Source organism: Vicugna pacos, chromosome 13, assembly GCF_048564905.1.
Source record: "Vicugna pacos chromosome 13, VicPac4, whole genome shotgun sequence".
Taxonomy (NCBI): Eukaryota; Metazoa; Chordata; class Mammalia; order Artiodactyla; family Camelidae; genus Vicugna; species Vicugna pacos.
Window position 1 is genome coordinate 36,385,518 of NC_132999.1, and position 67,667 is coordinate 36,453,184.

Below are 67,667 nucleotides of genomic sequence, written 5' to 3' on the forward strand. Positions count from 1 at the left end.
CACCTCTCCAGTCTCTCCTCCTGCAGCTCAATGAAATCTTTGACATATGTTCATTTAAGAAAAGGCATAAGGAAAAGACTCATAAACTCATTAAGAATTCTATTCATTCAAAGTTGTTATTCTATTCTGTTTGCCAAAAAAAGTGAAAAGAATACTTTTCACCAGTGAAAACAAATCAACATGGAGAAATGTCAAAACCTATATTGAGTGAATAAATCAAGTTACAGAAGAATACATACTGTGTAATTCAATTTTTAAAATCATGGAAAGAATAAATTGTTTATGAATTATATTATAATATACTTCTTCAAAAATACTAATAAAAGCAATTAAAAAATTTTTAGACCTTGAAATGTTAACTATAGTTATCCCTAAGTCTAAAGTAATGGGCGATTTCCATTTTCTTCTGCTTGTTTGCATCTATTATAAAAATTTAAAAATAAACATATACTACACTTCTGCAATAAAGAAAACAAGTAATAAACTGAGAGAAGTATTTTCAATGCATGTAACAGACAAAGCATAATGTCCAACATATATGGTACACTACAAATTAAGAAAAGGTAAACAATATCTCACATTCATTGAACACTTACTATTTGTCTTTCATTATGATAAATGCTTTACATGTATTATCTCATTTAATCCCTCCAACAACCCTCTGAGGTCTATAGGATTTTCTTCCCATTAATAGATGAGGAAACTGAGACTCAGAGAATTTAGGTAACTTGCCCATCATCACTGAGTCACTAAAGGGTAGAGCTGAGGTTAGAACACAGAAGTCTGACCCCAGGGCTGACTTCACTACGTAACACTACCAACAGTCTTACGAAAAGATGGTGAATTCACTAGCAATCTGGGAATTATAAATGAAACAAAAAACGATGTTACCACTTCCCGTCTGTGAGGTAGAGAGGAACTTTAGAATGGCTGAGATGGATGACATAATCAAGAGCTGATGCGAATGAAAGATGCGGAATGGTATCCCTACTTGAGAAGAATAATTTCAGAGTACCTAGTAGGTTTAAAAGTTGTTGGATTCTAAAATCAGCCAAGCTCACTGCTATACATAAATCCTAGGAAAAATGCTTACATATGGAGAAATGTCCAAAGACATTTGTTGCGGAATTGTTTAAACAGTAAAAAAATTGGATATAAACAGATGTTCAGTTACAAAGAATTAGGTAAATGAAATGTGGTACATTAAAATGCTTGTTAAAGAGAATGAGTTAGGCCTATAATTATCAGATAGATGTCAGAGACAGAATGTTGAGTTTAAAATTTTTTAGAGTGATACTGATATGCTACCATTATGAATTTTAAAATTCATACAAAAACAATTCTATGTATTGTTTATGGATACAATTGTATGTAGGCAAAAGCTTAAAAACTCAGTGGATTGACTTCAATTTAATGATAGTGGTTGATTCAGAGAAGGTGAGGATATTCAAAGAGCACTTCAACTTTATGTGTTATTATTTAATCCTTCTTTTAAAAAAAGAAAAGACTCAAACTAAATATGGCAAAATATTGATGTGTTTGTTTTGGATGTGATAAAATGGGAATTTTGTTATGTATAGAAAAGATTTTATAATTTTTTTCTGTATAACTCACTCTGACTCTCACATCATACAGATGTACACAGAGAGAGAGATGCATATATACAAATACAGATAGATATACACACATGTTTTTCTTTTATGAAACATACATATTTATTTTCTTAAAGTAAAAGTAAGATTTAAAATGTAAAACCAGGTAAGAGTCAGTTTCACAAGCTGAGTTCAGACCAGATTGTTAGCCATATTGTTACATAAATATATCTAAAAAATTCTAGCTTAGATTTTATAGCACCTAGTTCAAAAAGTTATGCTAATATTATTTGTGAGTGTATATCAGACTGTAATACAAGACTGTTCCTGCATAATCTGTCTATGATTTATGTCATCTTCACTACCCCACCGTCCCCCACCAACCCTTTATACTTAGACAAGCATGTGTGCATGTTAAACATTTAGCTGTGATTACACTAAAACTGACATAAACTTTCAGAGATGAGGAGAGAACACAGGAAAAGCAATAAAACGATGGCCTTGAATCATAAGGACATAGCTGCTGTAAAAGAAATCCTTTGCCTTCAATCCCAACTGTGTCATTGGGTAATGGCAGCTGGAAATTTTCCAACCCATGGGGAGAACTTCAAGGTAGGGGTGGTCTCATCCTTTCTAGGTAGCTCACAGACCCAGAAAGGCTCAAGTTGGTCAGAACTGACGTACTTTTATGATACTACATGAGCCCCATCAAATCTGCTCATGACTCTGGACAACTCTGAAACATCCTGGGTCACTGAGCTGTCCCTCTGTTGCCAAGTACTTTCAGAAAGGCCCGCTTTACATCCTTGTTCCAGAGGCTATAGATGATGGGGTTGAGGAAGGCAGAGACAACATTGTAGAAAAGGGCTAGCTTCTTGTCCCTCTCTGGGTCATACCAGGAGCCAGGCCTCATGTACATGGTCATGGCTGGCCCATAGAACATGGTGACCACAGTGATGTGGGAAGCACACGTGGAGAAGGACTTGAGTCTCCCCTGAGATGAATGGATTTTTAAGATGGAGGCAAAGATACGAACATAAGAGGCCAGGATGAAGGAGAGCGGGACCAAAAGCAGGATGAAACCCAAGATGAAGTCCAGCCAGTTATTGAGGGATGTGTCTGCACAGGCCAACTTCAGGACAGCAGGGACCTCACAGAAGAAGTGGTTTATCTTGTAGGGGCCACAATAAGGCAGACGCATGGTGAAGACAGTGTAGATCAGGGCCCCAGCTATGCTAATGGACCAACAGACTGTGACCATCTTAATACAAATGGGACGGCTCATGAGTAGGCTGTAGTGGAGGGGGAAGCAAATGGCCATATACCTGTCATAGGCCATGATGGCATAGAGAACACACTCAGCAATGCCCAGGACCAAGAAGATGAACATCTGTGCTGCACAAGCTCCCCAGGAGATGGTCCTCCTTAGATATACCAGGTTAACCAACATCTGGGGCACAGTGGTGGTGACATAGCTCATGTCCACCAAGGAAAGAACACTGAGAAAGAAGTACATAGGTGTGTGGAGGTGTGTATCCAAGTAGATCAGGGTGACAATGAGTCCATTGCCCAGAAGGGTCATGAGGTAGAGGAGGAGGAAGAAGGTGAACAGAACCATTCTGACCTGAGGCTCACTGGAGAAGCCAAGGAGGATGAACTCAGACACAGAGCTGTGGTTGTCCTTGCCAAGGCTCTGCATGGTGATCTGCCTATAAGGAGACAAGAACTTCCCTGTTTTCTGTCCTCAGCCTTGGAGGAGGGAGGATGGAGCTGACCAAAACTGAGCCATACACATGGCTCCTTGCACAGTAGCTTGCCCAGATTTGATCAAACCTTTGTTGAGTTGAGTGAAAAGAGACAGGAAACTAGGGCAACTCTGGCAGTGGGAGGTAAGTCAGAGGATCTGGATTCATGCCTGTACTAGAATATAGGATGCCTGACTCAGGCCTTTTCCTGGAACCCATCTTCCCCTATAGAAAGCAAGGTATTAGGTAGCTATGTTTGTAACAGGTCCCCAGACAACCCCCAGCCACTGCTGAGTTCTTCCAAGGGTGTATACTTGTCCAAATCTGAAGAATAGTTCTCTGCTGAAAATTTAAAATGATGGCACCGAAACTCCATGTCAGCGGGCTGTGGTGGGTGCCTGAGGTACTGCCAACCCAGAGCTGGTGTGGTGGTGACACAAAGCCCCAGGGGAGCTGAAGCAATAGAGAAGAAATGTGGAGGCCCTACAGAGGTAAGAAAGCAGACATGCTGAGAAGCACAGAGTAGGGACCTCACAGCCCTGAGAAACCGAGAGAGTGACTTTGGTTCCTGACTTGCTACCCTCAGCCCCCGAGGTCTGTCTAAGCTTTGTTTCCTGTGATTGGATATCTGTGGAATTTTCCATTGAATCCTTTCAATTACCACCCTATGACCACATTTTAAATTTGGCTCTTCCTGAGTGTCCCATGGCTGTCACTTACCAAGCTGTGTGGATCTGGGCAAGCCCCTTCACCTCCATTGGCTTCAGTTTCCCCATCTGTTAGATAGCAATGAGACTTTATGGCACAGGGTAATGGCAAGAAGTATATGAGATACCATATATCAAGAAATTTTGCAAAATACAAAACACTAGACAAGTAAAAAGGGTTAATACAAGTGGGAGGAGTCTGGAAATCAGAAGAGTGGGGCTTGTCCTGACTCTGCCCCTGACTTTCCGTGCGATTTTAGGTAACTCCGTGCCCCTCTGTGAACTTCACAGCCCCGTTTTCAAGTGAGGCTGCTGGCCTTGACTACCCTACAGGAATCTTCTGGGTCTGCTACTCTTTGATGTCAGGACACCAGGCTGGAAACCTGTGATTGCCTCAGTGCCAAGCGCACCAAGGGGAGGGCTGAGCTGGGAAGTCAGCTAAACAGGATCGTGTTGGCAGGAGCTGGAGACAAGAGACCAGAGCAAAGGAGACATAGAGCATAGACTCAGGTGTCAACACACCTGCATCTTGTGCCCGCTTTACCTACTCCTAAGTCACTTAGCCTCTCAGAGTCCCATGTGCTTCATCTGTAGTACCACTTCCATGGTGGAAACTGCATGAAATACATCTGGTCTATTGAAATTGTTCAATAAATGGTAGCAATTTAGATACGGGAAGCTGGGTGGCAGGAGTGGGGGAGCAGAGAGGAGCTATCATGACCTTTTCAAGCATCTAGGTTCCAGAGGACAAGGCTGAAAACATGATGGTGAGGACTGCTTGCTACAGGATGATGGTGGAGGTCTGGGGATGGAGAAGTTGTCCAGGCTATGGGCAGAAGAAGATGGTGTGACATTTTTGTGCTGAGCTTTAGAGAAAAATAATAATTGGATGAAGAAGAAAAATGATCCAGATCAGGAATGTTTATGAAGGGAAGAAGAGAATTAGGGAAGCTCAGAGTCTTGGACATTAAGAGGGAGACATTCAAGAGATAAGGATTGGTCAGCAGTGCAAATGGCAAACCCTGAAGTCAGGATGAGGAGGGCTGAGAATAAGGAGGTGCTCACACCCTCCTTTCCACTAGTCCACATCCCAGACCTGGTCTTTCCCAGCAGCCCATTCCTGGCCTGCCTTCCTTGTCCACCCACCAGCAGACGCTTTTTCATCTCTTATGCCCATTCTCATGCTTCCTTAGACTATGCTAAGCTCTTTCCCATCTTGTTCTAACCGATTTTCAAGTCTGTGTGATTTTCCTCAGTGAGAATTCTGAGCCATGATGCTAATAGCACAACCACTAAAAGATCCTAGTCTGGGCAGCTGCGGTGCCCCTCCCTTCTGACCCACAGATCTTCCAAGGTACCATCCCATATATGCCATGCAAATCCCTACCACTCTTTTCCTCGAACTGTTCATCTGCTGGGAATGTCTCCCATAATCCTTTCTGCTTCTTCACTTCCCACCAACCTTCAGAGCCCAGCTTGGGGTTTCCTCCTTACCTGCCCAGTCTAGCTTTGTGGGTTCTCTATACTGTCTTCCCAGTCAGGCTGCAGGCAGAGGCTATGTCTCTCAGCTCTCTCTCTCCATGGTATCTAGTCCAGGATCCACAGATTGCTTTTGGAGCCCTGCTCCAGTGCTAGTCTTCTCTGCTTTAGGACCAGATTCTGCCCTGCCTTCCTCCAAGCTAATGACTGGCCGCCCCAGGCTGAAATCTAGAATCTCTGGCTGCGTAGCTTGCCAGGCTCTTAACCACTGCTCTCTGCTGCCCCTTGCAATGGCACCTGTGAAGGAATGGTGACCAGGCCTCCACTCCGTGTTAGTAACTGCTCTCTTTTCTCCACCTGTCAACCTTTCCCTGTCTCTTCCCAGCCTCTGCTCTTCTGGTAGAGAAGGAAAAAGAGGATCCCTTGTCAGAGGGGCCCACCCGAGAGCCCCAGGACACATTCTGGGTATGGGGTTGGGAGCCCTGAGCGGGCTCCTGTGCAAATCCAGAAACGGCCATGGAAGTGCACTGGAGAGCCCATTCCTAACCAGTGCGGGAAGACACCCCCTACTCCTCCCCAGTGAGGGGGCAGAGAAGACTAGGGTGGGGCTCCCTTGTCCATTCTCGGGAGTGCCCTGGGAAGGAAACTCCCCCAGCCCTTCTGTCAGTCCCACCTACAAACGACCAGCACCCTGTTCTTCTACTGGTGAAGCCTCCTTCGCTCCGGTGGCAGCATCAGCCTGGTTTCTCCTAGTCTTGAGCGGTGCAGGAGAAAGCAGTCCCCCTTCTCCTTTGCATGGTGGCCCTGCAAGAGAGGTCCACGTCTCCCTGAAGTGTGTCAGATGTAGAGCAGCCCTGGAGGGAGGGGCCTCCTGCTGGCAGACCCAGGGGCCCTCTTCCTATCAGAATGGAGTCGGAGAGTAGATCCCAGTCCCTGAAAAGCCCTGCAGATCCCCTGTCCAGGCTGGTAAATGCAGCACAGAGCCCCTAGGCTGGATGAAAGTCACGTCCAGGAAGTCTAAAGCCCCCAAGACATTTCGGGCTCAGCCCCTAGAGTTACTGAACCAGGCATCCTTCCAAAGTTCCCATCAGGGGACTGAAATGCCTTCCTGATGAGACTTAGAGGAGGAGGCAGGAGTCTCATGGCTGAGTGGCCACATCCCTGTGTGACACAGTGATTATACTACTAAGGTGTGCTTCACTGCCTTCCAAAGCACTTTTGTCTTTTATATCCTTAAGCATTTTATCCAAGGCCACATACCTACAGGGGTAAAACTAAGGCGTGACTATAGAGAATATAGATGCTGCTAATATTTATTAGTGTCCTCAGAGCTACCATTTACTGAAACCTACTATTCTGCAAGGCCACACACCTCATTGTGGTACAAATGCTACCAAACCTGTTACTATAGCAACAACCACCTACTATTGAACACTTACTCTTAGATGCTACAGTGAGTACCGCGCATAATGTAATTACTCCTCACAAGGTTGGGTAGCCATGAGATAGGTCAGGAGACATAGAGACTTAAAAGGAATTAAGTGGTTTATTTACATCACATAGCAGATAAATTGCATAGTCTGAATTTGAATGTGAATCTGCTAGATTCCAGATCATTCCACTGCAGCCAAAGCGCTATAGTATCTTACAGGAAATGTAGAGTTGGATTATAGAGTGTCTATAGGGCTGGGTGTGGGACCCAGGGGGTCAGAGTCCAGGACAGAAGCACAGCCCTCTTCGGACCTACTTGAAGGACACGGGTCCTTTTGGAATTCTAGGAGAGAAAGGCAGCCAGCTGGCTCAGCCTCACCATCTGCGGCAGGACAGGGCTCTCTGGGAAGGAGCCTGCCCTGTGGGTAGGAGGCACTGACCCACTGTGAAAGCTTGTCCAGTCATGCAAGGTAGAATTCAGGCTGTGAAGGGAGTGGTGATGAAGGTTAAGTTCAAGGCAAGGTGCAGTCCAGTTCGGGCACTGGGGGACTTCAGGCCAATGGGGAATGCTTTTACCTTGGTAGAGGTCAGCAATGAGGAATCCAGGTCAAGGCAACTGGTCTGTTCTCTACGTCATTCCCTTCTCCACACTTACGTTCAGAGTCAGTCTTTCTTGTGCAACACAGAAAACGGAAGCCCAGACAGACTGGTGATTGATTGCTGACTACCACTTGCTAGCCATATGACCTTGGGCAAATCACTTTCCCTCTCTGAGCCTCATTTCGTCCTATTTAGAACAGAAAACAATGCTGTGAGGGTTGAGAAGATGCGCGTATGGCGTTTCACACAGGTTCTGGGACACAGAAGGGGCTCAGTCAGTGGTACGTCTTAGACTGACAGCAAAAAGTGAGTGGTATTAAGGGTCAGCCTACTTCTCTAGTGGGACACCAGGACACCCTGTATCAAGGACAGGAGCCTGGATACCTGTATCCACAGTGGAGGACTGCTGCCCAGGCCACACATTTCTCAAGCAAGAGGGAGGGGACAGTGCCTGCGTGGGGGTAATTTCTTGCCTCCCTAAAAGAGGATAAACCTCTTAAATCTGGCATTCTTGAGATCTCAAGCAGAGATTTAGTGTTCAAGAGGGGACTGCACATCCATAAATGGGTAAGCAGGTAAGGAGTTTGTCTAATGTGCCTGGCAGTGCTACGCCAACTGCCTCGTAGTTGGTGACTCACTAAATCCTGATCTGGGTTCAAATTCCGGTCTGGTCTCTACTAGAAACTCAGGCAAATTACTTAACCTTCATAAGCCTCAGTCCCTTAAACTGTAAAATTTGGATAATATGAACCTCACATGATTGTTCTGAGGATTAAGAGAGAGGAAGTATTAAAGCATCTGACACCATGAACATAGTATGTGCTTAAGAAATGGGAGGAATCATCACGATGATGATCATCATTCCTCTGCAGTCACACAGCTGGGAAGTGGTCCAGCTGGAGTCCAGAACTGTGCCCCTCTGATGCCTGCTTTCATCCCAGCATACTCTCTATCTCTCAGCTTAGTTTCTTTTCACCTAACAGTTGGCCATGGAGTAGTAACCCTTTAATTTTTTGTTGTTTTTAACATTTTTTATTGAGTTATAGTCATTTTACAATGTTGTGTCAAATTCCAGTGTAGAGCACAATTTTTCAGTTATACATGAACATATATATATTCATTGTCACATTTTTGTCACTGTGAGCTACCATAAGATCTTGTATATATTTCCCTGTGCTATATAGTATAACCCTTTTAAAATATACATCGGATTCAATTTTAGTAAATTTTGTTAAGAATTTTTGCATCTATGTTCCGGAGAGATATGGGTCTGCAACTTTCTTTTCTCAATATCTTTGCTTGGTTTTTGTATCAGAGTGATGCTGGCCTCACAGAATGAGTTGGGAGCTATTCCCTTGTATTAAATTTTCTAGAAGAATCAGTGCAGATTTGGAAGTATTTCTTTAAAGGATTGGTAGAATTCACAGCTGAATCTATCTAGGTCTAGAGTTTTCTCTGTGAAAATGTTTTAATTCCACATTCAATTAAAAAACACAGATATATGGCTATTCAGGTTACGTATTTTCAGATGAGCTTCTGTAGTTAACGTCTTTCAATGACTTTGTTTTATGACTGTTTCAATGACTGTTTTATTTAAGTTATCTAATTTATTGGAATTAAGTTGGCCTTAGTATTCCCTTATTAATCTTTTAATACCCCCCCACCCTCTGGTGATTTCCTCACACATGTGCACTGATCAGCACTCATCTGAAGAACTGAGTGAGACCTTCTGCAGACTCCAGGGCTCTCTCGCTCTGCAGCTTCTTTTCTCCAGTGCTGTGTTCTGTGAATTCTAGCCGCCTTGGCCTCTTTCTTAGTCAACTTAAGAAAGTTGCTTCTGCTCTAGCAGAAGACCACAGATTGAGTGGCCAAAGTAACAAATATTTATTTCTCACAGTTCTGGAGGCTGAAAGTCTGAGATCAAGGTAAAATGATTATCATATAATATTAAGTTTTTAAAAAGCGGAATACTTAATCCATTAGGATTTGCCTGCAAAAACCAGAAAACCCAGCTAACAATGGTTTAGATACACAGGGATTAATTTTGTCATATAACAAGTAGCCTTTTTTAAAAAATTGAGGTAGAGTTGATTTATAATGTGTTAATTTCTGGTGTACAGCATCATGATTCAGTTATACATATATATACATATATATAATAAAAATGAATATATGTGTTATACAGTAGGACATTGTTGTTTATCTATTTTATATATAGTAGTTAGTGTCTACAAATCCTGAGCTCCCAATTTAAGCCTCCCCACCCCCTCCCCCTACTGGTAAACATAAGCTTGTTTCTCTGCCTGTGAGTCTGTCTGTGTTTTGTAAATAAGTTCATTTGTGTCCTTTTATTGTTTGGGTTTCCACATATAAGTGATATCATATGGTATTTTTCTTTCTCTTTCTGGCTTACTTTACTTAGTATGATGATCTTCATGTCCATCGTGTTGCTGCAAATGACATTATTTTATTCTCTTTTTTTTAATGGATGATTATCCAGTTATCTGTGAATGGACATTTAGGTTGCTTCTATGTCTTGGCTATTGTAAATGGTGCTGCTGTGAACATTGAAGTGCATGTGTCTTTTCAAATTAGAGCTCCCTTTGGATATATACCCAGGAGTGGGTTTGCTGGATCATAGAGTAACTCTATTTTTAGTTTTTAAAGGAAACTTTATACTGTTTTTCATAATGGCTGCACCAGACTACATTCCCACCAGCAGTGTAGGAGGGTTCCCTTTTCTCCACACCCTCTCCAGCATTTAACATTTAACAAGAACTCTTGAAGTAAGCAGCTCCTTGTATGAGTTCACAGATGGATAACGTTAGTGAGAGGATCCCTGTGATTCTCTGAGCTTTTTCTTCACGGTCTCAAGTTGGCATGCCCCTTTCTGCATAGGACATCTGTATTCATGATGAGAGAAACAGAGGTTAAGGGGAGGGGTTTTTATCATGGTCACTCTATCCCTTTTTTTAGGAGAATAAATATTTCACAAACAGTCCTCAGCTGAGTCCCCCTTGGGTCTCACTGGATAGGACCAGGTTACATGGCTGTCCTGCTGAGAGAGATTCGGGGAAGGGGGAAGCAGAGCTACCACCTGGGCTTGAGCTGTTCATGACGTGTTGACTGCCCCAAGCAAATGTTGTCTGCAAGAGCATGGTTCTGTCAGCAAAGAAGGGGGAAACACAGAGTCAGCCAACTAGTATCTGTCACAGTAACATTGTCCATAAAGTGTGATGTCACTGAAGTAAGAAAAACAAAGCCACTGTCATTTAAATACAGAAGAAAAATTAGAAACACCCAGAAATCATAACTAAAATGTTCTTTCTTATGTGGAAGGAACTAGAGGGTAATTATCTTTCCTGTTCTACTTTCTATGTCTATGAATTTGCCTTGATGAACACGGATTACTGTTGTAACTCAGAAACCAGGGAAGATTCTATCAGGGAGTATCCTGGTATAAAGGAATCCACGGTGGGGTGGCTTCCAGACTGAGAACCAGGATTCTCTCCTCCCCACTCAGCCTCTACTACCTTGCAGCTCAGGCAGAGGCTCCCGAAAGAACTCAGGACCCTGGGATGGCTGGAGTCCAACTTTATGGGGAAGGGGTGGTCAGAAAAGCTGAAGGAAGGGTCCCATCCCCAGGCTAGAGACTTGGGTGGTCCTGGCTTGTCCCCCCATTCCCCACCCCAAGCAGAGTATGTTGGAGGCACTTTACAGTCAGGCAGACCTAGACTGGGATCTCGGCTGCCTCTAATAGCTGTTTGACCTTGTGTAAGTCCTTTCACGTCTCTAAACTCAATGTCCTCATCTATAAAGTGGAAATAATGTGCTCTCACAGAGTAGTTGGAGAATTACATACAGTGATGCCTCTGAAGTGCTGGGCACCTAGAAGTTGTTCGATAAATGTGGGTCCCTTTTTCTTCTCTGTCCCCAGGAGAATATGTATCTAGCAGAAGCCCCAGAAGAGCTCGCTGCCCTCAAAAGTTGCTGCTCTTGAGTTTAGAGTGAATTAGCCAACCACTTCCCACTCCATGTGCAACTCTGTCCTTCCCACCTGGGAGGCTGCGTGGCTCCCTGCCCCTGGTCTGCCTTGTGACAGATCATGACACCAGGTTCAGTGCTAGTTAGGAGCAGAGCCCGTGTGGTCAGACAAAGCTGCATTCAGAATCCCAGCTCTGCACAGACTACTTAATGCTCCACGTTTCCTTTTCTGCATCTATAAAATGAGGATAATACTGTGTTCCTTACAGCATTGGTATATACCAAATGCCTGGCCCATAATGACTACTGAAAACAAACCCAACAGGAGGTGTTACTATGATATAGGGAACACAGCTCCATTTCACAGAGAGGAAGCTGAGGCTCTAGGAGGCTAAGTGACTTGGCCAGGTCCCCGTGATCAAGTCTGTCTGACGACAATTCCCAGGGCCTTCTGTGTACCAGTTGCTTCCCCAGAGGTTGTTCTTGGGAACCATTAGCTGCTGATGAGAAGGGTGGGGCCATCCCTGTGCTATATCAGTGGGGAGTCTTCTGGGGCTGCCACCTGGCATTAGAGACATGAGATGGAAGTGGGGATCCTGCTTAAGGAAAATGGGCGGGATTGAGGCATGAAGGCTTATCAAGGGAGAGAGGATGACCCAGACAGCCCCAAGTACTTTCATAAGGAAAGGTAAGGCAGGTAAGGACTACAGCATTGTAATGCAGACTGGGGACTCTGGAGGACAGAAAAGAGGTGGGAGAGTGGAGGGGCAGAGTACGGGGCAGGGAGATGCTTTAGAGAGCACATCGCTGATGTCATAAAGACCAGTATTTACTTTTAGCTCAGTACGAGAAAGAATTTAATGAGGGGCAAGGTCAAGGTAGCTAAGCTGCTTTTAGTGGTAATGAGCCTCCTGTCTCCGGGAGTGTGTGAACAGGAGTTGGAGCGTCCTTTGCCAGGGAGGCTGCAGAGACGATGTGTGCCCTGGTAGGGGCTAGATTCTCTAGGATTGCCTTTAGCCCCAAGGTTCGATGAGTCTATGAAGCTGCCCAGAACAGATCTGTAGAATGTCACCGAGGGCGCAGGGAGGAGCCTGCAACACGGAGCATATCAAAGCAAGACCCAGAGCCTGCTTGCTCTGGACTTGGGCCCAACCCTACCTTCAGTTCAGCACCAGCCATGGCAGATTCAGGAGCCTTCCAGACACAGGACCTGACAAGGACTGGGATAGCCCTCCTTGGCTGGTAGGGAAAGGTCAGGGCTAGGGCAGGGGCATACTCTGAAGGCAGCATCTGTCTGCAGTGTCTGGGGAAACTGCACGTTTCAGGCATCCATGCAAGGCATGATCCAGCAGGAGTGGGTGAGTGAAGGTGGCGTCGGCCCCAGCCCACCCACCAGGGGCTTCTGCTGGCCAACACCTGCTCTTTGGGGCCAGGCTCCAAGGGCCTCTCTGACCCTGGATTCTGTTTTCAGTTTCCACCCTTTTCTAGCCTAGTGATGCTCTTTCCTGCCTCTGTGGTCCTCTTTGTTTCCCTATCTGCCCAGCTGTGTATGTTGATCTTTCCTGGTCTGCCTCTGTGCCTCTGTTCTGCCCAGTCTGGGCCTCTGGTCTGTGCCCTGGTCCATCCTTGCTGCCCTTACAGGGGGAGCTGCCACCCCAGACCCCTCTTTACACCTGTGCTGTCTTCAGTCTCCCAGGATCTCCAGGTCCCACCAGGCTCCCCTAGCTCACCCCGTGGATCCCCTGACACAGCAGACCCCAGGCCCTCAGAGAAGGCTGCTCCCTGGTTGCCCCGTGCCCCAGAGTCAGCACTTTTGGAGGACTCCAGTGGCTGCTGGACACGGCAGGGTAAGGACATGGAGAAAAGGGCCAGCACCGGGACCACCTGCCTGGCCTCTGACTTCCCGTCGGGATGCCGGCTCCCCACATGCAGATCGCTGGGAAGGAGGCCGTGGTGCGGAGGGCAGAGGGGGCTGCGCAGGCTCAGGGAGGGCCAGCACGTGGCCGGGTCACTGTGCACGGAGTGGACACCAGCAGCCTGACCTCGTTGCCTCCCACACCTGCCTGGCCTGATCAGCTGCCTGCCCCAGCTTCACTCACTCTGCTGTTTGGCCACAGTTTCTGCTCCTCCTGCCCCTTTCATTCCAGCTTCTATCCTGGAGGAGGCGGGAAATGAAAGAGCAAGTGAGTGATTTAAGTGGTGCGGGAGCGAGGGAAGACGTTTTCAGGCAGGTCAGTCCAGCCACCTTCCTGTCACAGGTGCTCAGAGAGGCAGCTTTTTCTGGTGGTTATGAGCACAGGCTCTGAAGTCAGCTATGATCGTGGCTCTGGGTAAGTTGTGCCACCTCTTTCCCAGTCTGTAAAATGGGTATAGTAAAAATGCCCACCTCACAGGGTGGCTACGTGCAGGGCTCATGCTCAGCTTGTAGCCATTCTGGTACAGCTTTTCTGGTTTCTCATGGCAGGTGTCTGTTCTGATTGGAGGGTGCCCATTTTTATTGTCAAATCTTTCATCTATCACCCCAGGTATGGGAATAAAATAAAACAATGCATGTAAAGCACATGTGACAGCACCTGGCACATAGTAAGAGGCTATAATAAGAATATTAGTACTATTATTATCCTGTCAATTCCTGTCCCAGATAATATTATTATTAATATTATAATATTGTTATATATTATTATTATTAGCTGGAACAGTAGTTGAGAGATCTGCTAGAGAGATTCAGAACACCTGGTGCCAACTCTCCTGATGTTCCTCCTTCGGTGGGCTTTCTCAGACTTGTGACCTCCAGACACAGAGAATTTTCTCCAGATCTCTGAGGAACAGGAAGGAAAAGTATAGGGAGAGAAAGAATGTCTGTATTCTTTCATTTTTCTTTTTTCTCTGGCTTCCTAGCATCTCCTGGTCTGTAGATCATTCAGTAGCCATTTACTGGGTCTTACTATGTTCCAGGTTCTTCATTAAATAATGAAGTTACAGTGGGAAAAAATAAAATTACAGTGAAGCTGAGCTGCTCACTGGGGATGTGTCCCACCTGCAGAATTTGCAAGCTAGCTTGGGCTTGCCTTGAGCTAAGGCAGAGTCCAAGGAGCTGGCCAGCTGGTAGCCTGGAGTTCTGGGTCCTAATCTCATCTCTGACAAATTCCCACTGTGACCTGGGATGCAGCTCCTTCCTATGTCTCCTCTTTTCACCTGGCATCTTCAGCCACTGTGATGCTCTCTGTTTCAGCTCTTGCAGCAGCTGAAGATTTTTCTAAAGTGTCTGACCTGCCTTTGAATTCTGGTGACCAAAACTGAGTATGGCTTTAAGGAGTGAAGCCAGGGCATTCATTAGTCTCTCTTAGACTTTTCCCTGTGGACAAGGGAGCCACGGAAGGATTGAAGGGATGGCCCGGTCAGAGTTTTGTTTTAGAAATGGTGCTCTGAAGGCCAGGGAAGAGAATGGGCTGGGCAAGGATCCAGCTGGAGGGCTGCGATGAAGCCCAGGAGAGAGACAGATACTACGTGTCTGAACTGAACAGTGGGACTGGAGAGGGACAAATGGGTGGGAGAGGCATTTTGGAGATGGCAGCAGTGGACTGTGAGGACAAACAGGATGCAGGAGGATGAGAAAAGAGCTGAAGGGATTGCTCCAAGTTTCTGAGTGGTATGCGTGCATTCATCCTAAAAGTGCCACTGATCACTCTGTGAGTGTGTGTGTGTGCACATCTGTATCCGTATAGCCATGTAATTAAGTCCAGTGCAAGATTCTTTGCTCTCATGATCTGTCGTCCTCCCCTGAGACTCAAGAACAGAAAGTATTTCAGCAAATTGAGGACTCGGATTAGTTGAGCTCTGGGTAGCTGTGGTTTTTCTGCCCCAGGGAAACTATTTCTGCTAAAGAATGGGTGCGATTCAGTTTCTCCCATATATTTCCTCTCTGAGCCTCAGGTTCCCTGTCTGAGAGATGGGGGTAATGATTCCTACCCTTTACTTCTCACAGAGTCATTATGAGACTCAAAGACAGAATGGATGTCAAGGTCTGTTGTAAGGGACAGCTCCAAAGCCGAAGCCTATATTTTTTGCCCAAATGTAGGCACATAGGCCAGGCTCACACGGCGGATAATGATGCTGCCCTTTGTTTCCCCTCATGTGGGGTTTCTGGTTCCTATTCTTGAGAGTCAGGCAATTTTTCCCTAGGAAAAAATGATTTACCCTCAGGAGAGTCAGAGGAAGGATGATGGGGACCCAGAGGTTCAAGGAGCCCAAGTTTCCGACCCAGGGTCCTGGTTGGGGAACGGCATTTTGGGCGCACTTTGCTGGGTTACAGACTGCTCGTTCCAATTGCCCTCAGCCTCCTCTTATGGCTCAATCAGACTAAATACTTTTAACATCAGACTTTTAAAGAGCAAGCTCATCCTTTGGCTAAGTGTAATAAACAAAGAGTTAGAAATGGCAGCACATTTTCCCACTTTTGGCCCCAACGTGGAATATCTCAGATCTTGGGTATTCTTCTCAGGCAGAATGTGGCTGGCAAGGTAGATATTTTTATTCCTGTTTTATAGTTGAGGAAACTGAGGCCTAGGAATTGAGGTAACAACCCAAGGTCAGGTAGCAAGTAAAGCCAGAGCCAGGATTCAAGCAGTTTAGAACTTCTGTCTCTAAACCCTGTGCCCTTTCCATGCTGCCACATGGTTTGTATCCTTTCAAGATCGCCTGCCCTAAACACCACAGTACTTCATGCAGAAACTGAGGCCAACCTGGGGGCACAATGTGACCTACAAAGGCCCTTTGGTGAAAGGTAGAGATTTAATTTAAAAAATAGTTATCTGCCAGCTATTGGATAATGTCTGTGAAACTCCTGGAAAAGTACCTAGCATATAAGATGTTCAAATTGTGTGCAGTCCTTTGGCCAAGGTCAAGAAACCATCTGATGTGTTAACTGTAGACACGGGTTCTTGTGAAGATTCATTCCTGGTGTCTGAAGGACAATGAGCAGATTGGAGATCAAGGGGGTTTGTAATAGGGAAGGACCTTTGCATTCTATTACAAGTTAATCACTAAAAGGATGTTGCCTATAAGCTTAAATTACACATAATGGCCCAACTCTGGGAACGCTACCTCCCAGGTAATGAGTGTTAAGCTAAAATACCTTGGTTTAGCTCACAGGAAATAGCCTAACCAGGCCCACCTGTGAATGGCTTCGGGTAGGAAGAAATTAACAAATCCCCCTCGGAATCTGGCCGGAACCCGGACTTTAACCCCTCCCCTCTTAGTATAAAAGAAGCCTGAATTCTAACTCAGAGAAGATGGTCCTTCTCTGACGATAGTCCACTGTCTTCTCGGTCGGCTGGCTTTTGCTATCCTTGCCTTGTGGTGAGCAGTATGAGCTTGGACTCAGCAACAGGTGGGTCAGATAAATTGGTGCTAGGAGAAGGAACAATACTGATAGCATTAAGATTGCTCCCATTCCCTAAATATCAATAATGCACATGACGTCTCTTCAGTGAGATGAATTTATCCTAGGAAGGGGTAGGGGGTGAAGCAAAGGGCTTGTTCAAGGTCATTCACTCAGTAAACCATAAAGCCAGGACTTAGAACTCAGTGTCCCTTCTAACACTCCATGGCCTGCAGTGGGGCGAGTGGGTAGTCAGAGAGCTGTGCTGGCCTGGGGCAGACTGAGGGTAAAATTAAATTGGAAAAATAAATTGATGTCTTCAACAAGACCAAGTAGGTTCTTTCACTGTAATTTGCAAATCGCATAAAGTCTGTATGTCAATATTTACCTCTAAACACCTGGCTGCCTTACTAAGGCACAGGGGATGCCAAGGGGAAGTAGAGATCAGCCAGCCCAGTGCTCTTGCTCCACAGCTGGGGAAGAGGCTGAGACGAGTCATCACTAGTGGGTCATAGGCAGAGCCCAGACCAGATGTGGAAGCCCTTTCCTCTTCATAAACTTCCTGAAAGTGGTGGCAGTGGATAGAACAGGTGAAATGGCTTGTCACGTTGAGGAAGATCCTGGTGTTTCATTATAACTAGACAGTGACCATTATCCCCACCTCATCAGTAACCTTCACTTGGTACTTAGCTTAGCCAGTTCTCTATCTGAGTGGGTGCCATTCTTTTTCATTTAGAAGTAGAACACAATGCAAGAGCCTAACCAGTCCTCTGTGACTGAATTCATCCTTCTGGGCTTTGCCTTCAGCCCCAGGACCACTCCTCTGTTCTTCTCAGCCTTCCTGATAACCTACTTGTTGATTATTTTGGGCAACAGCTTGATCACCATCCTCATCTGCCTGGACTCACACCTCCACACACCCATGTACTTCTTTATTGGCACCCTTTCCATGTTGGATCTGGGCTATACCACCACAACTATGCCCCAGATGTTGGCACATCTGGCCAGCCAGAAGAAGACCATCTCTTTTGCCAGCTGTGTGGCCCAAATGTACATTTTTTTGGTGCTAGGTATCACTGAGTCCTGGCTCTTTACCATCATGTCTGTAGACAGGTATGTGGCCATCTGCCACCCACTCAGGTACAAGGTCATCATGAACCCATGGCTGTGTGGGGTAATGGTCATATTCTGTGGACTCTGGGGTGTCATCTCTGCTCTTGTTTACACTGCCTTTGCCATACGTCTGCCCTACTGTGGCCCCAATAAGATCAACCACTTCTTCTGTGAAGTCCCTGCAGTCTTGAAGCTGGCTTGTGCAGACACCTCAGTCAATGACCAGGTAGACTTCATTCTTGGCTTTAGTGTCATCCTGGTTCCACTTTCCCTCATCCTTGTCATTTACATCAATATCTTCTTTGCCATCTTGAAGATCCGTTCAGTCCAGGGGCGGCTGAAGGCCTTCTCCACCTGTGCCTCCCACATCACTGTGGTCACCATGTTCTGTGTGCCAGCCATGGTCATGTACATGAAGCCTGGCTCGGAGGCCTTCCCAGAAGAGGACAAGAAGTTGGCTCTGTTCTACAACGTCGTCTCTGCCTTCCTCAACCCCATCATCTACAGCCTCCGGAACAAGGACGTAAAGAGGGCTTTCCTCAAGGTGATGGGCTGGGGCAGGGCCCCAGAATAAGGCCCTGGAAGGGTAGCTGGGAGACAGAGAAACAAGACTCATGATGCACAGTCAATGCATCAAACACTCATTCACATGACCCAGCAGCACCAGCACACACCCGCCCTCAGCCCCAAATCTCAACTCTACACAAGCCCTAGGGGGACAGACCTGTGATGAGATGTCTTCCAGGCACATCAGTCTTTTAGTTTCCTTTTGTTTCAGAGTCTCGGTGGTTAACAAAAGAAGGATATCTGAGCCATTAAAATCTATTAAGACAAAGGGATGGGCCTTGGGGTATGTATGCCCTGTGGCTGAATCTTGAAAAAGCTGCATTACCCTCTGGAAACTGCACACATGATATTAGGGGTTAATTGGATAAAAGAGCAAGGGCACTGACATTGCAGGATGCCTGGCTCAGGGAGGAGGAAGAAGTAAATGCAGTTGCAGTGACTTGCAGAGCATTGAGTGCTTGTTTCAGACATACAGATCAGAGACAAGTTGGGATGGCTGAGGCTAGGTGTGATCTGGCCCCACTCACCTTCCCAGACTCATTTCAGGCAGCTCTGTTCCTCTCTCTTTCACTCCAAGTAAACTGGACTTCTGTCTTTGCCTTGAATGTGCCATACTGTTTCCTATTTCAGGGTTTCTACATTGGCTATTCCTTCTCTTCTCACCCTTAACCCCATCCCACCTCCATCCCACCCTGCCATACCATTGATCTCCTATTCATCTGTCAGATCTTGGCTTAAACTGCAGCTCCTCAAAGAAGCCTTGCCTTGAGCCCCCAGAGTGTGTTAGCCTTCCAAAGCACCCTGTACCTCTCTCTCATAATAGTAAAAGCACATGGTTCAAATCTCAGTTCTCTGTCTCTATTAGACAGCAAGTTCTGTGAGGCAGGGTTATCCAGCCAAGAGCTGTATCCCTAGGATCCAGCCCTGTGCTGTTTACATACTGCCTTTCAACAGATATTTCATGCGTGAAGGAATGAGCACTCCACTGAAAAACCAGAGAAGGAAGATGAAGCCAGTGAGTGGGACAGTTGATGGATTCAGACTAGCAAAATTTGGGAAATAGAGTATGAAAAAGATTAAATGTTGTTATTCAGCTATCATGAAAAAGTTGTTTGCTTTTGTTATTCATAAACACTAATTGAATCAGTAGAATATCATTTTTCATCATCAAACTAGGAAAGTTTAGAAAAATAGTGATATGCAGTGCTGGGAAGGATGCAGTAAGACTGACACTCAAAGTCGTTGCTGAAAAGAATATCATTCGTTCTACCTTTCCAGAGCAATGTCTTCCAGAGTGGGGACTCAATATATCTGTTAAGTGAGGAGTAATCATACTAATAATGTTGGCTCTATTTATTAAGCTTTTATGTGCCAATAAAGTTTTAAGAATTTTACATATAATTTATTTAATAAAAATATCAGCAAATGGGAAGCCTATAAAAATATGTATCATGAACTTTTACAATGTTTTTATTTTTTATTTTTAAAAATTTTATTGAAGTATAGTCAGTTACAATATGTCAGTTTCTGGTGTGCAGCACAATGTCCTAGTCATGCATATACATACATATATTCATTTTCATATTCTTTTCCATTAAAGGTTATTACAAGATATTGAATATAGTTCCCTGTGCTATACAGAAAAAATTTGTGTTTTTTAAAATCTATTTTTATATTCAGTGGCTAACATATGAATTTTGGGGAGACACAAACATGCTGTCTACAGCAGATAGATTCTTAGAAGGAAAGCACTCTCATTGTCTCAGTACCTGAGACAGATTTCTTCCATAAAGGGATGGTAACATAACAGGCGATCCATTCTATATTTATGAAGGTGATTCTGAGGCACAGGGAACTCCCACTGTGATATGCTGGTCCATGTGGTCTCAATAGTCAGTGGCCTTCCCGGACTTCCCAAACCTCTTACAGTAATAATCATGATGGTTATGACAATAGCAATAGCTAAGACTTAAGGAGCGCCTATTATGTGCCAGGCCCTGTGCTAAGAGCTTTATATAAATGAACTCAAAACCCATTTAATTCTTGTAACAGCCTTATGAAGGAGATTCTATCATTAGTCTTATGAAAAAAATTGAGGTTCAGAGAAATAAAGAACTTACTTAAGACCACATGGGAAGTATATGTGAATCTTTTATAGGAATTCTTTATTATTCTGGATACAAGTCTTGTTATATTTTTGTATTTTTGAATATCTTATCCCTAATGAATTGCTTTTTCATTTTTAATAGTGTTTTTAATGAGTAAAAGATTTTAATTCTGGTGAAATCCAGTTAATTCATTTCTCTTTTGTGGGAAAGTTTTTTTTTGTTGTGAATTTAATTTCTTTAATACACAAAAGACTATTCAGATTTTATGTTTCTTCTCATATCCTTTTTGGTAAGTTGTATTTTTCAAGGAATTTGTTCATTTTATCTAATTGTTTAATATATCAGCATAAAATTGGTCCTTTGGTATCTGTAAGACCTATGTGATATCTCTTTACTCTTGATATTGATAATTTGTGTTTTCTGTCTTCTTTTCTTAATCAACTAACTGGAGATCCATCAATTTTATGGAGCCTTTCAAGGAACTAGCTTTTGGTTTCATTAATTTCCTTTTGTTGTTTGCTCATTTTCATCTCATTATTTTTTAAATTTATTTAGGTGAAAAATTAGAATTAAAAAAAACTTTCTTCTTTTCTAACATAGGTACTAAAAGCTATAAATGTCCTTCTAAGCATTGCTTTAGTTGCATTATTATGTTGTCTTTTCATTATCAGTCAGTTCAAAATATTTTCTAATTTCCTTTGTGATGCATAAGTTATTCAGAAATGTGTCAACTTCCAATATTTGGGGCTCTTCTAAATATCTTCGTTGATTTTTAACTTAATTCCATTGTGTTCAAATACCATACTCTGTAAGATTTCAATCTTTCAAAATTTTATGACCCCATATTTGGTCTGTATTGGTGAAACATTCCATATACACTTGAAATGAAAAATGCTGTTGTTGGCTATAATGAGTAATAAATGTCAATTAGATCAAGAAGGTTAACATTGTTATTTAGATCTTCTTTTGTGGGGGTGGGGGTGAAATATTGCTTTATTATTTCATTATGTTTCAACTTTCAATTCATTTAAAATCAAGCTTAGATGGAGTCCTACAAGTTACTCTTCCCAGAGTTTCCCTACATCTTTCCTGCCAAATCCTGGGACACTGTGTTCCTCTAAATGTCTCTGAGCCGTGCCTCTCCTTTCCCGGTGGCCCTTACACAGGATGTCTCTGTGGGACAGTCTGGGAATATCTAACCCAGTCACTGTTTAGCAACAGGTCCTTGGTTCCATCCTTAAAGCAGCACCCTGAATGTGACCTCTTGGAAAGAGGTTTGTGGGGTTGTCACTTGAAACTAGCTTACCTCCAAATTTCTTAATTTTCTAAAAACTCATGTGCTCATCTTTTCCGTGCTATGACATTTCTTCAATTTCAGTTGGTAGATTTGTTCTTGAGAGTCTAAGTAATTGAAATTCTGCCTTGGTGTGTTTGTCCTGCTGTGTTTTTTTTCTGCTGACTTCATATTTTTGCTGACTTTACTTTTTGCTGAATTTATTTCCCTGCTCAGGAGTAATAGCTTCTAAGATGAGGGTCTGATAAATAAATAAATAAATAAATAAATAAATAAATAAATAAATAAATAAATAAACAAACAAACAAACAAACAAATAAATAAATAAATTTAAAAAAAATGAGGGACAGCAGTGGCCAGACTCCAGTTTCTGCCAACTTCATCCATCTTTCACTTTCTGCTCCTCCACCCCCCTCTTTCGCAGGCACCTGAAAGGAAGCCTACCAGAAGGTACTTTATCATAGGAAGCACCCTGTTTAGGCAATATAGGCAATCAGTAGCCAATCAGCTATAAATAGGGAAATCCACACATGCTGTCGTAATAGTGGGGAGTAAGCAGGGGAAGGCAGCTTTCACTTGGGTGAATTTATTGGGAAGAATGGTCCTCCTTTTGTCCCCCTCTACTTTACTAAAAAGGCCACAGCCGATGAGGGTGGGATTTGAACCCACGCGTGCAGAGCACAATGGATTAGCAGTCCATCACCTTAACCACTCGGCCACCTCATCGATGTGTGCTGGGCCTCTGGCGTGCTGTATTTCAGACTTTATGTTCGGGAACTCGCTGGCTATCTTGCATAGAAAGACATTTAGGAGATGGCTTGGAGTCGTGTGGGAAACGCAGAGAGGGCTAGCTTCCACATGAATAGACAAAGAACTGCAGTAGAAAAGCTGCGATGGGAAACCAAAACCAAAACGGGCTTGGCTTTCACAGAAGTCATAAAGTGGTTGAGACGTGGTAGAAATATTTGCCTGGGCAGTATTGCTCCCTTTCTCAGGCTGCCTGGTCCCCGGCGGGAGGCACGTCAGCACCTAGCAGCGGCAGGCGGTGGGCGTGGCTAGGGCGATCGACCTGGGCTAAACCCGAGCTTACAGTCACCCTCCGGAGTCAGGGGAGCCTGGCCCCCGCCTCTGTAGGACCCCCGCGACCCCAGAGCTGGGCAAGAAGTCCGAAGGGGGCAGGGATTCACAGTGCAAGTCCTACTGACGTCAATCTCAAGGGAGCTGGCAATTCTGAACTCCTAACTTGTGGTTAATAAAACAGTCTGGAAAATTAAACGAAGGATCTGAGTAGGGCTCAATTCAGTGTTATTGCCGCATCTTCAGTACTTCAGGGTGAAATGCACGGAGAAGAATCCTTAACTCTCGGGGCTCTTCTCCTGGGTCATCCGCATCAGAGGGCTATGAATTGTTTTCCCGGCAAATACATGTGTCCTTCTTTTCTTTTTTAAAATTTATTTAACTATAGTTGATTTACAACATTGTGCTGGTGTGTACAGCTTCAGATTGTTTTTCATGGTATATTATTACAAGATATTGAATATAGTTCCATGTGCTATACAGTAAATCCTTGTGGTTTATCTATTTTATAAACAGTGGTCTGTATCTCTTAATCGCAGATTCCTAACTTGTCCTCTCCACACCCTTTCCCTTTAGTAACCATAAGTTTTTTTTTTGTCTGTGAGTCTGATAAGCTGATTTCTATTATTTTTTAAGATTCCACGTATAAGTGATATAATATTTGTCTTTCTCTGCCTGACTTACTTCACTTAATGTGAAAATCTATAGGTCTATCCATGTTGCTGCAAATGGCAGTATTTCATTTTTTAAGGCTAATATTTGTGTTTGTGTGTGTGTGTGTGTGTAGATAGATAGAGAGAGAGAGAGAGAGAGAGATAGACTATCTTCTCTTCTTTATTCATTCATCTGTTGATGGGCATTTAGATTATTTCCATGTCGTGGCTATTGTGAATAGTGCTGCTATAAACATTGGGGTGCACAAATCTTTTCAAATCAGAGTTTTTGTCTTTTCTGGATATGTGCCCAGGAGTGGGATTGCAGGAACATATGGCAACTCTATTTTTGTTTTGTTTTTAGGGAATCTCTAGACTGTTTTCCATAGTGGCTGAACAAATTTATATATACTCTTACAATTTTTTTTGTCTAATTGATCTATCTATTATTATGAGAAGAATGTTATAATTGCCACTATGATTTTGAATTGTCCAGTTTCCACTTTACTTCTGTCAGTTTTTGTTTCATGTATTAGGCACATGCACATTTACAATTGTACACTTAAGATATGTGTGTTTAACTATATGAAAATTTCATCTCACTAATATTTGAAATAATCTGAATAGGACTCAAGGCCAAAAAGATTGCATATAAAGGAGAGCCTATAAAAAAATGGTTTGGCAGAAGGCTGAAATAAAAATAAAATTGTCTATAGATTACTTCAATTTGGTTTTTGAGATTTTTTTTTCCCCCCAGCACATTATAAGAACTAATATCAAGAGCTAAGAATGACTGCATGCATGTGAGTTGGTGTGTAGGCAGTTATAACATCAAACACCTTCAGCTGATGTGAGGCATTCTTTTCTGATGTGGCACGATCTGCTTCAGCTTAAAAGTCTTTAGCTGTAGTATTCAACTCTATTTGTTATTCTTGCTTGAAGTTTTGTCTTCTCCTTGGCTCTCTGGCAAATGTTAGTAGAGGCCAACCTAAACCTGGTAGGTAAGCTGAGGTCCTTTCTTGGAGAGGACAGAAGGTGTAAATAGCTCTGGAAAATGAGTTGTATGAAAGGACAAAAAGCGACTCACCCTTATGTCTATGTGTATACAAATATTACTTACTACAGAGCAACTGAAACCCTCGGGGTCAGCATGGAATCTTCCAGATTGATGTTGAACATCAGAGAAAGAAGGGATATGTGTGATGGGGGTGAGGAGAAGTAGGAGAGAGGGAAATTCTAAAGTCCTGTGCCATTAAGCAAAGTTAATTCCAATCCCATTATTGGGGCTCAGTATAGTTAATCTTAGTTCTCTGTAATGTTAAAAGTAATGAACATATATCTGTGTCAATCTGCTTGACTGACATCTCAAGCAGCTTAAACTTAACATGTCCAAAAGGAAACTCATCACTATTCACTTCAAATCTGTCCCCCTCATGGATTCTTTATTTCAATAAATGGTACCATGATTCACCCAATACTCCAAAGCAACTAATGCCCAACATCCAATTAATTAGCCACGGCTAAACCCCATTAATTTTTTTCATTCTGTCTCCTTCTTTTCATTCCCATTTTACCTGGCCAATAAGGCCTAATAATCTCTCATGTGAGCTCTTAATAGACTCCAAATGGACTTCCTCCTTCCAGTCTTATTAGCTAAACTGGTAAACCAATCTTTCAAAACACTACTCTGACCAGTGGTGTGCTGGTAACTATTTAACAACCAGCTCTCCAGGGAAAACAAAAACTCTGATTTGTTGTTTTTGCCAATTTTTTTGCTGTGAATACTCCCACCACGACCAGTTTCAAGCTGCCAATATGATATCACTGAGCAGAGCTGGAAGGAGATGAGCACCACCAGCTCTAACGAGCCACTGTGAGTTGGCCCTAGCCACTAAACCATGTCACTCTTGGATAATACATTTCTATGGATCCTTGATGCCCTCAGGGCGTACTGTAAACTCTTCAGGCTGGCCTACAAGACCCTCCATGATCTGGCCCTGACAATTTCTCCTGCCTCATCTCCCATCATTTAATGACCCCTATTCCTATCCAACGCCCAACTTGCTCAAATATCCACTTTGTGGTTTAGTCTGTGAAGACAAAGATGGGGAGAGATTTTCCTGGGTCTCAGAAAGGAGAGCTAAATGCAGGTGGGGCAGGCACAGAAATGAGAAGAGGCCAAAGACAGATTTGCAACCAGCTCAGCCTTTTGGATATACCAGTAACTGGAGAGGTGGGACAACATGACAAAGTGACAAAGAAGGATCAGGATACCTGGCTTTGAGTCCTAACGACTTTCCACAGTTATTTCTGAACACTGGGCCTCAGTTTCCCCACCTCTAAATGGGAGTTTGGGAAGGCACTATTTAAGAGCCTTCTAGTTCTGGCATTCTTTTTCTATGAAGGGACTAAATAAAGTTCAAATAAGACCAGCAGAGAAGCTGAAACTTCGGTGCTGATATCATCCCCCTAGTGCACTCACCTGGGAGCCGCAACATGGAGGCCTGAGTTAAGGGACCGACTTCCACCCCTCTCTGTAGTTCTAGACCCCCAGAACCTAAGTTTTTTTTAGGGCATGTATAGCGCTTCTTTCTCTAACCTGATCGCTCCCTCCTTACTGATCTTCTCCTGAGTAATGGGATCCCTCAGGACTAGAAGGCTCCTAAGATGACATCTGTGGTCTATTTGGCTGCACCCTGAGGAGCTCTTTGATCCTTCACACCCATGGGCCTCATTAATACACCAACCAGGTATCTCCCAGGGAGCTGTTGAGCTGCGGCAGCTTCTGAAGAGTAGCAAAAACAAGACTTTCTTCTAGACCAGTGTATGGATACTGGAGCCGCCCAAGGCAGCTGTGGGACATGAGTGTGGAAGAGGGTTGTGTACTGAACCTGGAATCAGGGTGGTAGGACAGATAAGAGGCATGAAAGGCAAGACCAGAAGCCTGGGAAGGCTACCCCACCAGATCGCGGTCAGCCATAGCCCTAGCACAGTGTCAGCCTGCAGACGGTGCAGAAGCAACAGCAGGGCCCAGAGAAGAGAGGCCCCTGGAGAAAGACAGATCTGGGTTGTGTCCTTTAATACTGTGCAACATCAGGCGAGCTATCCTCTCTGAATCTCTATTTCCTTTTTTCTAAAAATTCAGTATTTTTGAAAAAGACTTGTTGTGGAATAAGAGTAATAATAACTACCTGTTTCTGAGCACTAACTACTCTGCAGGCATGGTGTTAATCAGCTTCACACGTGTTGTCTCAATTAATCACTGGGATAATCCTTTGAGATAAATACTATTGTTATCACTTGTTTCTAGAAGAGGACATAGACACATGATTTAGATAACTCTCCCAAAGTCACTCTGCTCATTGGTGATGGAGTCAGTACTCAAACCCATATCTGATTCTAGTGCCATGCTCTTAATCATTTTTCTATCTTGGATATAAAGTAATTGGCCCATGATAAGTACTCAGTGAAAATGAGGTCTCTCCCTGCCTCATCCCCTACCTAACGACATGTCAAGTGGCACAGACTAAGATTGGAAGAGAAGCATATTTGAGGAAGATAATACAAGGACTGCCCATGTGTTCTTGATTTTATTTCTCCTGTTTTCCATTTAACTTTATTTCAGTTAACAAAGCTCCAAGGAGAGGATTTTGGTTGTTTTGGGAGGGGATAACCCAGGTAGAAGTCATCAAGGAAGAAGACCTTGATAATAATTTTGAAAGAAAAGTATTGGGAAAGTCGTTGAATTGGGAGTCCATTCTTGCAACTAACTCACTCTTATACCACTGGCATGACTTCATAAAGTCAGTGATCTGACATTAATTAGCTCTACCCATACCCCGTGCTAGGAATTGGAGATAGAAAGGTAAGATATGGTTCTCCATCTTTAAGGAATTCCACAAGCCAGTGTGTGTGTAGGTATGGGGAATAATAGAAGCACATTAAAGGTGTTATCAGAGCCCAGAGGAAGGAGAAATATGGTGGGAATCAGAGAATACTTCCATGATTAGGATTTTACCAAGAGGAAAAGACAGAGGAGGGCCTTTCAACTGGAAAGTGATTTCATAATTTCAGTGTTAATAGCTGACGCTTATTGCTGTACTGTTACATACACCTAAAATATCATTTAATCTACACAAAAACCTTCAAGGTATATGTTATTCTCCCAGTTTTACAGATGGTGAAATGGAAGTTTAATGAGATTAATGACTTTCTCTGGGTTGTGCTGTTGGTAAGTGGCAGAGCTGGAGTCAAACCAAATTTCTTTTGACCCCAGAACTTCTACTGCCTCCTTGGTACATACTGCCTCATGTAAAACAGATTTGTGAAAGGATCTGGAATATTTGAAGGATAGTGAGTGAGTTGATTTGTCTTCAGCTGGAGTCAGCAAACCTTTCCTGTAAAGGGTAAGATAGTAATTATTCTAAGCTTTGTGGGACACATATGGTGTCCATCATAACTTCTCAACTCTTGTTGTAGGGCAAAGCAGCCAAAGACATAAATAAACAATTTTTAAAATCATCTTAAAAAGCAAATAACATTCCTAGAGAGTAAGCTATATGAAAGTACACATGTTGAATGGAAGTACAGGAAATAAAGCTAGAATGCCAGGAAGGTAATTTCAACGGGTGATGAGTGCCATGCTAAGGAATTTAGGCATTAGCTTATAGTAATGGGAGTTTTTTTTTTTTAAAGGAATTTAAAGCAGAGAAATAGCATCATCAGATCCACCTTTTTGAAAGCCACTCTGGCAGTGTGCGGGTTGGGATGGATGGAAGAAAGACTAGAACAGGAAAGGTCAGGGGAGAAGCTCTTATTCTCCTTCAGTGAATATTCTCTTTGGGTATGTTTCTTGCCCCACTTTGTCTTGGATCTTGTATAATCCTCTTGTGATCTATTCAGTTGCTACTTAATGACTTTTAAATTGTCTATAGTTTCCTAATTTGATTCTTAGAACATCCTCTCAAAGGAGACAAGAATAAAGAATTTTAAAAAGGAAAGCATAATGAAGATTTGAAGCAAGCCTTATAACAGTGTTTTCCCTTCAGCTTGTAGCCTGTCATTTTTTCAGACTCTCCCTTCTTCTTTCTGGCTGGAACCTATGTGGGCCTTCTCTGGAAGCAGGAGAGTAACCCCTCCTGAATAACAATCATTGTTCCCATGGGATCTTCATATCTGCAAAAATTAGACAGCAGAAATTTTAAATTATCTTTTAAAATTTTACATTACAGTTGGCTAATACTGTATTCCCACTTTCTTTCTGGCTTCCTTCATTCTCATTATTACCATGTCACTTTGTTTTGACTCTAGATTCTGATATGAGGATGGGTACATAATGAGAAGTCACACCTAAAATCATAGATTCTCTGAATCTTGGTGTCACTGAGCTTTAGAATTTTAGGGTGTTTATGGCAAAACTGACTTTTAATGTAGTACATTATAATTTCACCTTCAAAGCAGTGATACTACCCCTGAATGATATGGCCTTACAGCATATGCTTGAAAACATCTAAAAATGGAGAGCTTGCTATTTCACTCTACTCCTAAATGCATAATGTTTCATTCTTAGGCAGTATTAATCACCAGAGGTTTTGGTTTTTGCTTTTTTTTTTTTTGTAAATTGAGCTTAAAGTTTGCCCCCCCACCCACGAATTTCACCAAACATTTCAAATTTTTCCCTCTGGTAACACACAATACACAATTCCACCTTTTTCTGCATGACGACCTTTGGAATATTTGGTGAGGTCTCTAAAGTCCCACATAAGCCTCCAAGCTAAGCTTTCTCAGTCTCTTCCATTCTTCTGTAAATAACATGGTTTCACAGATCCTTTACTGATAAGCTCTTTTTTCTGTATGGACAAGCTCTAGTTTGTCATTTGCCCTTTTAAATTGCAGGTTCAAGAATTAAAAACAGTGCTCTAGGCAGCCCTTTTGGTGCTTTGCTTAACTCTGGTAAATGTCAGTTTCCTTAGTTACAAAATGAAATTAGAAGTAGGTATTGATTTTATGGCATTGTGGGATGACTATGGATAATGGATATGTAAATGATCTAGACTGGTCCCTGTTCAGAAATCTGTTGAGAGCTATGTAAATCCAAGGGAAAGCCCCCAAATGATGCCAGCACAAAGGCTAGCTCGATGGGAAGCAAAGTTCAGCACCAAGGATAGTTCCATCATAAGAAGCACCAGTGGCTGCTTTGAGGTAGGGAGGTGGGGGGAGTGCAGCTCAGACTCAGAGTCCCTTTTTTGTAGCCGACATTTATAATGCCTACTATATGCCAGGCACTGCTGTAGAATCTGATAATATACAATAAATAAAAAAGATAAAAAATTCCTGAATTCTTGTGAGGGAAACTAATGATTTAAAAAATTATATTGTACATTAGAAGATGCTAACTACTATGAAGAAAGATAAAACAGGATGTAGGGAGCATGGGATATTTTAGTTTTAAACAGGGTGGTCAGGAAACATTCAAGCATTTCCTGAGAAGATGAAAATTGAGCAAATTATTGAAGGAAGGAAGGGAGTGAACCATAAAGATATCTGGGGAACAGTAAAAGCTCTGAGGTAGGAGTGTGCCCTGAGTGAAGAGCAGAAGAAGATTGTGTGGCTGGAGAAGAGACAGTGAGACACGACAGGTAGGAGATGGGTCCAGGGAGGTGATTTGGGACATAGGAGCACTGATCAGGATTTTGGCTCTTCTTCTGAGTGCTACAAGAAGACACTGGAGGGTTTTTTAAGTTTATTTTTATTTCTTTTGGTGGAGGAGGCAATTAGGTATGTATGTATGTATGTATGTATGTATGTATGTATGTATGTATGTATGTATGTATCGTATTCAGTTATTAATGGAGGTACTGTGGATTGAACCCAGGACCTCATGCATGCTAAGCACGCACTCTACCATTGAGCTATATCCCCCCAACCTCTGGAGGGTTTTGATAAGTGGATTTACATGATGTTTAAATGATCTGACTTACATTTTAATAGTAGTACCCTAGTTACTGTGCTAAGAATAGACTGTGGGGGAATAGAATGGAAGCCATGGAACTAGCTAGAGGATATTGGAATATTTCTTGCAGGGAAAATGATGACTTGAGTATTAATGATGTAGGTGATGAGAAGTGATCTTTTGGGGGATATATATTTTAAAGAGAACCAGCAATATTTGCTGAAGTATTGCATGTGGGCTGTGGGAGAAAGAGAAAAGTCAGAAAAATTTTGAGTCTTTTTTTTACCTTTGCCACATCAAAAGATAGAATAGTCATTAACTGAGCTGAGGATGACTGTGAGAAGAACAGGTTTATGGGGGTTGGAAGTTTGATTTTAGAAAATGTTAATTATTAACATACCCATTGGATATCCAAATAAAGACAGATGTCAACTAGGCAACTGGATAGATGAATTAAGAGAAGAGATCTAGGATGGAGATACATTTCAGATCAATCAGCACATACCAGTACTTAAAGCCTAGGTCATATTTGTAATTACAGTGAGGATTTAAATTCAGATCCACCTAACTCTCATACTATTGCATACTGCCTCTAACATGAATATTAATATTATTTTTCTCATCTATCTGAGTCCGAGTCTTCTCTATGGCTTTAAGTGGTGTTATTTTAACACAAATTGAGAGCTATCAGCCTTGTCACTACCAGTGCAATATCTCAGATATTGAGATTGTGATCCAAAGTTTTGAGATTCTCTATAAGAAAACCTGATAATTTGCAATACTATGCGATATGCACTTTCTGTCCTCTAAAAGTGTTAATACACAGGTCAGTTTTCTCTTACAATATCACTCAATTTTGTGTTTGGTGACTTGCTAAGCTCTGCATGAATTTGGTGTGAGAGACACATTTGGGGCTTTGAGTTTGAGTCCTGGCTCCATCATTTACTCTCTGTCCAATTTTAGGTGGATGATTTTATGAAACGGAAGTCGTGATACTGACCTCAGTGGGTTGTGGTGATAATCTAATGGGATCACATTTATTAAAACATTTTTATAAAGTTCTATTTTATAAATGACCATTTCCTTCCTTGGGGATCTGTAAAAGTTGCATATCCAGGTGTTAGTGTTCTGTTGCAAAAGGATTAAGAGAAAAGGATTGGTCAGCATCATGTTCTGTTGTCCAGCCCTGCCAAGGCAGGATCAATGATCTGAATCGTCAAAGATCACACTGAAGATCTGTTCCTACCCACCACTGAACTCTCTCCTGTGAGCAACATGGCTGTGGAGAAGTCCTTACTAGTTTTTAAGAAAGGCTTCCAGACCTGCAGGCACCTAATTCCCAGGTAAATATTCGTTGTTTTCTTGAGAAATGCCAGGTGCACAGAAATTTTCTCTAGGTTTCAATTCTCAAGTCTTTAGCCATCTTTATACGTCAATTTATTTTTATAGTTGTAACCACTGCAGGTAGGGCTGGAACTGTGCAGGTGAGGGAATGAAAGTTCTAAGGGAAAGATTTCTTTTCCCTAAAAATGTTTCTTTGAAACTCCTTTTCCTGAAAATTTTTTGTGTATGGATCTTCAAAGGTACAACATCAGGGAGGAAGAAGGCAAAGAGAAGAGGCTAGGATTTTGTTTGTCTCACATTTGTACTGTTCTTGGCAGCACCAATTTGTCTTGAGAGTTGAAAGAATGACTTGAAGGACTACAGAAAACTCTAGAACTTTTTGATTTACTGTAAAGCATTTTGTATTTCCCTAGCCTCCTTACTTTGGTTTATGGTACATGTGTGTTTTCTTCAGAATAAGACTTCTGCTGTGTACAATTCCTTCTACAAGCCCCTTGGAATTTTACCAAAGACAGTTAGACCAAAAACATTTATAGAATCCCTACTAAGCACCTAAAGCAATGCTAGGCCAATTTGGATAAATGTTTCCGAGCGTGGAGGTGGGTATCTTGGTTTGCTTGTTTAGCTTTGAGATTCCTTTGGTCCTTGCATCTGTGGATCTCACATGGCATTTTCTCACTGAGGCTGCAAGGTATTCAGAATATGTCCTCTTGTTTCTCCTGAAGGAAAGCCATACATAGCCGAGGTTGGAGAAATCACAGCTTCTCCAGAAACCCCAGAACCAACTGGATCCTTTTCTTCCTCTTCCTCTTCCTCTACGTATTTACAGTCCTGGGCAATGGGCTCATCGTTACCCTGATCAGAGTAGATGCATGCCTCCACACCCCCATGTACTTCTTCCTCAGCATCCTCTCTCTACTGGATCTCAGTTATGCCACTACTACAGTGCCCCAGATGTTGGTCCATCTGGTAAGCAAGAATAAAACCATCTCTTATGTTGGGTGCGTGGTCCAGATGTATGTCTTCCTGACCTTGGGTATCACTGAGACCTGGATTTTTGCAGCCATGGCCTATGACAGGTATGTTGCCATATGCTACCCACTCCACTATAGGTTCAAGATGAGCCAGACCCTGTGTGTACTCCTGGCAGTCAGCTCTGCCCTTTGTGGTCTTTCCTGTGCCCCTGTCTACATGATCTTTGCAATGAACCTACCCTACTGTGGCCCTAATGAGATCAGTCACTTTTTTTGTGAAATTCCTGCTGTCCTGAAGTTGGCCTGTGCAGATACATCCCTCAGTGACCAAGTGGACTTTATATTGGGTTTCATCTTGCTCCTAATCCGATTGTCCCTCATTCTGGCCTCATATGTTTGCATCTTCATGGCTATTCTAAAGATTCACTCCAGCCAGGGGAAAATCAAGGCCTTCTCAACATGTGCCTCGCATATCACTGTGGTCACCATGTTTTGTATTCCATGCATGTCATGTATATGAGGCCTGGCTCTGAAGCCTCCCCAGAGGATGACAAGAAGCTGGCCTTGTTCTACAATGTCATTTCTGCCTTTCTGAACCCCATCATCTGCAGCCTCCAGAACGAGGATGTGAAGAGGGCTTTCCTAAAGCTAGTTGGAATGAGTGAGGACACTCAGTAGGCCATGGACTAGGATTGTCTTCAGTGCCTCTGATCTCTGACTACACTGTCCACACTTTCACTGAAGTCGTTGGGTTGAAGGAGAAGCCCAGGATGAGGAAGATAATTAGAAAAAAAACAATTTTGCATTTAATTTGGTCACTGGAAACATTAGGAAAGGACTCAGAGAGAAATGTGTTCAAGGCTTAAACACATCATTGACCTTCTGTGGCTTCCACAAAGTCAACTCACTTCTCTGGGATTTAATTCTCATATCTATAAAATGTGTTTCAGGATATTCTTTGTGCCTAAATGATAACTAACTTTATTGACTGCTTTCCACATGACAGTCACTGTCTAAGTGCTTTATATGTACTTTATTTTAATTCTTACAACAGCTCTAGTGTTGTTATTGTCTCTTCATACAGGTAAACTGAGGCACAAGAATATTAAGTTCCAAGTGCCACCCAACTGGCAAGTAACACAACTGGGATTTAAACCCTGGCAGTACAGTTCCAGAGCCCAGGCCCTTCTCTGTTGTATTATGCCACATCTTAGGTAGTCAGGAGAGATTTTTCAGGCTCAGCTAAGATACTGGATGGGATATTATTGAGAAAAATTCAGAACATTTAGGATTATTATTCTAAGTCAAACTATAGGGTAAGACGCATGAAGTCAGAGCTCCATTGGATGCTTTAGATATTCCCCACCAGCATTTCATAACCTAGGAAAATAGCATTGAGCACTGTAAAATTAACTTCTCAGTAAATGTTTGTTGACTGATTTTCCTAGGCATCCCCATCACCCCTACCCTGGTCTACAGCCTCTCCAGTTCTTCTTTTAGCTTTTCTTCACTTTCATGGGTCCCTCTCTTATTTACATCATACCTACCCCACCGTGGCTTCCAGCAATCCAGACTTTCATTTACAACAATAGTGTCTTGATTTCCACAACTGACACAACTTGGTTTCCTTAAATTTCCTCTCCCACCAGAGAGACCAGGGGGACAAAGGGAAGAGTCCTGGACTGTTTAGTCTTGACTTAATTTGTTGATATCTTGGAAAAAAAAAACACCTAATCTCTCTGGAATCCAGGCCATCTATCTATAAAATGGAGTAATGACCACATCAGACTGCCTATACCATAAAATTATTTTTAAGCTCAAATACGAATAGGCCTTAAAACTTAAATAATTGTATAAATTATCATTAGAGTCGTCAGGGTCATTGCCTTCAAAGCCAGATACCTTAGAATGTGTTCATTAGGTTATTAACAGTAGCCTGTAGTTTTCAACTACAAATGTTAAGATCAGACTCATTGTGAGTGAATGAAGGGAGAAGAGTCTGAGAAGGAAGTAAGGTGAGGTTACAAATGACTCCTTACACCATGATAGAAATTGATGATTCTAACCTGCACAATGTGAAGCTCTTAGAGCATTCAATGTGGGGGAATAGCACGGTCATGTTTGAATTTCAGAAATATCACTTTGGTGGCTGTTGTGTGGGAGGAACTGGAGAGGAGATCCTAAAGATCACGGAAGCAGGAAAGAGGAAGCCTAACATCTTTTTAGATTCCACAGTCCAATCTCAGCTTTGCAGTCATCATTTATACAGCAGCACTATTTCCCATCCCTCTGCTCCTGCCTTCCTCTACCTTGGACTATAGTAGTGGTTCTCAACCAGAGACAATTTTGCCCTCCAAGAAACATTTGAAATATCTGGAGACATTTTTGAGCCTCACAAATGGGCAGATGTGGGATGCTACTATATTTAGTAAGTAGAAGCCAAGGATGCTGCTAAACATTCTACAGTGTGAAGGAAAGCCCTCATCACAAAGAATTATCCAGCTGAAAGATGTCTAAAATGCCAAGGTTGAGAAATGCTGGACTATAAGAATGATAGTTCATATGTAGCCCTTATAAATAGACCTGCTTTTATAATGGAAAATGGGCCTGCTTTGGTTTTCTGGGGAATCCTAGGATGGGAAGAGACTTGCTTGGAACCCAGAGATCTGGGATCATGTCTTGATTCCATCATATGGAATTCGAGACAAGCTTTCCCTATCTGAGAGACAATGGTTTTATTTGTCAATGAATGAGTGTTGGCATTTAGAGGTATCTCTTATTACATTGTCTAAAGTGTCTACTTGTCTAAATATCAAAAGAATGAGATGTGGCTGCTACTTTGAAGTGATTTACATGTGTTGCACAGCATTCTAAGGTTCTAAAATTAAAGATAGCATTTCATGGCATAAAATTCAAAACATTTAATGAATCAAACAAAGAGCTCAATGTAGAAATTCAAGAGCTCAGGAAGCACACGATATGATAATATCAGGAAACAGAATATGAGCTGGAAGAACTCTGGAAAGAAGTCAATGAAAAAAAATCATTATCTTAGTCTGTTTGAGCTGCTATAATAAAATGCCATAGACTGGATGGCTTATAAACAACTGAAATTTATTTCTTATAGTTCTCAAGCCTGGGAAGTCCAAGATTAAGATGCCTGCAGATTTGGTGTCTGGAGAGAGCCCACTTCTTGGTTCATAGACAGCTGTATTTTCACTATGTCCTCACATGGCAGATGGAGCAAGGAAGCTTACTGAGGTTTCTTCTATAAGGGCTCTAATCCCATTTGTGAGGGCTCCATTCTTACAACCTAATAATTCTCCCAAATCCCCCACTTCCAAATATCATCATGGTGAAGATTAGGTTTCAACATGTGAATGTGGGGTGGGGAGGACACATTCAGTCTATAGAGTTCTTCCCCTGACCCCCCAAAATTCACGTCCTTGCATGCAAAACATATTCATTCCATCCAAATAGCCCCTAAAGTCTTAACTTTTTCCAACATCAACTTAACAACCTAAGTATCATCCAAATATCATCTAAATCAGTTGTGAAGAGACTCAAGGTGCTATTCATCCTTCCAAAACTTCCCCTCCACCTTTGAATCTCTGAAACCAAACAAGTTATGTGCTTGCAAAATACAATGATGGGCTAGGCATAGGGTAGACATTCCCATTCCCCTAAAGGGAGAAATAGGAAAGAAGAAAGAGCAGGTCCCAGGTAAGTCCAAACTATAAGACAAACTCCATGAAATCTTAAGGCCAGACAATAATCCTCTTTGGCATGATGGCTGCCCCCCAGAACCACTGGGCTGGGAGTCTCACCTTCTAGATTCACTGGGGCAAAGATTTTGCCTTCTGGTACTCCTAGGGCAAAGCTACCACCTTCTGGACCCAGTAGGGTTGTGGTTCTGTACCTGCAGCTTTGCTGGGTGGTATTGGACTTCCAAAGCTCCAGGCAGCCCTACTTTACCCCTCTGAATAGCCTGATTCCAATGAATCTGGGTGGCTCTGTATGGCTTTGGGCAGCCCTATCCTTGCTTTGGGTAGAGACCATCTGGCCTTTTGAAAGTGAGGCAATGGTACCCCCCCACCCCACCTTTTAAACTGAGGAGTTAACTCTGATAATGTCTGAATTGCTTTTGGCATCATTCTTCCATTGTTTTGGAAAACAGCTCCTAGCTTCTGTTGAGATGGCTCTTCTATTCTAATTTCCTTATCAAACAGTCACTTTGCCACACCCTTAGTATTTTCTTTTGAGCAGGCTGTCTCATTTTTTATGATATGGAGAGATTGAGAATTTCCCAAATCTTTAAGTTCTATTTCCTTTTACCTTAAAAATTTGCCTTTCAGTCATTTTTCTCTTCTCGTACTTTACAATTAGAAGTCAGGAGGAGCCAACCCACATCTTCATTTTGCTTAGAAATTGCTTTAGATAAATATCCAATTTCATCACTCTCAAGTTCAGTGTTCCACAAACACTTGAATATGAACACAATTCAGTCAAGTTCTTCGCCACTTTATAACAAGGATCACCTGCCCTCTTATTTCCAATAATACATTCTTTACTTTTGTCTGAGACCTCATTAGAATGGCCTTTACCATTATACTTCTGTGAACAGTTTGTTTGGAATTACTTAGGTATTCTCTAAGATTGAGGTTCTATTTACAGCTCTCCTCCTTTCTTTCTGAATTCCCACCAGAAGAGAGCAGTGACTCATCACATACCCAAGGGATTCTCACTACGATTAGTGGCTTACTTTGCTTCAGAAACCATGAAAGTCAGAGGGCAGTGGGATGACATATTCAAAGTGCTGGAAGAAAAACTGTCAGTCAAGAATTCTATATCCAAGGGGGAAAGTATAGGTCAGTGGTAGAGTGCCTGCTTAGTATGCATGAGGTCCTGGGTTCAATCCCCAGTATCTCCATATAATAAACAAACAAACAAACCTAATTACCTCCTTCCCCCAAAACACTATATCCAGCAAAACTATTCTTCAAAAATAGAAAAATTAAGACAGTGCCAGATAAACAAAACCTGAGATAACTGCTATCTGAACTACTTTGTAAGAAATACTAAATGGAGTCCTTCAGACTCGTATAAAAAGTCACTAGGCCGAAACCACATGAAGAAGTAAAGAGCATTGTTAAAGATAACTACAGAGGTAAACACAAAACACGTATTTTTGTTTGTAACTCTTTTTTTCTCCTATATGATTTAAAAGACAACTACTAGAGCAGTAATTATAAATCAGTGTTAATGGGCACACAGAATATAACAATGTAATTTACATGACAACAACAGTCAAAGGAGGAAGGAGAGAAAGGAGCTATGTAGGGACAAAGTTTTTGCATACTACTGAAATTAGGACAGAAAATCAACAAGCAGGCATTGAACTTAAAGTATGTGAAACTGATAGAAATAGGATAGAATGGTGGTTGCCAGGGGCTGGTGATTGGGAGAAATGGGGAGATGCTGGTCAAAGGGTACACACTTCCAAATGTAAGATAAATAAGTTCTGGGGATGTAAAATGCAGCATGGTGACTATGGTTAACATTACAGTATTATATACTTGAAAGTTGCTTAGAGAATGGATCTTAAATGTTTTCTCCACTCACACAAAAGTAATTATGTGAGTCGATAGAGGCAATAATTAGTCCCCACAATTACCTGTACTGTTACTGCTTCATTTTACTGATGAGAAAACTGAGGTACAGGGAGGCTGGTATCTTGCCCAGTACTATGCCATTAATAAATGGCAGAGCCAGGATTTGATCTCAGGTCTCCCAGCTATTCAGAGCTTGGCTCCTATGTGGAATATTTATCATCTGTTCCATCCTGAGCCATGTTCCAGGAAGGATCTCATAGTTGTTGGGAGCATATACCCTTCTCTACAGGGAATAACAGTCTTTTGTGGCCCCAAGATGTCAGGACACAACACAGGTCAGTATCCAGCAGGGCATGATGGAGAGGGTGGAACAAGGTCCTAGGGGATGAGAGCAGATCCAAGCCTTAGTATTCCGTCCCCTCTCCCTAAAAAGCTACTCATTCTTTATGGTCCATGGAAGCCTTCCCTGGCATGCTTGTCTAGCCCTCCCCTCTCATACTTCTCAATTCATGCACTTACTCTAATTGAAGTTCACACATCTGCCACCTTGGACTGTGAGGCAGAGTAGGGAGCAAGGGTGTTCAGGTGGGAAGATCGGGGACCTGGGTGTATAGGCTTTGAGTGCCAGGCTGGGAAGGTGAAATGTGTGCCTGGGACTTAGGAGGGCTGCTGTGGGGCCCAGAGAATCCCATAGCCCAGAGGCTCATTAAGAAGCTGCCTAATTTGTCCTCCTAAGGAGCAGGAGTAGAACACTGAAGGAGGACCCAGCAGGCCCCTGGCTCATCCCTCTCTGAGCCCACCACCAGGTAAGGAGGGGAGGGACAGAGGCAGTGGCCTGAATCATGATGTCCCACCCCTGGGCAGCCCTGCCTGATGTTCCCCACCTGTCCGCATCTGTCTGACTGGGTGCCTACCTGCCTGCCTCCATCTCCCGTCTGTCTAGATCAGGCCCTCCAGAGCTGGGCATCTGCTCTGCTCCCTGACCTCTGTCCTCCTCTCTTCACCAATTTCTCTCTGTACAGTGATCTGTTTATCTCCTTGTCTTTTTCTTTCCCGCCTTGTCTTTTGGGTGAGTTCCTCAGCTGAGAGGGAGAAAAGCAGAAGGTAGTGAAGGCTGTTGCTATGGAGCTGAGGCATTTGGCTCTCCTCTGTAGCCCACTGAGGACACAGGACAGGACACTGGAAGGATAGATAAAGGTAGGGAAAACAAGTTACAGAAGTTGGAAGCTGGAGAGAAACATTAGAACTGGGAAGAGCTCTGATGCTCTCAGTTGGGAAGAGGAGAGATGTAACTGCTTTCAGACAGGATACTGGGGTCTTGCCATTCCTCTGTGGCTTGACTTTAGGCCAGGCCTTGGGATGGATGGAAAGGAGGCTCACAGGGGCTTGGAGCTCCCCACTCACCTGTTCCTGGCTCTTCTATCCCTCTCCCTTCTGTACTTTCCTCTTTTCCTCAATTCTGTACCATATTCTCCTCTCACCAAGTATGTGGCAAGGACTAGGAGTGGGAAGCTTACTGAGAGACTTCCATAATAGTCCAGGCATCAGGTCCAGGTGCAGCAGGGAGAAGGAGAGCACAAACAGATGGCAAAGTCTTCAACTCTTGCAGATAGAGTTGACCACAGAGCCCCTCTGCCCTACCAGCAGGACTGGCCACAATGACATTTTGTCTGATCCTCTCATGGGACCAGCAAGTTCACTACCTTCCTAGTCAGTTGATCCTATCATGGACTGCCCTCACTAGTCTAAGTTGGTTATATTACAGTGGAACTTGCCTCCCTAGTGTACTTCCAGGTGTAACTCTAGGGACCACCTGGAACAAGTCTCATCTGAAAGCCTGTCAGAGAGTTGGCCCTCAGCTTCCAGAATGCTCCCCCCTCTTTCATTTTGCATGGCAAATGCCTCCATTTGCCTCAACTCTTCCTCATATTATGTGGTTTCCAGATCCTTCTTTATGACCTTTTCCAATTAACTACACTCCCCTTAAAATGTGGTCCCAGAAGTAGAAGAGATGTCCCACATGTGGTCTGGCTACCGCAGACCCAGTTCCATGACGCTTCCTGTGATCTGTCAGCATCCTTTCTCAGCGATGTCACTTCACAATGACTTTTTAGAAATTTCCTTGCACTGAGCCACTTTCAGTCTTTGGGTGTTTCCCAGTGACCTGCTGCACCCATCTCAGCTTGCTTTGGTTGGCTTTTTGAGCACCAAAAGAAGGACAGGGAATTTTATGTTTGTCTTATAACTTTATGTTGATGTCAGCTTCTTGTTCTATTCAGTTGAGACTTGAAATTTAACTTTTTAAAAAAATTTAACTTTCAATCACTGGGTAAGATCATCTTCTTCACCATCTACATGAGGTGTTGTTAAGGAAGAACCCATGAGACTGGTCCTTAGGAATGTGATCTTGAAATTTCTGCTGGTCACAGTTAAATGGTCTGTATCCACTTCATTCTTACCTCCTCCCTTTCCTTTTCTACTTGTATTGAATCCACCTCTCATGACTTGTACTCTTAGACCTCAGAGACCATGCAGTGTCACTTCTCTCATTCTCTTTTGCCCCACCCTCTCTGACCCTGTGTTATATGTATTCTGAACTCTGTTCTACGTTAAGAAAATAGCAAAATGAAAGAAAACACTCTCTCAACCTTATGTCACAATATTAAATATTCCCTCATCTCACTCTTTCTCTTTATAGCTCAGTACCTTCCTCACAACCCACTGCCATCCGATTTCTGCCTTCATCACTCCACAGAAATCCCCCACATCCAAGCCTCTAATAACTTCCAAAGTGTTATATTATTTGAACAGATTTTATTCCTCCTGCTCTCTCTGTAGCACTTGGCACCAAATGCATTCTCTGCTCTTGGAGATGCTAGCTTCCCAGACTTTGGGTATCAAGCTCCCCTGCCTCCCTGGATGCTTTTGTTCAAGCCCCATCTCTTCTTCTGTGGATCTCTCCAATATTCTTACTCTGAAGTTGCATCTTTGGAGCCTCTGCTTTCTCTCTCTGAGCTGTTTCTGAGCATTCTCATCCATTCTGTGCCTTAATTGCCTTCCAAATTTTGATCTTCCACTCAAACCTCCTTCCTGAGCTCCAAGGCTATCTGTCTAACTCTTTGATGGTCAGATCCTCAAGGATACACCATGACACAGGGTGAGGGGGAACCAAAAGAGAGGGAGAGAAGTGACGTTGCATGGTCTCTGAGGAAGCAGATAGCATCAGAACTAAGAGTACAAGTCTGCCATATCTGTAGCAGAGTTAATCATTACCTTCTGGCCATTTCTTGCTCCTTCCCACTCCCTCTTTCATCTCCACCTAGGTTCTGACTTGTAATGATATTACTGTCAACTTAAGTTCCCAAGCCTAGAATCTCAAGCTCATCCTTCATTCCTCCCTCTTCCTCACCTTCTGCAACTCTCAGTTACCAAGTACTGTTGATTCAATTCCCTACACCTTCCTCTAATCACTCGCCTCTTCTTTGTTGTCTGTAACATTACTCTTCTGCTTTTTACCCATACTTCTCAACTGGTCTTCCTCTAATCCTTCTCCTAACTTCTACCCAAGTAGTGATGTTTCTAAAACCTAAGCCTCGAGAAACAACTTCTCTGCTTAAAATTCATTTGTGACTTGCCATGGTCTAAATGATCAAGTTCTTGCTCCCTGTCAAGGTATACAATACCCTTTATAATCTTTTTTTCTACCCTGTGTAAACCAGTCTGCCCTCAGACGTTATTGCTTGTGCTCTCTGGGTGTACAAGTCTCTTCCTTGGGTACAGTCTTTTGACCTGCTCCTCCATCTGCTTGCAAAACTCTTCCTTGAGTTCTTAGCTAATTCCTACTCATCGTTTTAAGATTCCCATCACATGCGTTTTTTTTAGAGAAGTCTACCTCCCAGAGGCTAGCTCAGGTGCTCCTTAATGGGCTCCCATGACACCTTGTGTTTACTCCTGCCACAGCACTTATCATCTGAGTGCCATTCATTGTTTGTCTGTCTCCTTCCTATGCATGCTCTTTGAGGGCAGAGATTTTTATTTCTATATCTCTAGTACTTAGCACGAACCTTTGACTGCTAGCACATATTTCCATCACAGTGCCAAGTACATTGGAATGTGGTTTGTGTCTCTGTTCCTCTATTTCCCAAACTAGATTGTAAGCTTCTTGAGGATTAGGAATAACCACATTTGTCCCTGTCTCTTTCAGTGTTTGTTTTCCATTCGATGGACAACACCATGAGGAAGAGAATTTGATGAGAGCTAACATTACTGACCTTCTACTCTGTGCTAGTGAAAGCGCTAAGTGCTCCACACACATCATGTATTACTTCTCATGGGATCTGCTCCTGGTAGATATTATGTAGACTTTACAGAGAAGAAAATGAGGCTCAGGGAAATTAAATTACTTGAACAGGGCCACAGTGGAAGTACCAAGACTTGAACTCCAGTCTTTTGATTCCAAATTCCATATTCCTCCACTAGAACATTTACCTCCTGTGGTACCACAAACAAGGAATCCACCCTAACTTTTAAGATATAAACTAAATGCTGGAGCTCCTTGCCTATTATAAATCTCAGCTCTAGGAGAGGACGAGACCCCGAAGTATACATTACCATTGGGAGGGGTATCCCCACAGGGGTGCCAATGCTGCCTTTAACCAAAAGCACAGCTACTATTCTGCCTCAATTATACTTTAGGGTCAACCAGGAAGACCCTTCTTTTCAGTTGTAAGGCGAGGAAGAGGAAGGATGCTGAGCAACTCCATCTAAAATAAAATCAGATATAAGGAAGTTTCCAGAGACCCCAACAATTCAAGAAACACAGACCTGGGTAAAATTTTCTGAAAACTTTTTTTAACATTTTTTTATTGATTTATAATCATTTTACAATGTTGTGTCAAATTCCAGTGTAGAGCACAATTTTTCAACTATACATGAACATATATATATTCATTGTCACATTCATTCTCTGTGAGCTACCATAAGATCTTGTGTATATTTCCCTGTGCTATACAGTATAATCTTGTCCATCTATTCTACAGTTTTGAAATCCCAGTCTATCTCTTCCCACCCCCCACCCCCTTGGCAACCACAAGTCTGTATTCTATGTCTATGAGTCTATTTCTGTTTTGTATTTATATTTTGTTTTTTGTTTGTTTTTGTTTTTAGATTCCACATATGAGCGATCTCATATGGTATTTTTCTTTCTCTTTCTGGCTTACTTCACTTAGAATGACATTCTCCAGCAGTATCCATGTTGCTGCAAATGGCGTTATGTTGTCAGTTTTTATGGCTGAGTAGTATTCCATTGTAGAAATATACCACATCTTCTTTGTTTCTGGAGTCATATACCTTGCCCGTGTTTCTGACTTGCCCTGTCTCTATATCTATGGTGACTGGAAGCTTAAAGCACCAAAGGAAAGTGTTTTGAGGGATTGTTTTGGGGGAAGAGAGAGAGGAAAGTGTCAGATCTTCATCATCACACTGTACAGCCAGGGCTGGGGGAGAAGAACCTCAAGCAGTGCACTGTGTGATGGCAGCTCCTGGAGGACAAGAAAGCAGGAAGAATGAGACTCTGGAGATCTTGACAAAAGATTCAGGCCTGAGAAACAGAAAATTCCATGAAGTTTTCCCTCCTCTCCCCTAATTTAGCCTCATTCTAAGTAGGCTTCAGTCTCTGACCTGATATTAGTCCCAAGTAGTATCTAAATAACTGCTGATGTCGCCAGTAACTGAATGATCATGCTGCCTGAATATTATGGGTCACTAGAAGGTTTGTTTCTCTTTCTGCAGCTGAAGGAGAATGCAGAACTTCCCCTGGAAGAACCAGAGCTCCATGTCTGAGTTCATCCTTCTGGGCTTCTCCAGGGATTCCCAAATAAATGCAATCCTCTTCAACATCTTTCTCTTCCTCTATCTCTCTACACTCATGGGAAATGGGCTCATTGTCACCTTGATCCACCTGGACTCCCGCCTCCACACCCCCATGTACTTCCTCCTCAGCGTCCTCTCCATGCTGGACATGAGCCATGTCACAACCACTGTACCCCAGATGTTGGTGCATCTGGTCTGCCAGAAGAAAACCATCTCCTATGCTGGGTGTGTGGCCCAGATGTTTATCTTTCTGGTGTTGGGCATCACTGAGGGCTGGCTGTTCTCTGTCATGGGCCTATGATAGATATGTGGCCATCTGCTGTCCGCTCAGGTACACAGTTCTCATGAGCTCCTGGCTTTGTGGGGCAATGGTGGTCTCTTGTGGACTGTGGGGTGTTAGCTGTTCCCTAGTCTACACTATCTTCACTATGCACCTGCCCTACTGTGGCCCCAATGAGATCAATCACTTCTTCTGTGAAGTCCCTGCTGTTCTGAAGCTGGCCTGTGCAGACACATCCCTCAATGACCAAGTAGATTTCATCCTGGGTTTCATCCTTCTCCTGGTACCCCTTTCCTTCATTCTGGCCTCTTATGTCCTCATCTTTGCCACCATATTGAGAATTCGCTCAGCTCAGTGTCGATTCAAGGCCTTATCTACCTGTGCCTCCCACATCACTGTGGTCACCATGTTCTGTGGACCTGCCATGTTTATGTACATGAACCCTGGGGCCAATGCCTCCCCAGAGCGGGACAAGAAACTGGCCCTGTTCTACAATGTCATCTCTGCCTTTCTCAACCCCATCATCTATAGCCTCAGAAATAAAGATGTAAAGAGGGCTTTCCTCAAGTTAACAGGCTGGGGCAGGGCCCCTGAGTGAGGCCGCAGAAGCACAGAGGCCACAACCAGAACTGAAACCACAGGCTCTGTGGTCCTTCCGTCCCATTCCCTCCTGTCGCCCTATGGACAGGCAAGAATCCCTGAACGACAGGGGAGATGATATGTGAAAGTAGGTACCTGGATGGGACATGCTGATGGCTCCAGCAGCTGGGCCATCTTCAAACATCAAGAGACCCAACTATCAACAGAGTGCCAAGGAAGGACCATTTCTGTTTCCCCAGGGCCCAGCAAGACGTTTGGCACAAGCATAGCATCATTAACACTTGCTGATTGAGTAACTGAGTGCATAAGGATTGGACCTATTAACTCAACTCAAGATGGATGGAACAAGATGACTCAAAGGACTGAGACCAGTGATTTTATTTGATCTCAATCATCAGTATGAATAGATCTAAAGAAATACAGCCTCAAAATAAAGGGAAAGTTAATCTTTGGAATGGGACCTAGGAATTGGTCATCGCCTATCCAGCACTTCCATGGGAGTATGGGTCCCAGGGCACATGGTGAGCCCCTGCTATGATGAAGAGAGATTTTGAGGGGTCTTTCAGTATGCAGAGGAAACATCACCCAGAACAAATTGTAGTGGGTCAGAGCTCAAACTTTGCAGCCAACCATCACCTTGTAGGATTGTTGTGAGAAATTAATGTAGGCAACATTCTCAAAACAGTGCTTGATACATTGCATGCTTTGTATAAACATTGCCATTTTTATTGTTATGTTCTATTTCTTTTTCCTAACACAGTAATTGCAAATAACTGAGACAATTTCATCTTAGAGAGAGAAGCTATTCTGTCTGCTCTTTGGAAAGAAATAGCTAACATCACAAACGAAAAGGTTGGCATTTGTGTACACTTCATTCTGGTGCGGATTCAGTAAGTGTGGGTCTGTCACCAAGAAGCTTATGAACTCTGAATCAGCAGAACTATAGAAAAATGACATCCCTTCAAGATATCAAAAAAGAGGTCCTGACTGCAAATAACCAGTGCTCCTCAAAGGTACCTTCATCAATATTCTCATATGGTAAAGCTTTTTAAATAAGCATTTTTTCAAATCTGAATTGAATAATAATAATGTTAATAGAGTACTTGATTCAAGAGGATACTACAGGTATGGGAGGACATAATGATCATAATGGTGCTAGCTTCTCTTACCAGTGTCAGAACGCTTCAGCCACGTATGTGGCCCCTGAGGGTCCCTGGCACCTCGGAGGGGGCACAGAAAAGGTGCTCCACAGAATCTCAGGAATTGTACTGACTGCACAACATCTATCATACCAAGAAAGGCAGGCAACACTCCAGTGAAGCCCAAGTCAGAGAGGTAAGCTTTCACAAGGAGTCCCTACCGACCTCTAGAGAATCTCCTCTAAGTTTTGCCTTCACTCTTTCTACCACCAGAGAAAAAGTTCAAAAAAGGCAGATGTTCCTGGCATTCATTTTATCCTTGTCATGATTCTGACATCCATCCCACAGTCCATAGAGACATCCCAGCCTTTCTGGTTCTAAATTTGGTTTTGAACTTAAAAGTCAGAGTCACCAAATGGATACAAATGACAGGTTATTCAATGAAATGGTGCCATGGTGAAGTACTGGCAGATTCTTGATTTGAACACAAAGGAAATTAGAAACTATTAGGCCTCTTTAGCATCCGAATTATTGAATCTACTTTAATTAACAGTCCTCAATAAAACAGTGATGGTTCCGATGAAGGTGATACAGATTCAATCCAACCAGATGTCAGTGAAGATGCTTTAAACTCAATAAGGAAGCACTGATGATTATGGCACTGATGACAGTTATGATGGTTATGACTGGTTGTAGGACATTTGCTGAACATGTTTTGGAAAGTAGTGAGGAGAGGGCTTGAGAAGAGATGCTGAAGCATTAAGAGAGCAAGCAACCAGGAGCCACGCAGAAAGATTGGCAGGATGCACCAGATCCCCAAATCAAAAAAAGCAAAGGGAAGGAGAGTAGAGATATTATAGGAGATGATCATCCTATCCAGGCTACATCAAGATAACAGTGGTAAGATGGGAAGACAAGGGGATTTGATCAGGCCAGGGAACAGTATGGTGGGATTAAGGGTTGGAGAGAGTTGGGGGAGTTACTGGAAGAGAGCGGGATGCAGGAAATGTAAATTACAAAGTGGGAACTATTACAAGAGATTATGAAAAAGCCCATACAAGAGAGTTGCCCCTAGGGCAAACTCAGATTTTGGTAAAGAGGTGGAGGGCACGTTCAGTGAAGAAATTTGGGATATGCTTTAATTTTAGGAAACAAGACTTCAGAGAAAAGTTGCAGGAAGAGGAGATGAAGTTTTTAGTGTGGGAAGAAATACATAGGTGGTTGAATGTTCAGGGACTGAATATTTCGGGTGGTGCTGGCCAGAGACAAAACAGAAAAAGCCACCAAGGGATAGAGCCAAGGAAGAACAGGCATGAGAGGGACTCGGACCTCACTGGAGAAGGTTTGGTTCAGGCACTGAATTCCAGAGGCATTCACCGGTTAGTCAAGCCAGAGTCGGTCTGGAGTTGCTAGGCGACCTACAGGCCACCTCCTAGGGTGCAGGTAAGGAAGCAGGCAACCAGAAGCCAGTGGTGTGGACATGCTAGAGGCCATTAGGGACAGAAAGCCGCCACAGGGCATGGGCTTGCAGACAAAACTTGACATTGCGCGGCCCTGAGGACTACAGATGCTGCGTGTGTATCTGTGAAGACTTGCTGAGAGTCCACCAGGTGGCTGCATGCAGACCACTCCAGGGCTTGCTGAGGGAGCTGAACAGATGGTTGGCTGTGCGGGACTCTGGTTTCCATCATGAAACGGCAGCCAGACTGAGGTTACAAGGTCACCATGTTTTCTGGGCTGCCTGCGGCCTGGGTTGAAAATAGCAGGAAACCTTGTTCTCCTGTTATAACCCTCCAGTGCCCTTAGAGAAAGTTTGACATCACGCTCTCTTCAATGTTAAGGGAATTGGGCTGTTTATTACAGAGCATATATCGAAGGCTGCATTGGAAACTGAGAGGTAATCAGGATAAATTAGGCTTACTCATTTCCTGACGCATTCTTCTACAAACATTCAAACTTCATCACAACAAACAAAACAACTCTATTTCTAACAAAGGAAAAGAAAAATTAGTAAAACTAAAATTTATTTAGCAGACTATAATTTAAAACATTAAAACTTTGAGAAGCAAGTCTTTTATTTCTTTGTAGAAAAAAACAGCTTGTGCCTTTTCCCTGTACAGCACGATAGAGAGCAAACATCTTTCCTGTGCCTTGGCAACTGTCTTCCTCCTTTCTCAATTTGGATTCACTTCCAACATTTTATCATTTGTACTTCCGATGTCACAAAATATCTCCAAGAGTCCCTTTAATGTGAAGATTTCTGCCAGTATAACTTCAGCTGGGACATGGTCATCCTTTCCATCATTTCCCTCATTAGGTGACAACTTCACATTCACTATTTCTCTGGCTGCATATCTGGTCTCCAGAACAGCAGCCGTGTCTCCACTCCCTCGTCACCTTTTTCTCCCTTAACTCCATCTGCATTCTATTCAGTTTTGCCTCCACCCACATCACTTTTCATTTCTTTGCTGCACTTTCATCCCTGTTGGTCAGTTCCCTCTTTCAGTGATCTACGTCTGTAAAATGCCACGTGGGCTTATCCCTAGGAGACGAAGGGACAACACAGCTGCGCTCTTGGCCATTCGCTCATGAACTGAATAACACGTATGCAGTGACCACCACCGACCATCTTTGAAAGAAGGGATAATTGTTTACTAATCATTAGGCACCTCCTATTTATGTAGTGATTTATGGCCTGCAGAGCTAGTAGCAAAGTTTCTGTTTTCTGTAATTACTCAGTTAATATTTGGTGAAGTGTTGTTGAGAAATTGTTGTTGTTGAACTGTACCTCGACAGCTGATGCCCGGGCATATCAGAACCATGCAGAACAAGAACAGCCGGGACTTGGTATTGGGAACTCCTAGGCTCCTACCTACCTTTCAATACGTGGAATGTGTGTTTTAAATATGTGTTTTAAAGCAACATGAGGGATAATACTGCCTGCGTGCCGATTATACTTGATTTCAAGGGCTGGAGAGGTGGAAGAAGTGGTGTAAATGAATTCTATGAAGCATAGCTCTCAAATTAAGTAATTCCACTTGCTATGCAAAAGGAGGAGGAGCAGGAGGTGGAGGAAAGAAGAAGGTACATAGTTTTCAAATCCTTTAAAGTACTCACATCAATAAATTATTATTATTGGCCTTACTGGTGTGAATTTCTGTCAAGCTGTGCTCTCCTTTCTTGAAACTCTCAATATGTTCCACATATAATTCAAAGTCTGTGGTCCGAGGCTCCTTGTTAGAATTACTATACATTACCCCCAGTCACTAATATTACACAGATTGTCAATATAGGTCAGGGTAAAACATTGTGGTCTTCTGAAAATATGACCTGTTTGGTCAAAATTTCGTTTACTGAAATTAATTTACAAAGATTCAATTTATTCTTTTTGTACTAGAAACTCAGTTTCATATGAAAACATAGGTGACCATTTTTTAACGTACCAAAGATGCTACAAGAAAGGAAATGATGTAAAAATAAATTATTTTTTTCCTACCTAAGAATATGTAGTTCCCAGATATCCCTAGCCTCTTTAAAGTGCAATTTCTAAACTGCAGTGGACAGGAGGGCCAGTGAGCTGCCTGCAACGCAGAGGAAAGCCCAGCATCTCACGTGGCCCGCCCACCTGTCTGACCTGCACGGAGCTCCCAGCCAGCATTTGAGGGCCTCTCAAATATGTGCCACCAGGGCTCTGCAGACATTAAGGAAAACCACCCCATGCAGCAAAATAATCCTATGCAGGGATTTACTCTCATTCTATGGCAGGCAATGTTCTAAGGATTTTACATACATTGCCTCACTTAAGACCATGTTTTCTAGTTATTTTTGTAGTTCTTTTCTGTTCATTTCTTCTTCTTTTTATTTTTTCTTTTGTGGTTTGATAGTTTCCTTTTTAATATGCTTGAGTTACTTTCTCTTTGGTTTCTGCGAAGCTACTGTATGTTTTTTAATGTTTAAAATGGTTTTAATGTAATTTTAAAGATTACTTTCCATTAACAGTTACTGCAAAACATGGGCCGCATTCCCCACATTGCACAACACATTCCTAAGCCTGCCTTACTCTGCGGTACGCTCCTGACTTGTGGTTACCAAGGAGTCCAGTTATCTTGACCCACAACTGTATCTACTTTAAACTGATAGTCTTTCAAACACATCTAAAAGATAGACATTTTTCACTCACCTTCCTCATTTTGATGTCCTATTTTACATCTCCGTGCTTTTTCCTTTTACCATTAATCATAGCTATAATCACTTTAACGTTTTTTTTTTTAAAAATTCTAAATACTGGCTTCTGTAAGTGATCTTCGATCCTTTTGTTTGTTTTCCTTTCCTATTGTGATTTCCCCTTTCTTACAGATTCTTGCTTCTTTCCTATTTAGAGGTCACCTTTCAATATTTCTTTCAGGGTGGACTTAGTACTGCTGTTTTCTTTTAGTTTTTGTCTGTCTGAGAAATTCCTTCTCTTTCCTTCTATTCTAAATAGTGACCTTGCTGGGTAGAGTACCCCAGGTGGCGGGGTTTCCCTTTCAGGACCTTGAATATATCATGCCACCCCTTCTGGCCTACAAAGTTGCTGCAGTGAAACCAGCTGGAAGTCTTATGAGGGTTCCCTTGTTCTGGCTTTTTGTTTTTCTCTTGCTGCCTTTAGAATCCCCTCTTTATTTTTAAACTTTTACCATTTTAATTCTGATATGTCTTGCTGTGGGTCTGTTTGGGTTCATCTTGTTTGGGACCTCTGAGCTTTCTGTACCTGGATATCTGTTTCCTTATTTAGGTTTGGTAAGTTTTCAGCCATAATTTTTTCAAATACATTTTTGATCTGCCCTACCTCTTTTCTCCTTCCTGAATCCCTATTATGTGTATGTTGGCACACTCTCTATTATCCCGTAGATCTCATGTGTTGCTTCACTTTTTTTCATTTTTCTTTCTGTCTGCTGTTCTGATTGGGTGATTTGCATCATTCTATGTTCCAGATCACTAATTCGCCCTTCTGTGTCATTTAGTCTGCTATTCATTGCTTTTAGATTGGTTTTTACTTTGGCAATTGTATGTCTATTTTGATCGTTTCATCTTTATAGTTTCTTGTTCCTTGTTGCAGCACTGTAACTGTAAGCATTTCTATCGATAATCTTTTAAAATTCCTTTAGTGTTTTTATTACCTCCTTTTTGAATTTGAGTTCTAGCAGAATGATGAAGTCTGTTTCACTATTTGTTCTTTCAGGGGATTTCTCTTTTTCTTTTAATTTGGAGTAGGTCCTCTGCCTTTTCTTTTCACTTAACTTTCTCTGTCTCCATGAATTTTTGGAGAAACAGTTATGTACTGTGGTCTCAAATGGGCGTTTTTATGTGGGAGCATCCCTATGCAGACCGTGTTGTCCAATAGTTTTGGTGCAAGGGCCAGTTCTGTACGGACACCAACCATGGCTCTCCTCAGAGTGCACTGGCTGTTAGCTCCTGGGTTAGGGGTGTTGTTAGTGTTGTGGTGCCTGCGCTGGATGTGAAGCAAAGCTTCCTCTTCGCTGTGCAGCTGTCACTGTCCTATTAGGGGTGGGGTTTGCTCCACAACAGAGTAGAAGCCCTGAGGTTCATTCGGGCTCTGTTACCGCTGAGTGCGTGACCTGCCCCAAGAGACGTGATTGCTGAAGCAAGTGAGGCCTGTGCAGTCACAGGGAGCACACGTGCTATCTATGTGAGCATCCATGTTTCCTCTCAAAAGCAGCCCAAGGTCATGTGCTTTTCTCTGTTGTGTTCATCCAAGATCTAGTGCAAGGCTGTGGTGTGGAGTAGGCTGGGACTGGTGGATGGGGTGTTGTCACTGTAGGAATTGATATGGCAGTGCTATTACCTGTAAACTGGGCTGCCTCTATGGCAGGCTTCACCCAGGACCTGTCTGTCCCAGCTCTAGTGCTAAGCTACAGTATGGAGTGTGTGGAGCCAGGAGTCTCTCTCTGGGAAATGAATGCATGCTGCATACTCCTGCCCCAAGCCTGTCTGCCCACCCAAGTTTCCATGCTTAGCCACTGTGCATTCTTGTGGTGCCTCTTGGTGCATGCACTGACAATGTCTGCCTGACTAGACTGGCTGCCCCCGTGTGTGCAGTGACAATGGTCTCTGTGGCTCTGCCTATATCATACCCCAGGGACCCCAGTCTTTCTCTGTGTAGCTAGACCAAATCTTTTTCCTGATCTCCCATAGGGTATGGTGTAGACTGAATGGGCCCTGGGTGTTCAACCTTTCAGATTGGAAAGTGTGGCAAGGCAGCAGCCACCAGTGCAAGGCTCTTTCCACCCTGATTGTTAGCAAGCCAATATGTGCACACTCCTCATAGAGTCTAGGCTTCTCCAGCGCTTTTATCTGTTTCAGCAGATTTTCAGCAGGAAATGGGGCTTATATTCTCCATGCAGAACCCCAGAATTTGGATGCCCAGATTATGGCTCAACCTGCTCACTCCTGAGGGTAAGGGGTCCCCCTGTGTGGACCTTGTCTTCCTTACAGATCCCTCCCCAGGGCACAGATCCTGACCCCATGCCTATTTCTTTTTCCTGTCCTACCCAGGTATGTGGAGGTCTTTCTTGCAGCTTTGGTTGTAGAGGGGTTCTTCTGCCAGCTTCCAGTTAGTTTTCCATGAGAATTGTTCCACATGCACGTGTAGTTTTGATATGTTTGTTGGGGCATGTGAGCTCCACGTCCTCCTACTCCACCATCTTGGTCCCCCTCCTAGCACCCACTCTGGAATGAGGGTTTGGCAGGGTGTGAAATGCTCGATTAATAGTTATTTCCTCTCAGCACTTAGAAGATAACATTCCACTGTCTTCTGTCTTTCATTGTTTCATTTCAAAATTCTTTTGGTTTAAGTTTTTACAAACAATGTGCCTATTCTGTATTACTGCTTTAAGCTCTTTTTCTCTTTCATGTTTACAGTTTCACTCTGTTATGTCCAGATATGGATCGCCTATGTTTTTTCTTAAGAATTCATTATGTGTTCTTCATCTGATGATTACTGATCTTTATCATTTCTAAAACAACTTAGTTATTATTACTTCAAATATTTCCTCTCCCTCATTCTCTCCAGTTTCTGCTTTTTGTATCCTTATTAGACATATGTTGGAATTTTAAATTCTGTTTCACACACTTCTCAACATTTCTTTCATATTAAATGGTTCTGATCAGCAAATTCCAAAGCTTGTATATGCATGGGGGTGGGGAGGGGTTCTTCACAACACCAAGCAGTGCTCTGACACCACCTGGGTGTCCATCCTATCATTCAACGCAATTCTGATACTATCTACCCAGAGATAGCATCCAATTTCACAGGTTAAGCTCTCAGTCCCACAAGACTGCCCCTCCACTTCAGGTGACAGTCACAAGTTCAGGTTATCACATGTGCTTTTAACCAAATGGCCAGAAATCAAAGATTCCCATGACCCCCCTTGGGTTGATTAATTTGCTAGAGCAGCTCACAGAACTCAGAGAAATGTTTTACTTGCTAGATTACCAGTTTACTATAAAAGGATATAACTCAGAAACAGCCAGATGGGAAAGCTGCAGAGGACCAGGTGTGTGTCAGTGGGCACGGGACATTCATGCCCTCTCCAAGTACACCACTGTCCCAGGACCTCCTTGTGTTTTCCAGCCTGGAAGCTTTCCAAACCCTGTCCTTCTGCAGTTTGATGGAGGCTTTACTCAAGAGGCACGATTGATTAAATCATTGGTCATTGGTCATTGGTTCAGCCTCCAGCTGGTTTCTCAACCCCAGAAGTCAGGGGGCTGGATGAAAGTTCTAACCCTCTAATACCATGGTTTCTTCCCCTGGCAAAAGGCACCCATCCTTAGGTCCTTTCCAAAAGTCACCTCATTAACATAAGCCCCGCTGTGGTGAAACAACACATCTTGAAAAACAAGACATCTATTTTACTTTATGGCTCTAAAGCAATTTTGGAACCAAGGACAGGAGACCAAGTATTACAACAATAGATACCACCATTGGTCTTATTGCTCAGAAAGGTCCAAGGGTTTTACGAGCTGTGAGCAAGGAACTGTGGTTGAAAACTAAATATGTGAGAGAAATATATTTTGGTCATCTTAAGATCTTAAAATATATTTCTCATGAATCACAATATGACAGATATTTTCCTTCTTTTCATCTCTCTGTGGTGTCTCTTGAAAATTCCCTCACATTTATCCTCTCTCTCTCTTCAATGGTATCTAATGTCAAGTTTATTCTATTCACTGTTACTTTATTCTTATTATTGTTTCTTCTTCTTCTTATTATTATTATTATTTCAATGACCATATTTTTCATCCTGGTATTAGAAAGTGGTGTCTAACCTGAAGTTTGTCCTGTCTACTGACTTTTTTATTCCAAGGACCATATTGTTCATTTTGGATTTTTTTGGTCACTTATTCTTTAGTATCTTGTTCTTTTTTTATCCTTCAAGATTTCATGTCCTTGTTTTATGCATTTAATTAATGAAATTCTTTGTGAAGCATGTATGAATATGGTCTTGGTTGTATCTGCTGACAATTGCTCAAGTGAATTATTTGCTCGTGTGTTTTGTAATTATGGATTGTGAGTTCATCTTCAATGGGGTTTTCCTATAGAAAGTACTTGTGGCCTGAGTTACGGTAGTATTTCTACAGAGTGATAAACTTTACATCTTCCTAACAGCTCAGAGGTAACCTGGAACCAATACAATTTTGGCTGTGGGTTTCTACACCATGTAGCTAAAATTTGGACTTAAAACCAGGGCAAGAGGTGGGCACAGGATTTCAATTGTTTCAAGAGAAACTTTTTTAAAAACTTGGATCCCAGAGACCTTGTCATCTCTGTGAAGATGAATATAGCTTTAGTTCCATCTAGGTAGGCAGCAGAACCCAAGCCCCTAGCAATGATCAAATTCAATGATCCACCACCCACCCCATCTTAGACTGCCATAGTAACACTTTGAGTACTAACATCTCTTTACTTTTTTGCATCTGGAAATGTCCTTTGCATATTTTGTGGTGTGGCTGCACCAAAATTTACTTAAATCCTTTTTTATAAGCATTCAGTTTGTTTTCCTTTTTTTTTTTTACCTGTAATAATATTGCAAAGAACATTCTCATAGGTATTGAGTATTGTGGATCTTGTTTAGGATAGAGTTGAAGTTAGACCATTCATTTAGTATTAATCTTTCAGGCTGTATAATATTTTTTCCAGCAGCATGCAGCAACACAGGGAAGTCAAAGAGTTGGAATCACCTAGATTGAGGGTCCCCCCGCTAACCCAGGAAAATGCAATAAAAAGAATTTCTAGCAAGAGAGTTTAGAACTATGGTAAGAAAGTCAATTACATTTTGAATCATACATACTGAACTGGGTAAGGAGGGAAATGGATCAGGGGAATCAGAGTTGATGGATTAGAAGAAAGTAAGAGTCAATGAGTTGGAGGCCTCAGGGAAGTGGGAGAAATGGAATGAACACACTGTAAGGACGGGAAGTAATGGTCAGAGAATAGACTATCTGAATAACTGATTTCAGAAGTGGGATAATTCTTGGGTAATGGAAAAGATCAGGTATGACCATAGGCAGCTGAAGTAGAATGTAGGTGGTGAACTTTGGTGCTAAAGAAATCAAGGAAAGGAGAGGCCAGAGCATTGAATGGAGTTATCTGCACGGACATTGAAGTCACTCAGCATGATGGACTCAAGATTAAGTCTTTGAGACAAGTACAAAGTTTTCATGAATAGATAAACAGGATTATACTGTATAGCACAGGGAAATATATACAAGATCTTGTGGTAGCTCATAGCGGAAAAAAAATGTGACAATGAATATATGCATGTTCATGTATAACTGAAAAATTGTGTACACTGGAATTTGACACAACATTGTGAAATGACTATAACTGAATAAAAAATGTTAAAAAAAACTTTTCATAGAAAAATATGGTACCCAGAAGATCTAAAGTTGACAGTACCAGGGAAATGGTGGTGTATAGCACCAGCTTCTGAGGAGCAAGGGGTCATCTAATTGGAAGAGATGGGAAATGGTTTGGAAGGAGATGGCAGGAAGAAAGAGAATACACCCTACTCCACCCTGAAGTATTTTAGAGTTTGAGAGTGAACAGTCCGTTCTTGAGAGATATACAAGGGAAACAACGCCCTCAAGGGAAATCCAGGAAACAGTTAAAGACAGGAGATGCCAAGAATAGTCAATGAAGAAACAATCTAAGGAAGTATGGAAGTTTTCTAGTCATGTAGCTGGACTTCTAGAGAGTACAACAAAGAGTTTTGTGAAACATGGAAGGCAAAGGTATTGGGTCAAGGGAGAATAATCAGAATATGATGAAACGAGGAATACAGGAAAAATAGGGGACCGAAGGGGCTTATGATTTGGATGCTGATAAAAGAAACCTGGAATGACAGGCAGAGAGGATTGCTAAATCAGACAGAGGAAAAAGGGAGTTGTGGTAGCCTCCTAAATGATCTATGTGGAGTTAGGCTATTTAGTAATAAGCAAGAAAGCCCACATTTAGTCATTAGCACTCAGGAGTGGGCAACCATCCTATCAGCTTCGGCCCTGTGTTTCTGCTTCCAGATAATGGTCAGGCAAAATACCAAGGGACCACAGGGACCAAGAGGAAAGCTATATTGTAAAGTTCTGCTCTGAAGCACTGCTACAAGATCCTGCCCAGAACACAGGAGGGGGCCGTGCTGACTGTCAGTGCCCTGTCTCATTCTGTGCTCCCTCCAGCACACCCCCTACTCCCTGACTTCTGGCCCAGGTTCTAGTTGTACCTGCTTTTTCACCCACTGCCTGTCTAGATAGTTCCCTGTCTGGTCTTCAGTAGCCATATTGGTAAAACGGACATAATGTCTTTTCTCTGATTACTCATTCTCATGGAGTGATATAAATGATGTGAAAGGGCTTTAGAAAATGTAGTAAGTTCAATAGGTGGGGGCACTGACTTCTCACTGACTTACTCTGGCCATTCCTGCTTCAGAGCCGTTCTCCTAGGTCCCAACCCCCACTCTATCCTAGCTCTTTGATCAATGCTGCCTCCTGAGGGGCAAAACTATTTGTTAGCCCAAAAACAGGGAATACTATTAGACTCCATTTCTTCTCTTTGCCATGTCCCATGACCATTTTTCAACCTAGAAACCGGGATCATGGCTCTGGTTGGTGGGGCCTTCTCATTGGCTGCAAAGGGAGAGGCATGTACACTTCATAATGGGCATTTTGACATGCGGTGATGCGAGTGGTTGTATGTGAATAACTGCCGAAGCATGTGTGAGTTTCTGCCAGTTTCTCATTTTCACAAGATGAGGAACTAGAGACTTGCCTTTGGAAAAAATGTCAAGAAAGCTACCTCGAATTTCTGCATCTCATCCCCGGCCTCCACCTCCTCCTTCTGTTCCTTCTCGCTCTCATCGTTCAACCCACCTTCCTCCCCTGGCTTCTCAGTCTTTTAACCGTCAGCCTGCTCTCCAGCCCCGCCCACCTCTTGCACCCTTGCGCCCTACCCATTTCCCTTCTCTGAGTGGTGCCGTCCCTTCCTGCCACCGTACCTTAAGGAATTCCACGCTCAGCTCTTTCTCTGCTCCTCGCAGACCATCCACTCGCTGCCCCAATCACCTGGCTCCCCTTTCCTATCATCCCTTTAACGGTGCCCCTACTCCTCCTCCTCGCCCTCGTTTCTAGTCCCTTGGACTCTAGTCTGGCCAGGACTCCAGCCACTCCCAACAAGACCTGGTGATTCACAAATCTCATCCTGGAGAGACAGTATCCCTGCTACTAGGACGGCTCTGGTGCCGTTCAGAATTGCCAGGATTGTGGAGTCCCAGAGGCCTTACCTGGTGGACCGAGAGAATTCAAGATGATAGCCAAACAACATTCAGCCTGAAGGTAAGCGCAGTTCCTCTTTTCTATGATGGCGTTTTCAGCCACGACCAGATCCTGGGTATCTTACCACTAACTATACTTTTCCTTCATCCTCATCTTATCCATCCTCTTCAGATGCTGATCAAAATCCTAGCAGATACTTTTGGGGAAACTTGACCAAGGGCCAAGAAGAGCCAAGAACTTGTAGGAACGATTTCCCTATCAGATGTCAGAACTTGTTACAAAAATTACAGTAGTGAAGATAGTGCAGTACTGATGCAAACATAGACAGACAGACAAATGGCATGGCATCGAGTCCAGAAAGAGATTCATACATGTATGAACACTTGATTTAAGACAAAAGTCTCCTAGAAGACAAGTGAGGATAGGACTGTCTTTTCAATAAGCTGGTTGGGGTCAATTGGATACTCATAAGGGAACAAAATTAAGCTGGATTCCTACCTCATAGTACACTCAAAAATCAACTTCAGGTGCAACATAGACCTAAAATGAAAGGGTGAAAACATAACCTCTCTAGAAAATGTGTCCTGGTTGTGCTTGGCTATTAACCACTTCAGATGTTCTATTAAGTGTCACATTTGTGCTAGATTTTAAGCACTTGTATGACAACACTATAAAATGTCTCCATAGGTTTTAGAATGAAATATTGAAATGACAATTTGAATATATTGCATTAAATAAAACATTTTTGAAGTTAGTTTTTTCTGTTTCTTTTGGCTCTTTTTGATACTACAACATTTTAAATTGTGGCTTGCTTCATCTTTTTGGACTACATTGATCAAGAAGGTAATGTAAAAAATATTTCACAATATCAGATTAGGAAAATGTCTCATGTGGCATTTAGAAGGCACGAATCAGAAAAGGAAAGACTAATACATTTGATCGTATGTAATTTTAAAAATACACTCTTAAGTGTGTTTTAAGTTATCAAAAAGACACTAAGACTAAAAAGACAAAGTCATACAGTGGGAAAGTTAATTTGCAGCACGTACAACTGTCAGACGGCTTACATCATTAATATATGGAGAACTCCAACAAATTGATAAAGAAAAGACAAGTAATCCAGAAGAAAAATAGAAAAATTTGGAACAGTCACTTCACAAAAGAGTTTCTGAGTGACTAATAAACATCCAACAAAGTTGGTCAATCTCACTAGTCAACCGAAAATGCAAATTTAACAGCATAATGAGATGCCACTAAACACTAAATTACAGAATGGCTGTAATAAAGACAAACAATGCCAAGAGTTGGCAAAGTAGTGGAGCAGTACGAACCCTAGTAGTAGAGTAAATCAGTTCCACTATTATGGAAAACATTTTGATACCATCTACAGAAACTGAACCGTAGGCATTCCCTAAAATCTGTCAGTTCCACTAAGTATATATCCAACAAAATGTTTGCCCGTGTGCACCAAGGGACATCTACAACAATGTTCATACTGCATTGTTTTAATAGTCTAGTGAAACAATCCAATGCTCATTAGTAGTAAAGTTAGTGATTAAAATGTGGTATCATCACAAAAGGGAACACCACAGTAATAAAAAGTAATAAAACCATGTCTATATGCAACAGCATAGATGGATTTCACAAACAAAATGTTGAGCAAAAGAAGCAAAAAGAAAGCATGCATACCATAGGATTCCATTTATAGAATGTGAAAAATCAGCCACGGAGTCTTTAGTGTTAGGAGTCAGGACAGCTGTTACCGTTCAGAGAACGGAGAAAATAGTGTTTGGGAATGGACATGAGAGAGGCTTCTGGCATGTTATCAATATTCTACTTCTTGGCTTTTGTGATGGTGACAAATGTGTACTCTGTGATAAATCAGGGTGAGCTATACATTTCGGAGAAGAGCACTTTTCTGCATACGTGTGATGTTTCACCATAAAAAGTTTTTGTTTTGTTTTGTTTTGTTTTTTAAATACGAATGCTTATCAAGAATCTCTAATTTGGAACTATGGGTCTGACGAGTTATGGTGCCAGGAGGGAGGTGCAAGGATCTCCCATAAAGAAGGCAGCCGCTCTCCCCTTTTACGTTCCTCCCCATTTGCCAAATGTACACAGGGGGTCATATGGCTTTTCTCTTTTACTCATTAATATGGTGAAATAGTATTTCCAAACCTTCATTCACCCTTGCATCTGACAAACTTCATTTGGTCATGGTGTATTATTCTTTTAATATATTACTGGATATTATTTTCTAATACTGAGTTAAGAAGTTTTGCATCTATATTCATGAAGGATATTTACCTTTAGATTTCCTTTTTTAATGATCTGACTTGTTTCAGTGTCAAGGTAATGCTGACCTCATAAAATGAACTGGGAAATGTTCCTTTTTGTAATATTTTGTCTGGTTTTAGTATCAATATAATGTCGATCTTATTAAATGAGTTGGAAAATGTTCCCTCCACTTCTGTTTTCTGAAACAATGTAGTATTGGTATTTTCTTCATTACATGTTTGAAAAACCATCTGGGCCTGGAATGCATATTGTGGGATGTTACAAATTCCACTTTTAAATACATATAAAGCCATCATTTTTCTTTTTTGCATGTCTAGGAATGTATATCTTCACAGAAGATATACATCCTATTCATCCATATTGTCAAACTTCTTGACAAAGTTCTTGATATTTCCCTATCACCCATTCAGTGTACACAGGACTTGCAGTCGTATCCTACTACTATTCATCATATGTGTCAATTTGTTACTGAGTCCAAGCTTGTAGTGCTCACTGCATGACAGGCCAATAAACCAAGAGACAAGTTGTTGGTGCAAGGAATGTGACTTCATTCAGAAAGTCAGCAGACCTAGAAGATGGTGGACTAGTGTCCCAAAGAACTGTCTTATGCAAATCAGAATTCAGGCTTCTTTAGTACTAAAAGAGGAGGGATGGGGTTGGTTCTAACAAACTTCTTGGTGTCAGAATCCTTTGTTCTTGTAGCTGTCCATGTAGATCAGTTCATAGTGTTGATGTAAATTCTCTGTTCTGCAACTTTTAATCTCTCTATGAATGGAAAAGTGTTATACTTTTAAAGGTCAGAGCCGTGACAATTGGCTGTCTATATATTGCAGCCAATAGGCAACGTTCTTAACTTAGAGCAAAAGCAGTAGAATACAAAGGTTAAAGTAAAAGAAACAGACCCAATGTGGTGTCAGATTTGTTCTTCCCTACTACAAGTTTGTTACTGAACCTAACTTGGGTCTTCTTACAGCAAAGCCAATCTAACGATGCCTGGTTGTGGTGAAGGAAAGTACAGTGTTTACAGCAGGGCACCCAACATGGCGCCAAGCAAGGAGAATATTCACAAGATCCAAACTCCTCGATGGCTTTCGGGGAGGAGTTTTTAAAGGCAAGATGAGGGAGAGAATCACAGGGTGCTTTATCAGCTTGTGGACATTCTTCTGGTTGGTTAGTGAGAGAACCTGGGGGTATTTTGTTTAATCCCTCAATAATTCAATTTCATGCCAATGTGAATGCTATTTTATTTTTCACTCTATTTTCTAGTTGATTTCCCTGCTAGCTGGGTCTCTGCACTTGATCCTAACTGAGAGAGTACCCAGAGATTTCAAGAAGAATCTGCAACGTCGGATACTGGATGAGAAGCTAGAGGGCCAGGGCCACTATGTTTTTCACTCTCCAGTATTTCCCAGTGCATAGTTGTGGAGTTTAGAAGTCCCCTGATGGCCTGCAAGAACCCAAGGTAAGCAGGAACTAGCTCTAGGGAGCCACTGGGCTGGCCTGACTGAGCTGGGCTGGGCTGTAGTATGTTCAGAGCCCAGGTCCAAGGCAACTGGAAGACAGAATAATGTGGAGCTGGAGTGGAGGGAAGTGAAAGAAATTCCATCCCTCTTTCTCCTGAGCCTCCACCTAGCCCTACCTCTAGCCCTGGGTAGAGCTGGGGCTGCAGCACCACTGGCCCAAGCTAAAGAAGGCTCAATGTGGCAGAGGACAAATTCTGTCTTGCTAGTTTTCCCAAAGCTAACCGTGCGGCTCCTCAGCTAATTGATAGTTCCTGTTCTTCTCATCCTTAGGAAGGTACTGAAGACTTCAGGAGGCTGTTTGATTCTTTCTAGGCAAAGTGACCCAGGTAAGTAACAAAGGTACCGCTCTAGCTCAGCTGGGTGTGATGAAATCTGCATTTCTGCATGATGTAAGGGTTTCCGTAATAATGTAAGCAGAAGGAAGTCACAGTGCCATCTAGTGGGAAGGCCGTTCAGCCAGCAAACATTCACCAAAAGCCTACATACGTATACACATTGTGGCCCACAGGACAATTCAGAGACGGACTACTTAGATTTCTTGTTCTCAAGGAACTGATTTATATTCAAATAAGCTTAGTAAAGTATTCTAGGACTACAGATTTGGGGTAGAACATGGCACAAAGGAAAATTAGACTAGAGGCTGTAGAGTCCAGAAAGGTTTTTGAAAGATTACATGTGATTTCATTGAAAACATTGGGTAGGTGTTCCCCAGACAGACTACAGGGGAAGGAGCCTTCCAGGCTAAGGAGGAGGAACAGCAGGAGCTAAAAGCAAGAAGTCATGAAGTCACTTGCTGGGCTCAGGAAACTGCAGACATGACAGCCCAACTGACACGTTCTAACTGTGTCCCCAGACCTAAACACACACGAACACACTATCCTGCATGGATGGATGGATGGGTGGGTGGATGGATGGGTGGGTGGATGATGGATGGGGGGATGGGGAGGTGGAGGGGAGGGTGGGTGGGTCGAGGGAGGGAGGGAGGGAGGGAGTACACCGCGGGGAAGAGCACAGCCTCTGGAGTCAGTGTTTAGGTGCTTCCTAACGCTGTGGCGGCCCTCTCCCTTTAGGCCAGGCCTACTTTGTTCTCTTTTAATGTTAAATTAAATTATATGAAGTATGTAGGGTAGTCAACTTCACAGACAAAGGAAAACAGTGGCTGCCAAGGACAAGGCAGGAAGTGACAACGGGGAGTTGTTGATTTTAGGCATAGAAACTTCCTGGCAACTGCTTTCATTCAACGTGAATATGATGCACACTACTGAACTGTATACTTAAAAAGGATTCAGATGGTAAATTCGATGTCATACATACTTCACCACAATTCAAAATAATTTAACAAATAAAGTTCCTAAGGCACTTTTAGGGTTAGGAAAGGGTTACTATCACATGGGGGATATGGAATAAAATGTCTTCTGAGATGGCTGGTGCCACGGGACAGGACAGTGCCTCTCCGATTGTGAGGTCCTTGAAGGTCCTATTCCTTGGCGCCCAGCACGATGCCTGACATGTGACAGACACTCAGGAAATGGGTGTCTGGCCTCGGGTGGGTCTTAGAGAGGCCAGGAAGAGAGTTTTTTAACGTGAGCCTGTGATGCTGTTTCCCTCTAGTTCACACAATCACCAGAAAGCCCGTGTCCTGGCATGATAACCTGGAGGAACCTGCAGATGGTAAGTCCAGGACTGAGAATGCCACTGAGACAGAGCACAGAGGGGCAGCTGGCTGGGAGACCTCTCAGGGTCGTGTCTCCTTGGGGAAAGCTCAGTCCTCTGATCGTCTGAAAGCTGGACTCATAGGAATGAAGCTCACAAGAGGCTGACGCAGTCAAACGAACTGCCAGTTTATTCACCGTCCAGGCAAAAAACAGGTTCCTAATGGCCCTGACGTTGTGCTCATTCATCCATCCAACGCTTAGCTGTTACAAGCACAGGTTCTGGGATCCTACTGACTGAGTTCAAATCTGGCTCTGTGACTTGGGCAAGTTTTTCAACCTCTCGGAGCCTATCTCTTAGGGACATTGTGAGGATTAAACAGAACACGGCAAGTGCTTAGAACAGTATCTGGTGCCTGGTGACGAGGACATGTTATTTTCATCGTTACCACGTGATCGTCTCTAGGGTGGGGCTGGGGAGCTCACACTACAGTCAAGGAGACAGACAAGCAAATACACAGGTGAACAGGAAGCAGGCTTGGGATGGCAGCAACGTGGAAGACAGATGCCCCAGTCAGGCAGTGGAGTTCTGGGAAGTCTTCCTGGAGGAGGCGATGTCAGGGCGAGGTGGAGCACGGCAGGTGTAGCAGAATGGGGAAGGACATTCCGAGTTATATGGGAAAGCACAGAAGTGAGAGGCACCGGCATGGCCCAAGCACTGGGAGTCGTTTGGCATGGCTGTGATGCACGGGCGGACGGGGGCCATGTCTGGGAGTGAGGGAGTGGAGATAGTTGATGGGAAGCCTGATCCTTCTGGCAAGCTCTCCTCCTCCCCCTCTACCTTCTTAGAGTGGAGTTTGATAGAGAAGGAGGTAGGATTTATGTAAGAGGACAGGGTGGGAAGTGGGGGGTGGGCAGGAGGAGGGAGGACCTCCTAGCATCGTACAGACAAGTGAACAGACTAACAGAGCTCAGTCCAAGGAAGTGGGTTGTTACCTGAATGAAGACACCAGCCCGGCTAGAGTTGAAGGGTAGGAGCTGGGGCCTCGCAGCAATAAGGAAAATTACAGGGGGTGAGGGTCTTGAACACCAGGCAGGAGTTCATCACCAGCCGCCTTATATTCAGGACAAGCTCAGCCCAGTGCCAGGTCCTTCATTCACATTCCTTCGTTCCATTCTCAGGCATCTTTTCCTTCCATTTGACAGATGAGCAAAGTGAGGCCCAGAGAAGTTAAACCACCTGTCAAGCTAGTAGTGGAAGGGCCAGGAATGGCTGACTACAAGCCAGCTTCTTCCCCTTGTCAGACTGCCTCTCTCAAATCGAGACTTGATAGGGTGGATTGAAAATGGAACGAAGCCCTTAAGCCGAGGAGTTCCAAATATACCTGGTGTTGGCAGCCATACTTATTTCAACTCAGAAGGACTTGAGCTCACTTCTTACAGCCCAGCTCCTCACCCTCTCTGTGCAGCCCCATTGCCCAAACTCGCTCGTGCCCCGGGACATTTGCTCTTGCTGCCTGTGGGGGCTTTTTGTCTGCCTCTCTCAGGATTAGCTCCTGCATGGCATCCAGAGAGTCCTCCCCTCACCATGCTGAGAATCCAGCCCTGCCTCCACCTGCCCCTTTGTCTACCCCACCTCTTTAGAGTTTGCATCGCTGTCTGCCACCATCAGGTTTGTTTTTCTACTTGAATATTATGTCCCCTGTCCTCTCACCTGGACCACACCTCCAGGAGAGCAGGGACCATGTCTGTCTCACTCTGCTCTACCTCCAGGGCTCAAACAGTGCCTGCCACAGAGTTTGTGCTCAACAAATGTTTGTGGAGAGATGAGTGGAGGAACCAGACACCTGTGCTGCGGGCTCTGAGGCCGGTGCTCTCCCTCGAAGGGAGGACGTGGCAGAGTCAGGGGCACAGGATCTCCCGTTGGTCCCAAAGCCTGACTCCTTCATAACTCATGTCTCATCTCCCGGCCAGGTTCCTAAATCTTATTCACCATGCCGCCCAGGGACCAAGGAAGAAATACCCAGAGACACAGGCTGAAAGCCAAGAAGTTGGATGGGCCTCTGAGCCCTTGGTGAATGTGGCTCCTTCACCTAGGAGCTCAGAGGAAATCCAGCTGGTGGCTAAGAGGGCAGGGTTTGGAGCCTGGGCTTGAACTCTGGCCACGACGTGCCAGGTGTGTGAGCCTGGTAAGTGACTGAGCTCTTTTGTGACTAAGTTTTCTCCTAGTAGAAAGGAGACATTACAGCACTTGTAAGATTTTTCTGAGGATTAAATAAGATGTTTTGTAAGGTGCTTAGGGCAGTGTCTGGCACATGATGAATGCTGGGCTAGGAGTGGATTAAGCAAAGCTTGTTGATGACAGAGTTTGCTCTTCCAGGCGTTAGTAGGGTGGTCTGAGCCGTGTGTCTAAGTTCTGTCCCCTCCTCTGCAAAATGGTTATGATAGTACAGTGCCTCCCACGTTGATCAGAAGGGAACCACTAAGTGCAAGAAGCCTGGGAAATGCGATCGTTTTTTGTGTGTTAACTTTTTAATAAATTGACGAGTAGTTGATTTACAATGTTGTGTTAGTTCCAGTTAGTTCCAGGTGTACAGCACAGAGCTTCAGTTATTTTTTCCAATCATATTACGGGTTATTGTAAGATATTGAATATAATCCTGTGCTATACAGAAAATCCTTGCTGCTTATCTATTTTGTGTATAGTAGTTTGTGTCTGCGAATCCCAAACTCCTAATTTATCCCTTCCTGCCTCCCTTTCCCCTTTGGTATCCATAAACTTGGCTTCTATGTGTGTGAGTCTGTTTCTACTTCATATATAGACTCATTTGTATTACTTTTTAGATTCCACATGTAAGTGATGTCTGTAGTATTTGTCTTTCTCTGACTTACTTGACTAAGAATACTGCTCTCTAGGGACACCCATCTGGTTGCAAATGGCATCTTTCATTCCTTTTGAATGTTTCATCATATACATGTACCACATCTTCTTTAGCCAGGCGTCTGTTGCTGGGCCCTCGGGTTGTTTCTACATCTTGGCTATTGCAAATAGTGCTGCTATGAACACTGGGGTTCACGTATCTTTTCGAATTGAAGTTTTTGTCCTTTTGGATGCATCCCCAGGAGAGGGATTGCTGGATCATGTGGTAGCTCTGTTTTTAGTTTTTAAAGAAACCTCCACACGGTTTTCCATGATGGCTGCACCAATTTACATTCCCACCAGCAGTGGAAGAGGGTTCCCCTTTCTCATACCCTCTCCAGCATTGACTATTTGTAGACCATTTGACGTTAGCCATTCTGACTGGTGTGAGGTGATACCTCAGTGTAGTTTTGATTTGCATTTCTCTGATAATTAGCAATGTTGAACATCTTTTCATGAGCCTGGTGACCATCTGTATGTCTGCTTTGGATAAATGTCTATTTTGCTCCCCTGCCCACTGTTTGATTGGATTGTTTGGGGGTTTTGTTGTTACTGTTATTGAGTCGTATGAGCTGTTTGTACATTTTGGAGATTAAGCCTTGGTCAGCTGCATCATTTTTATTTGCAATTATTCCCCCCCCCCATAGGTTATCTTTTCTTTTAGTTTATGTGCAGAAGCTTTTAAGTGTGATTAAGTCCCGCTGTTTGTTTTTACTTCCCTTAGTTCTTCTCAGGTTTTAGCTTGTTCCTTCATCTGGAATACGTTCCTCTCTTGCCTGTTGTATTGCTATTTGTATTTTGATGTATCTGGTAGGTTAGTTATGTTTCCCTGCCTTGGAGAAGTGGCCCTCTGATGTCCTATGCATCTCAGCAGCACACTCCCCTCTCATCACCCAAGCTATGTACTCTAGGGGTCCACCCGCTAAGGGCTGCATGCTGTGTAAGG

General features: G+C 43.0%; 2 protein-coding genes, 1 non-coding gene and 2 pseudogenes across 3 annotated transcripts; 3 read left to right on the forward strand and 2 right to left on the reverse strand.

Moving 5' to 3' along the window:
- Positions 1–2,343: 2,343 nt before the first annotated feature.
- LOC102532437 (olfactory receptor 2A12-like) lies at positions 2,344–3,291 on the reverse strand. The gene has a single exon (XM_006219539.3). It carries the CDS (start codon positions 3,289–3,291, stop codon positions 2,344–2,346), a length of 948 nt encoding a protein of 315 aa, XP_006219601.1.
- A 14,375-nt stretch (positions 3,292–17,666) lies between these two features.
- LOC102531936 (olfactory receptor 2A12-like) lies at positions 17,667–18,605 on the forward strand. The gene has a single exon (XM_006219538.1). The coding sequence runs from the start codon at positions 17,667–17,669 to the stop codon at positions 18,603–18,605; it is 939 nt and encodes a 312-aa protein (XP_006219600.1).
- Positions 18,606–22,644: 4,039 nt separating this feature from the next.
- On the reverse strand, positions 22,645–22,726 carry TRNAS-GCU (transfer RNA serine (anticodon GCU)). Its single transcript has one exon. It is a non-coding gene; the product is annotated as a tRNA-Ser (tRNA).
- A 9,231-nt stretch (positions 22,727–31,957) lies between these two features.
- Positions 31,958–33,678, forward strand: LOC102532176 (olfactory receptor 2A7-like; annotated as a pseudogene).
- Positions 33,679–44,412: 10,734 nt separating this feature from the next.
- Positions 44,413–45,390, forward strand: LOC102531694 (olfactory receptor 2G3-like; annotated as a pseudogene).
- Positions 45,391–67,667: the final 22,277 nt, after the last annotated feature.

Excerpts from the sequence above, each read along its gene's own strand:
- LOC102532437 (XM_006219539.3), bottom strand. The coding sequence starts at position 3,291 with ATGCAGAGCCTTGGCAAGGACAACCACAGCTCTGTGTCTGAGTTCATC.
- LOC102531936 (XM_006219538.1), top strand. The coding sequence starts at position 17,667 with ATGCAAGAGCCTAACCAGTCCTCTGTGACTGAATTCATCCTTCTGGGC.